Source organism: Halichoerus grypus, chromosome 5 (genome assembly GCF_964656455.1).
Source record: "Halichoerus grypus chromosome 5, mHalGry1.hap1.1, whole genome shotgun sequence".
NCBI lineage: Eukaryota > Metazoa > Chordata > Mammalia > Carnivora > Phocidae > Halichoerus > Halichoerus grypus.
The window spans coordinates 123,539,884-123,611,972 of NC_135716.1; the positions used below are offsets into that span (position 1 = coordinate 123,539,884).

Genomic DNA, 72,089 nt, shown 5'->3' on the forward strand with positions numbered 1-72,089 from the left:
TTAAATGCGAAATTCATGTTGGCCAGAATCCTAAGTGGTCTTGTAAAAATAATAAGATTTTTATTCACTTAAGTTTTTGTTGCTTTTTCATTTCTAGAAAAGAGAGATTGGTGGATTTCTGATTTAAAGTCCTCCTATACTCTCCAAGTAAAATAATAACACGAGGTTGAGAATTGTGACAGATAGTATCTTTCTAAAAATGGCTACACCCAGACGTAGTTCATTCCACATGTTCTTACAATATGATGTTCATGTTCCTTCATCAAGAGGTGGGATCTATGAATATTCCCCTATAACTTGGGTGGACCTTTGTAACTGTCTCCACCAATAGAGTATAGCAGAAATGATGCTATGTGACTTCCCAGACCAAGCTACAAAAGATAATTCAGCTTTTTTTTTCTTGAGACACATGCTTTCGAACCTCCAAACCCACTCTATAAGAGCCCAGCTATAATGAAACTTCAATTCAGCAGAAACTACAAGGAGAATGAGAAAAATGCCCAAGGAGCTCCAGCTGTTCTAGTCCTCAGCAATTTGAGTCGTTCCAGTCCAGCCCTCAGACACACTGAGTCAGAAATCTTCAGATAATTCCAGCCCTCAACCACTGTACTGGCTCCGCCATGAGTGGAAAGAAAATGAGGTGCCTCAACAAGCCCAGCCCAGACTGCTGATTCTTGTTATGTAAGCAAAATAAATGTTGTTGTTTTATTTTTTTTAAGATTTTATTTATTTGTTTGTTTGCTAGAGAGCACACCTGAGCAGGGAAGGGCAGAAGGGCAGAGGGAAAGGGAGAGAGAGAATTCTAAGCAAACTCCACGCAGAGCCCAATGTGGGATTCGATCCCATGACCCCGAGATCATGACCTGAGCCAAGATCATGACCTGTGCCAAAATCAGGAGTCAGATGCTTTACCGACTGAACCACCCAGGCGCCCCTGAATGTTGTTGTTTTAAATCACCAAGCTTTGGGTTTGTGACACAGTCACAGTAACTGAAACAGAGATGTCCACTCTATGCAATTACCCTGAGTCAGGCAAATATGGCAAAAAACAGCTATATCATTCATTCATTCATTCATTCATTTCCATAAATATGTATTAAGTGCCTAATACGTGCCAGTCACTATGCCAGCCAAGTGGCTTTATAGCAGTAAGCAAAACAGGCAGTGTTGGCCACCATGGAATTTAAACATTGGAAATGTGCTGACAACAGGCAGGCCTATGCACAATCTGATGTCCTATCACAGTGGGCATTACTAGAAGATGATTGTTATAGAAATGGTAATGGAAATAGCTGATATCTTTCCTTTCTCAATGGTGACAGGTCCTCCCCTGCCAATCAAATCTTCCTGTGCACAAAACAGAATACCAACCTTGGTCAAAATTTACACTAAAGAACAGTAGGGAAGAAGAGCAGGTGAATGAGATAACTCAGAATCTTGCAGTCAGACATCTAACTCTAGACATCTCTTTCTTTAGATCAAATTGTGTATAACAGACACCATTGGGATAACACTTTATGTGTTTGAAACTTTGGGGTTAGATTGATCAGAAAAGTATTAATTCTAAGATGACCTTAATATTGCTTGATTTGGCAAACGGATGATGCTGAGAGTCCCAACTCAAATCTACAGTGTAATTTGGATTGTTTTAAACAGTTTTAAATTTTCTTCATATGCAATATATTGCTCATAAATAGCAAAGCCAGGAAAAAAAATTAGGGAAGCTTTGCACATTCTAGTTATGCAAACTTAATCCAAATGGAGGCTCTAATACTCATCTCTATACCATGATAAACCTCCAAACAGCTGAAAATTTTTATTGGGAGGATGAATCATATTATTCCATTTAGATTATTTCAGCGTTAAAGGATATGGCTTATTCATGCTGCAGATGATAAAGCCATGTGGTCAGGTTAATGCTAAAACTGACAAATGCTATGCCAGATTTGAGAATATATGGAAATTTTTAATTAGAAGTTTATAAAACTCTGAAAAATCTCCAAAGGTTTTATCCTTATGAATGAACTTAAGATAAATTCAGAGCTAATATATTAGCTAATATGCAGGCAGTGATTAAGGGAAAACAGGTGGCTGGTGCATAATTTCCACAACGGTCCTCTTTCTGAGGCTGGCTGTGGAAGCTAACTCCAGTTGCCTGCAAGAGGTTGTTTGTTCTCAACAAAGAGCAATCAGGAGTAGGCTTCATTTTGTCAGAGAACATGACCCACTCTCAAGCTTGCTGCTACTTCTGTCGGACTGAGACATTTGGCTCCACCTCTACAAACTATTTTTAGATCTGTTTATTTCTCCTACTATTAATTTATAATTATTCCACTTTCTTCACAGATTTGTCAGTAAACTTGACTGACTAGAAGATTACAAAAGAAAAAGAAGCATTGTTCAAGGAAAAGGGAAAATGGGGAGACGAGAGATGTTGATTATTGATTATGCATGCCTGAATGACCTTTTTTTCCCTTGAATCACATCTTACAAGTTGCTCTAAAATGCTAAACCACTATTACCCTGGAGTAACACCCTAGCTATAAAGGGGTTATAATAGATGCAGTAAAACATTTTTAAAATATGCTCTAAAAGAAAGATAAATCCAATGCAATTCACATAAAGCCTAATGCATTATGTACCGTCTGTGCTTAATAATTGCACTACTCATAAAATAAACATTCACACGTCCTCCTTTCTTATCAATAAAGCAATCAAGCTGAGCATAAGATTTTCCAGAAATTCTGCTCCCTCCTCTTCAAAGATATAATCACATTATCCCCTTTTTAAATCATGCTCAGATGAAAAGAAACAAGAAATGGGTACCTTTAATATTTCATTGTATAAAGTATTTCATATTTAGCCTACTAAAAATACTGCATGTGGTTTGTTTTTTGTTTTTTGTTTTTTTGTCTTTCATGTTTCCCAGCATAGAAGAGAAAAAAAAAATGCAGCTTTTTTACTCCTAACCCAGGAACTAATCTTAAAGTATAATACAAATCAGTGATTGAGACTGGTTAGAGTTACCCTGAAGCTTTCAGGGACTTTCTGTGCTACAAAGACCATTTTTTGATTATTAGTAAATGGACATAATGCTAGTTCCTGATCTCTAAAGGAATTTGACTCTGTGTTTGTTTCTTTTAATATTCTTCTCCATTTGTCAGATTGAGGGGCGCCTGGGTGGCTCAGATGGTTAAGCATCTGCCTTCGGCTCAGGTCATGATCCCAGGGTCCTGGGATCGAGCCCCACATCAGGCTCCTCGCTCAGCGGGGAGCCTGCTTTTCCCTCTGCCTCTGCCTCTTCCCCTGCTCATTCTCTCTCTCTCTCTCTGTGTCTCAAATGAATAAATAAAATCTTTAAAAAAAAAAATTCTTCTCCATTTGTCAGATTGAACAACCCATATCCACTGTATGAGATGCTTGGTATCCAAATAACATTTCTCCAACAGAATTTGCCCAAAGCATTTCTTAAGCTAAGATCAAGATGGTCTTCAGAATGAGGATTAAATTGGGTCCTGACAATATGGTCCCCGCTTGTCTACTATTTTTCATCTGGATAAATGACCCCTTAACTCTTGGGTGTCCTCATATCTCTGTATTTCTAAGGCCCCTTTCTACTGATAATTAATTGTCAGGTTAAGTCACCTGTGGTTCATTCTAGTATATAGTTAGGCAGATTCTAATGAATGAGTGAAATGTTGGTAGTGTTCTCACAGTCAGTGCTATGGTTTATCATTATGGGAATAAAAGAATCTTTAGAAAGACAAAACAATGTGCAACAGCTTTTATTTCCTCCCACCATCACTTCGCCCCAACCCAAGTTCAGATTTTTTTTGATAACTTGCTGCTCACCAGCAGACCCTAAGGCTCTCTCCCATACCTGCCTAAGACATCTGTGTATACTGGGCTAACAAACATGTCATTTGGAAAGGCAAATACCAATTTACATGAGGCAGGACTTTGTATATCTCTCACATTCTTTTTTTTCTCTGACAGGCAAGACATTGTAGTTCTCATTTTCCAATCCTTATTAAAAAGTGTGATCCTGGTTGTTTAGAAGGCTCATTAGTGGCATTGCTCTGTGATGGACTGCACATCTTTAAAAGAAAGACAGATTGCATGGATGCATCAGCACACCAGCCATAATGAAACCCAAGTGCAACCCCACAAGCCTCGGAATTCAAATCTTCATTTGCTTTTGTGAAAAATGATGGCCATGACTGTGGGCATTTGAAAATACAGCTACATCTTTGTCTTCCCAGTAACAGGAATGCACCACTATTGCCTGCATGACCTTCAGGGAAAGTAAAAGACAAAGCAGTTAGCCATGGACTGCTTTGCAACTAGGGCACTGAGGCCAGACAAAAAGCATGCTCAGTAGATGGGCATTAGCAGTGGGTTAAGAATGTACACAGGAGTAAACTCAGAGACTTACCATCTCATCAGTAATGAAGCACTGGTCTCTTGGGTGATAGCATCAGAGGCATTTAATTTTATCTGGTCTTCGACTTCCCATTCCAAAAAGATTAGCTATATGGTGACTTTGTCTTGGTCACAAGCTGCCAAAAATTTAGTTAGATGAAAGCTTATTTTTTCAAAATAAAGGAAATCATGGAAACAATCTTATCAACAATAAAACAATTCTAGTAGTTCTGATCCTGGAGAAAATGAAGCAAAATGCTGCTATAGAGTGAGTGACTATTCCAGAGCTCCTTTTGATTTTTTAAATAAATGCTTTTCTCCATCACTAATGAGCTGCATGTGTATGTTTCCCATTCTTAGCGTATTTCACAGAGGAGGTCACCATGGAGTGAGGAGTACACTGGTCTTGCAGTCCTAAGACCTTATTTTGCCTCAGAGCCTATAACTTACACACTAGGTGTCATGGATGAATCATTAAACCCCACTGAGCCACAGGCCTTACCTGCCTCATGGAGTTGCTTTTTCTAAAAAACATATATCAATATATAAATACATTTCTCAAAAAAGAAACCAAAAAATACCTTGGGACAAACAAAAATGGAAACAAAATATGCCAGTATTTATGGGATGCAGCAAAAGTAGTTCTAAGAGGAAAGTTTGTAGCAATAAATGCCTACCTCAGAAACAAAAAAAAAAGTCTCAAATAAACAACCTAACTTCATACCTCAAGGAACTTGTAAAAGAAAAAAACCCAAAGTTAGAAGGAAGGAAATAACAGAGATTAGAACAGAAATAAATGAAATAGAGACTAAAAAGACAGTAAATAAAATCAATGAAATTAAGAGCCAGTTCTTTGAAAAGATAAACAAAATTGATAAGAGTTTGCCTAGACTTACCATGGAAAAAAGAAATGACCCAAATAAATAACATCAGAAATAAAAGAGAAGATATTACAATTGATACTTCAGAAATACAAAAGATTATAAGAGACTACTATAAATAATTATATGGCAACAATTTGGACAACCTAGACAAAATGATAAATTCCTAGAAACATAAGTACCAAGACTGAACCATGATGAAATAGAAAATCTGAACAGACCAATTACTAGCAAGGAGATTGAAATCAGTAATCAAAAACCTCCTAACAAAAAAAAAAAAGTCCAGGATCAGACAGCTTTACTGGTGAATTCTGCAAAACATTTAAGGAAGAATTAATACCAATCCTTCTCAAACTCTTCTAAAATAGAAGAGGAGAGAACTCTTACAAACTCATTTTATGAGGCCAGCATTATCCTGATACCAAAACCAGACAAGTATACCACAAAAAAGAAACTTAGAGGCCAATATCCCTGACAAACACATGCATAGTCTTCAGCAAAATATTAGCAAACTAAATTCAACAATATATTAAAAGGATCATATACCATAATCAAGTGGGACTTATTTCAGGAATGCAAGGATGGTTTAACATCCACAGATCAGCCAATATGATATACCACATTAACAAAATGAAGACTAAAAATCATATGATCATCTCAATAGATGTAGAGATGTAGAGACAAAATTTAACAACCATTTATTATAATAAATCTCAACTAAGTGAGCATAGAAGGAATGTACCTCCACACAATAAAGGCCATATATGACAAGTCCAAGCTAACATCATATTCTTTGGTGAAAAGCTGAAAGCTTTTCTTCTAAGATCAGGGACACAAGAATGTCCACTCTTGCCACTTTCATTAAACTTAGTATTGGAAGTCCTATCCAGAGCAATTAGGCAAGAAAAAGATATAAAAGATATCCAAATTGGAAAGAAAGAAGTATAACTGTTAATATTTGCAGATGACATGCTATTATATGTAAGCGCCCACCCTAAAGACTCCATCTTTACTATTAGAATTGATAAACACATTCAGTAAAGTTGTAGCATACAAAATCAATACACAAAAATCTGTTGTTTCTTTACACTAACAGCAAACTATGAGAATGAGGAATTAAGAAAACAATCCCATTTATAATTGCATCAAAAAGAATAAAATACTTAGTAATAAATTTAACCAGGAGGTAAAAGACCTGTATACTGAAAACTACAAGACATTAATGCAAGGAATTGAAGAAGACACAAGTAAAAGGAAAGATATTCTGTGGTCATGGATTGGAAGAATTCATGTTATTAAAACATCTATACTACTCAAAGCAATCTACAGATTCAATTCAATCCCTATCAAAATTCCAACAGTGTTTTTCAAAGAAATAGAACAAACAATCCTAAGATTAAGTGTATATGGAACCACAAAAGACCCCAAAGAGCCAAAGCAATCTTGAGAAAGAAGAACAAAGCTGGAGACATCACACTCCCTGATTTCAAACTATATTACAAAGCTATAGTAATTAAAACTTCCTGATACTGGCATAAAAACAGACACAAGTATCAGTGAAACAGAATAAAAAGTCCAGAAATCAACCCACGCATATATGGTTAATTAGTTTATGACAAAGGAGCAGGAATATACAATGTGAAAAGGACAGTCTCTTCAATAAATGGTGTTGGGGAAATGGACAGCCACATAGAAAGGAATGAAACTGGACCACTATTTTATACCATACACAAAAATTAATTTTGAATGGATTAAAGACTTGAATGTAAGACCTAAAACTATAAAACTCTTAGAAGATAGGTGATAAGCTCCTTGACATAGGTTTTGGTGATGATTTTTTTAATCTGACACCAAAAGTAAAAGCAAAAAAAGCAAAAGTAAACAAATGGAACCACTTCAAACCAAAAGCTTCTGCACAACAAAGAGAACCATCAACAAAATAAAAAGGCAACCTACTGACTGGAAGAAAATATTTGCAAACCAAATAACTGATAAGAGATTAATATCCAAAATATATAAAGAATTCATACAACTCAAAAGCAAAAAAAAAAAAAAAAAAAAAACAATTAAAAATGGGCAGAAGATGAATAAACATCTTTCCAAAGAAGACATACAGATGGCCAACTGGTACATGAAAAGATGTGTAACATCATTAAACATCAGGGACATTCAAATCAAACCCACAGTGAGCTATCATCTCACACCTATTAAAATGGTTATTATCAAAAAGACAAGAAATAACTAGTATTAGCAAGAATGTGGAGAAAAGAAAACCCTTGTGCACTGTTGGCAGGAATGTAAATTGGTGCAACTACTATGAAAAACAGTATGGAATTTCCTCAAAATATTAAAAATAGAACTATCATATAATCCAACAATTCTACTTCTGGATACTTATCTGAAGAAAAGAAAAACATTAATTCAAAAAGACAAATGCACCTGCATGTCCACTGCAGCATTACTTACAATGGGCCAAGATGTGGAAACAACCTCAGTGTCCATTGACACATGAATGAATAAACTGTGGTATATATATACATAATGGAATATTATTCAGCCATAAAAAAGAATGAATTCTTGCCATTTGTGACAACATGGATGGGCCTCAAGGGCATTATGCTAAGTGAAATAAGTCAAACAAAGACAAATACCATATGTCTCTCTTATATGTGGAATCAGAAAATAAATAAATAAATAAATAAACCTAATCTCATAAATATAGAGAACAGCTTGGTGGTTGCAAGAGGCTGGGGTGGGGTGGTAAAGAAATGGGTAATTTTTTTTAATTTAAATAAATTGACTAAAAAATTTTTTAAGTTTAAAAAATGAAATAAAAAATTATAAGTGGGGGTGCCTGGGTGGCTCAGTTGGCTGAACGTCTGCCTTCTGCTCAGGTCATGATCTCAGGGTCCTGGGATCAAGCCCCGTGTCACGAGTCGGGCTCCCTGCTGATCGCAGAGTCTGCTTCTCCCTCTCCTTCTGCCCCTCCCCCCATTCGTGCTCTCTCCCTCACTCTCAAATAAATAAAATCTTTAAAAAAAATTATAATTGAAGCCAATTTTCTGTTTATCCCATGGTGCTCCCACTTCTTAATCTTTTAAGGAGCCCTACATTTTGTGACACACTAAAATGGAAACAGGAAAGCCTCAGTGACTAGAGAAATATTACAAACATGACTGACATGCAACTCAGAAACAGAGTTTAAACCAAAGGTATCAGGATTATCACTTTTTTCCTGAAACAATTAAATATTTCAAATCATGGCTAATTTCTCCCTACCTTATCAACATCACCAGCCTCCTCCCATCCAGGTTTAGAATGTGATTTAAGTTACATGACAACCCCCCTTCATTCTCTCTCTGTTTCTAACCTAATGGGATATATTCCTCTTCTAAAAAGTGGACAGTAGGGGACCTGGCTGGCTCAGTCAGAGGAACATGTGAATCTTGATCTTGGGGTCATGAGTTCGAGCCCCATGTTGAGAGTAGAGATTACTAAAAAAAAAATTTTTTTTTAAACTTAAAAGTGGACAGTAAATGTCATTTTCTATGGAACTGTGGAATATGCTACAGTCCTGCACACTGGCTGAACAGGCTACTTCTCTTACTCTGTAAGGATTTAATGAGCACTAACTATGTGCATGGCACTGTCCTTGTACTTTCGAGGATAAAAAGAGGACTCAGACGTGAAACATGCTCTCAAGGAACTTACCATCTAATAGAAGAAGAGCCATGCCCCGCAGAACTAGCCCAAATACAAGTTGACCAAACAAACCAGCATGGATCTGCTGTCAAAGAAGAAAAGTTTGTTGCGAGGAGAAGAGCAAAGACTTCAGCATCAGGCCCCGTGAGAGACCATGAACAAAGCATGGTTCCTACCAGCAAGCGTGTTCTAGGCTAGAAGAAGGAAAACACATACAAAATTAAACTTGGGAGAATAATTGTTCTGCTGCTACAGAAATACAAGATGCTTGAAAAGGAAAAATATACTTTGGACTGGGAGGATACACTGGAAAAAAGAGATGAAGAAGGAAGGAGAGAATGAACACATGTTCAGTAACCACAACTTGTCGGGGATGGATGGACACTGCACACGCTTCATGGAGGTGGCAGGTCAACAGAATCCTGAACCACGGGTGAGATGTCAGAGCTGTGATGGCAGACATGGACATTCCAGAAGGAGGAAGTGATGTGAGCCAACTATGGAAGTGAGAGAATCCAGAGGAAGTTGAAGAACATTGAGAAACCTACAGAGGACTGAGTGACAGGAGCACACACCAGGGCAGTGGAAAATGCAGATTTCCACCGGGTGCTAGAGGGTTTGTAGGCCATTCTAACACGACTAGACACCATGTTCGGTGACAGAAAAACCATCCAATGTGTTCAGCCACAAGGATAGTAAAATGGATAATCTTTCTTATGGGATAGAATCTAACCACACACTATGCATCAAATAAGTGTACTATAATATCAGTTAACTTACAACTACTTCCATTTCACAGACAGACTATTAAATATCCTGTTATGATAGCAATCATAGCGGTTCACCTTTCCTGTCAGATATGGGACATGTTTTAGAAAAATATGCATGTTTAGACTAATCCCAGCCAGCCAGAATGAAACTAAAGTGTAATTTTCATAACTGCACTCAGTCTCAAACATCAAACTCATTTGTAAAGCCACTTTTCAAAAATAAGTGGAAGGATTTATACTCTTTATAAATGACAGATTCTAAAATGCTGCAGTACAGTTCTCCAAACCCAGAGGATCACTCTTGGCAACATCACCCCCTCAGGAAAACATTACTCAATTTATATCTTCAGAATCAGTTGAAAGCTCAAACAAAATGTAAAGAGAAATTTCATGTAATAAACTCTGTGGCATAATGAATACTGAAAAGACTACAGCAAGCCCTCTTTGCACTTGATAAAAGGTCAGAGGTCCACCTGGAAGACTTCTGTGTGACATACTTCCAGGTCACATACAAATCTGAGCGGGGTCTCAACTAAAACCTTCCACAAGTTCGTCAGGCTTTTATGGAAGATGATGGATGGTGGACCAAAAATGCTACTTTGTAATCCATAAGTAGTGCTTTCAAGGGACCTGCCTAAAAACACAAGTACAATACTTATGATAAAAGAAGAAAAAATGGGGTAAAGCGCAGAAGGAAGTTGAACTTTGGCTGGCCAAAGCTGTGGTTTCTCAATGACACTCTTTGGTATTTACACTGAGACTAGAAGATGATGCCCAGAGATACCTCTGAGGTTCTTGTGAGACTCTGAGGTCAGCTGTACATGTTTTCTTTGTGTAGAGGCATCATTTCCAAACCACACTTCCTCGTCTATCCCTGAGCAGAGTGTTCCTCTTAAGCCTTAAAAAAGCAATCCTTAAATTTACCAGCACCTATTGAAACCAAATGGTCTAATCCATTGACAAATGTAATGCTCTATAGTTATCAAAGTGTGTTAAGACCTCCAAAAAAACTTATTTTTCCAAGAGAATTTAAGAAAAATATTTAGCAGACTGAAGCCATGCATGATTTACTGTGAAAATAAATATGAAATAAATAAAATGTGGAAAATATAACTCAAAACATACAATAAAATAAAACATAGGGGATTTCCAGGATTAACTGGGCCTTCAAGACCATCTAAATCCATCTCTTTATTTTTATATGATCAAATTTAAGCAAAAAAAGTTAAATAACTTCACCAAGGTCAACCAGTATTTAAGTAACAAAAATTAAGTGAATGTCAAACTATGATTTAACAAGATAATTTGTATATTATTTGTATTATTCTTATACTTACACAAATTAAAACTAAGTAGCATTTATCCCAATTAAACTAAAATCCAAACACTTAAATGACTGTGCATAATTAATGGCATTTATAATGTATATCATATCTCTCCTGAAAAGATCCTGACTGAATAAATAATCATAGTTTCTGACCTCACTCTACTTATTTTCTCGAGCAATTTTAGAAATACAAAAGTGTGTTGGGACATTCTACAGACAGAATACAGCCATATTAATGGGACCTAAGAATCAAAACTTTCTAATTTCTTGCCACTTTTGCTTAATTTATCAAAATCGGTGTGTTATAAACAAATCAATGGTGGTTGGTTTCATTTTTTCTGAAGATTTATATTTTATGAATATATATTTTCTTTTAAAAATAGAACTAACTAAATGCAATGCAATATCTTGCATTGGATCCTGGCATAGAAAAATGACACTGAAGGAAAAACTGGTGGACTCCAAATAGAGTTTTTAGTTTAGTTAATAGTAATATACCAATGTTAATCTCTTAGTTTGGACAAAAGTCCCATGATTAGGTAAGACATTAACTTTAAGGGAAAATGGCTGATGGGTATATGGGACATTCATTTTACTATCTTTACAACCTTTCTCTAAATCTAAAATTATTCCAAAATAAAAAGTTTATTTTTAAAATATAGAAATAGGGACACCTGGGTGGCTCAGTTGGTTAAGTGACTGCCTTTCGGCTCAGGTCGTGATCCTGGAGTCCCAGGATCGAGTCCCACATCGGGCTCCCTGCTCAGCAGGGAGTCTGCTTCTCCCACTGACCCTCCCTTCTCTCATGTGTGCTCTTTCTCACTCATTCTCTCTCTCTCAAATAAATAAATAAATAAAATCTTTAAAAAAATAAAATAAAATGTAGAAATAAAATTAAGAAATATCAGTAATATTTGGGGGTGGAGGACACACTGGACCAATCAAAACAATCTTCATTGATCAGAAAAATGATGGAAAATGGTAGTTTCAAATAAAGGAAGGAACAACGGAGGGAAGGAAGGAAAGGAAGGAAGAAAGAAAGGAAGGGGGCAGGGAAGGAAGGAAGAAAGAAAGGAAAAAAAGAAATTGTTCCACTTCCTTCATAAAGAGTTATACCATAGTAATACAGAGCCATATTTTCTCTAAACCCACAAATGGTCTAACTCCTATATTTATTCACTTAATCCTAACAAAACAATGAAGTAGTTGCTTTTATTACTCCCATTTTAGAGATGAGTGAACAGAAAGTTTGGTTACTTGCCTGAGGTCACATGGTTTAAATACATCGTGGGAACAGGATTTGAATTAGGCTCTATTAGACACCAGTCTTTATAACAAGAGAATGACTTTGCTTCCCTTTCTATGAACTTCCAAAGGTCTCGTGCCCTAATAATGATTTACAGTGCAAAATGAAATTTTTCTTTCAGTTTTTCCTCGCAGCCTTTTTATATACTTATGCAGGAGGCTGAGCCTAGGTTTAGGCTCACTGAGGACACCTGACTTTAGGAGCCAATAGAGTGGGCAAGCAGAAAGTGGAGAAGACAGAATCGTATGCTTGTGAGCTTAAATAGCTCTGCCTTTTAGGTTGAATCCTTGAAGTTTTTGAGAGGCTAAATGTCTATGAATAGAAGCATCTTTTAGTACATCTGGCAAAGCCTCAATAAATATCCACTGCTATTTAGCAATTTCAAATTTACAAATTAAAAAAAAAAGGAACAAAGGATTATGCTTGAAAAGCAGCATTTTCCCCAAGGTGGCTCCAGCTGCATGGGTACTTAGATTTCCTACCCCTGCAAAAGCAACAGTCCCAGGAGACACAGCTCATTAAGTGACAGAGCAGAGCCACACTTCCACAGCTGCAAATCTCAGCTCCACCCCAGAGAGCCACCTGTGAGAATTCAATGGGATGATGTTGTGAAAATACGTGAAAACACTGAGGAGTCTTACCATTGTAAACCATGACTGTTGTTAAAGTATGATTTTCTCATTTCCTAAAACTGTTGAGAAGGGATGATATAGGGAGATATTGACTGGCATATTGTTCTCTTCCTTCCTTCTTGCCCTGTGATCATCTTTTCTTAGGGCAGCTCATCACCTCTAGGAGGAGTAGGATTAGTGAAGAAAGAGGTCACATTCTTGGCTTCAAAGATCACAAAAAGCCAGGTCATTTGGTAAATTTATGGGAAAGAGTAGAAATATTTAAAATAATATGGGAAAACACTTTTTCCTTGGCATCTGTGGCCCACTTAATAAAGATCATCCACGACCTTTGGATGAAAGAAGAATTGGAGAAGAAGGAACCTTAGTTAGTGGCCCACTGACCTAAGCCCTACCTATAGCCTTAGGGGGAGGAATAATCAAAGGCCAAGATAAATTGAGGGATCTATGGACTGGGAGGTATGTGACTCATTACCTTTCTGGAGTCATGGGGAATATCCTAGGAGAGAAGAGAGAGCATCTACACAGAGATACCCAAGAGAAACACTCTAAGCCATCCTCATAGGGCTTCAGCATGCGCCCCGAAGGATGCTGAGAAATGCCAATATTTTTTGTTTGCTTTTGCTTTTCATATCTCCAGTGTGGCATGAGTTTGCAAAAACAAAGTACACCAAAGGATCCTCAGAATCGGGAAGGGAGAATTTACCTACAGTCCAATATTAGTCCAATCCAAGTCCAGCACTTGACTTCCAAACTCAGAAGACATAAAGGGATGACACCATGTGAAGGCGCAATAGGTGGTCGGACTACCTCAATGGATGCCAGCAGAAGGCAGGCCCCTCTGCCCACTGACACCACAGCAGTGGGTCATTGCCCCAGGACAGAGAATTATAATCAAAGAGAACAAGGAGGAGGGAGAAAATCTTGATTTCCTTTTAGTTGAAACTTGAAACGATCCCTCACCAAAAAAAGAATCCCTGAATTTGATTGAATGTACCTGTAAGTGTAAGGAGGAAAATAAACACCTCTCCTGCCTTCGGATGGGAAGATGGCTTGAAAGAGAAATTAAGTCCAGTGATAGGAAAAGGAAGTTATATTTTTGCACAAATGATTATATATTCTGTACAAATTAATATCTGCTATGCTACTATTTCTAATAAGACACCATTCCATAAAATGGTGTAGTAATGTTTCCCTCAGAGATTCTACCTCAAATTTCTTGCCATGCATGTATCCTCTCTGGACCCCAACAGCACTGTGCCTCATGTTTTGCCCAGCCCATAAACATTAACAAATCAATTGATGAGTTTTTTTTAAAAGACAGAAACAATAAAATTAACATAGGGAAGTTTTTCATGGTGTTTACTTGATTAGTAACTTCAAAGCTTTGTTTTATCCCTAGAACCCCATCTCCACAATTAAAAAATTCCCCCCAAAATGCATTCTATGGAACCCCTCCTTTCTGGAAGTACCAACACATACAATGGAAACATAAATATCTAGAAAAAAATAATTCTGCTTATAATCTTATTCTTCACAATATTCCTCTTCCCTACCCACCTCAATGGAAGAAATATACTTCCCTGCTATACCATGACTTCAGAAAAAGTCCCACGACTTACTTTGACCAACAGGATGTTAGCAGACCTGACACAAAATGAGCTTTGGCAAATGCTTGGGAGTCTGGCTTTACTTTGGGCCTTTGATATCACTATACGAAGAGCTTCCCCAGATTAGCTGCTGCCCCCTCAGCCTGGGCCCAGAATAAACACAGGTAGAGCAGATCTGAGCTCGGCCCTCAAAGCAATTTCAGCTGGATCTGCCGTTTGAAGCAGAACCACCCAGTTGCCCTCACCCTATATCTATTTATCCCCATGACCGACATGGGCACATAGGCAGGAATAAATTAGTGTTTGATATCTGAAGTTTGGATTGGTTTGTTAAGCAGCAATAATTGATGATACAGGACCTAGTGTCATTTGATTCTTAACCTTCAGCTTGTAATAGTAACTTTGCCCAGAATGGTTGGGTAACTTGTCCCCATTCACCTGGTGAGATAGTGGCAGAGCTGAAATCCCTAGGCACACCCAGACTGATGCATGCTCATGAAACCACGTTTACCTTGAACCATTTGGGCATACTTTGTTTTAGAAAATCATAGGCAAAGGAGAACCATGATTCATGCCCCCCCCAACCCCAACACTGTGCATGGGCCCGGAGTTAGGTCCACTCCTAAAGATAGACTCCCCAGCCAACCATCATCCCCAGGACCTTCTTCCAGGATGCTCAGCAAGCGCTGGAGGTGGGTGCTCCCTCCCACAATGAAAATTACTCATGCTTTTGTTTTAACTAACAATATGGGGGTGTCCAAACTTCTCATTAGGGAATATCAAGCCCTTAGCAGGGGAAAAGAAAAGGAAAAGGAAGGAAGGAAGGAAGGATAGAAGGAAGGAAGGAAGGAAGGAAGGAAGGAAGGAAGGAAGGAAGGAGGGAAGGAAGGAAGGGAGGGAGGGAGGAAGGAGGGAAGGAAGGAAGGAAGGGAGAGAGGGAGGGAGGGAGGGAGGGGAGGGGGAGGGAGTAAGACATGAGGAATACTGATAAGAGATCTAGTAAGTTTCTACTGCTTTAATGGCAAGCGAAATGCTGGCCTGACAATATATGTGGTTGTGCCCTATAATAGAAGGCATCTAGGTGCAAGAGACTGTGTTCATTAGTGGAGAAGGAGGTGGAGAGTGTAGGAGATAGGGTGACTGGAATGGTGAGTGGATATTTGGGAGGAAAACGGAATTCACCTCCTTAGCATATCTCATATCTCATGCAAACATATCTCAGGAAGTTCACAGACTTCAGACACTATCAACACACACATACACACACACAAATAAACAAAAACAACAATAAAACAGGGTGAAATGTGGATGAAGTATGAGTAAAGGGATTCTGTAGATTCTATGAAGATGGTTCTCTTGAACTTGTATCAAACCTCAGACACAACTTGTGTTATAGTTCTCTTGAAAATATGATTCTACACTGAATTTGTCCAAAAGCAATAAACATTCTAAGGAGAATTGTAGTAGCTTTATGTACACTTTTTACAGAAAATAAAGTAGAATAGGATGATCCCATCACACTGTAAAGAATGAGAGTTTAAATGTTTTAGGAACATTCAAGGAAATAACAAAAGTCATAGTTTCCCTTTGCTATACGTAAGGAATTCCCATTGAAGTCGATGGGGTTTTACATAAAAATCAATGGCAAATTATGGCCCTTAATGAAAGAGGAAATTATAATTATAGCGCTGCTGGTAGCATCACTATAGTTAAGGCTGAGCAGTCTTTTCCATTATCACTTATCAGGATTTAATAGCTCAGCTGTTTTGAGCCCTACTTGGCTGAAACATGATATAAAACTCATCAAGCTGGATGTAATTAGTTATTATTATCATTATTACATAAACAAATATTTTAATCAGTAAAGCATTTTTTAATTATGAAGCTTAAGGAGACTATTTTTTTTCTAGTGACAGGTGCAGGGGTGGGGAAGTAGACAGAAATAAGGACACGTGTTTAAAAGAAGGCAAATTGAATGTGGCAAGTCTCCCAGTTGGAATAACTCACTTTCCTTTGATTGTGGGTACCAGCGTGGCCTGCTATGAAACTGAATCTCCTGGGGGGAAGAAATACTGTTGAAGACTGAGGGAAACCACTCACCGGCTCCTTCAGCCCATTTTTCTATTACGGGCATAAGCACATGTGCAATGCAATTAAATAGGAACACACAACGGGCCTCCTAGAACCTCTCAGCAACAAATCTTTCTTTTCTGGGAAAAAGTATATCATCTTTGGCTTATAAATGTTCTATCATCACTCAGTCCCTAGGCACGTACACCTTAGATATGGATGGACCTCAGATCAGAAACATTTGACAGATCCCAAGGAGCGTTTTCAGGATCTGGTGCAAACATCCTCTTGCTCTCCCATGTGGGTGGCCTCCAGGAACCGAGATGGAGGTCTTTATGCTTAGTGCACATCATGCACAGGTAAGGAAACCAGAGCGGCAGAATCTTTTTTTTTTAGGAGTTTTTGTATTCACAACACCAGAGTTCCCTGGCGCTTGGAAAAGCCAGCTGTGACTATCTACATTGGAGACCTTCATTTCCTGAAGAAGAGGGTAGATTGAATGACTAGAATATGAGAGGAAAAAGTCAGTGGTACTTGTAAAGTGCCTATCATGTGCATTATGCACTTTCCTGCATTATTTCATTTAATCCTCATGACAAACCTGTGTGTGCTATTTTACACTCAGTTTACAGAGAAACACAATGAGATTCAAAGAAATTAAGTGATTTTTCCCAGATCAGTCAATTAGTAAAAGCGGCAGAGATTCGCTTCAGTCTCAGGTCTCATGAGGCAAGTTCAGTGCTTGTGCTATTTTCCTTCTGAACCTTCAAATCCATACCCTTATTCTCTCCTCAACGTTGTCCATTAGGGCTTCTCCCCCCTCCTGTTAGAAGAGAAACTGCTCTTGTCGGTTCCATAGACAACCACCATTGACAAACCCAATGGTCATGCTCAGTCTTCATCCTTCATAACCTCTAATCCTCGAAACAAGTAACCTCTCTTTCCTTCTTGAAATCCTCTCTGATCTTCATTTCTATAATAACTGCTATCCTGAGGTAAATGTTCTTCCTACTTTCCCGGAAGCTTCTACTTGGTGCCCTTTGATGGCTCCTTCTCCTCTGCTCAGCCTCTAATGTTCCCAAAGCTCAGTCCTGAGGTCCCCCCTTTTCCTTTCCCTGCTCACTGAAGCCCTGGGCGCTTTCTTTCAGTCCCATGGCTTTCCTTGCATCTCTATGCTGAAGACCACATGCCAACCCACCTTCTCCACTGAGATGTGGATTTGTACATATAATTACCTACTCGGTATTTCTATGCATTTCTAATAACATCCCATATGCAACATTCCCAAAATAAACTCTTGCCTCCCTCCATAGTCTTAGGAAAAGACTATTCTTTTGCTATTTTTTCCATCTTAGTGAATTGCACCATCCTTCTTAGAGTTGTTGAAACCAAAATATGGTGCGTCATCCTGTCTTTCTCTTGCTTTCTGTTTGTAACCCAACCACAAATCCTGATGATTCCACATGTAAATAAGATCTGAAATCTACCCACTCTTTCCAGCACCAATGTTACAGGTTTATAAATGACTCCGAACTGGGCATCCACGTTCTATTCCATTTAATAGTCAAAGGGACTTAAAAAAAAAAAAAAAAAATCAGATCAAATTACTTCCAGGCTTAAAAATGTCCAAAAGAAATACAAAGTTAAACACAGAACACACAGGCACACACTCAAAATCTTCTTACAACCCTTATGAGAAAATCCAAATTTCTTTCCATCTTCTCACCATGACTTTACCCTCCTCGTTCTCTTTCCTTTTTCCACATGCCTCATACTTTCACACTCTAAACCAGACACACTGGGTCCATTGTGGTCCTGAGCACACCTTACCCCTCACCAGCTGGATACCACCTCCACCACCTTGAGAACTTTGCGCCTACTGTTTGCTCTGCCAAGAACACCTTGAATTTTGCATAACTGGATCCCGCTCATTATTGATTTCTCAGCCAACTGTCACCTTCTTAGAAAGGCATTCCAGAATAAGCTTTGTAATGCTGGTCCTGGTGCACAAGCCTAAAATATTGATTATCTGGGCATTTGCATTAGTCAGCTCAGGCTGCCGTAACAAAATACCATAGAGTGGGTGGTTTAAACAACAGAAATTTCTTTTCTCACAGTTCTGGAGGGTGGAAAGCTGAGATCAGGGTGGCAGCAGGTCAGGTTCTGGTGAGAGCCTTAACCTGGCTTGCAGAAGGCTGCCTTCCTGCCGTGTCCTCACATGGTTGAGAGAGAGCTCTATTGTCTCCTCCTTTTCTTATAAAGGCGCCAATTCTGGTGGATCAGGGCTCTATTCTTATGGCCTCATTTAACTTTAATAACCTTCTTAAATACCCCATCTTTAATATAGTCACATGGGGAGTTAGGGCTTCAACACAAATTTTGAGAAGACACAATTCATCCATAGCAGCCTTTATAGAAAAAGTTTGACACTCCTGGTCTATACCAAAAAATCTCATCTTTCCACTCTACCATATTGCCCATCTATCTGGCATAAATATTTTACTGGTGTTTAATGTTGTAGAGCGCATATGCATTTTCCATAAAAAGTACTATGTATGTAGAGAGGAGTCAGGTGAGAAATAATTGTGATGTTAGTTATAAAACACTAACCAGCTTTTTTAATTTTATAACATTCTCGCTTTTGTTCTCTCTTCAAATTCCACTGTTAGAACAAGAGAAAATAAATTTAAGAATGGAATGAACATAAATATCTCCTTGATTTTCCTCTTTATGCTTAGTAAAAAAATGTAAAAATTAGGAATAAGGAGAATCAGAAAGTCCTTCTAATAGTAGCCTTAAAGGAGCAGAGCAGATCTGTGCTGACCTCAGAATGCTTTTCTAAAACACACAGCTTGCTTTCTCAGTCTGATTCACTGTTTATCACATTTTTAGAAGCCATTTGACAAAATGTAGTTTTTTCCTAAAGTCTGACTATGTGCTAAGTAAGGAAAGATACAAACTAAAGGTAACCCCTAAATAATCGAGGCCCAGCTTTGTCCATCACTAAAGGAATAGCCAATCAAAACGTAGTACGTGCATACCATGGAATAATCATAGATAGCAATTAGAAGTAACAGCAACTCGAACGTTTCTCAGAAACCTAGCATTCAGTGAAAAAATGAGGAACAAAAAATCAGCAAAATAATGCCATTTGTGAAAATTAAGAATATAAACATGTACAAAACACTACATATGTCACCCGTGTACGTACACTTTCAAGAGTAGATATCAAATACATGCACATGAATGCCTATGGGGGACACCTGTTTGGAAGTCCAGGAAGAGAGGGGAAAAAGTTTAAAAATGAGAGGGTTTTATAACAGGTGATGATGGTGAGCAGAGTATAAGGGGCTCACCTATTTGCACCCGAGGCATAAAGGAAAGGAGGGAGGGACGGACAGAGGAAGAAGGAAAAGAAGGGGTTAGAAAGGAAAAAGAGCATGGGGGTATAGAAAAATAACGCTGGTAAATATAATTCTCTTGATCTCGTCAGTTCATTGAGTTTTTGGTGCTAAGTACCTCAGGATGTGTTTGTGGGACCGTTCTTGAATGTGAACTAAAGTCGCAACAATAGCTCAGAGTGCTAGGATCAGAGAGGCAAATAGTCCAGCTCAGACAGAAGCATTAGACATAAAAGTAAGGAGCTGCCAGAATGTTCTTTTCCTTTCCTTGAGCCTCTGAGTCTATCTTGACTTATTTATGCCATCTACTGGTCCTTTCAGTTAATGGCCTTTGCAAAACTCTCACTTGCTGCTGGACTAGGACAACTCTACCGTGATTTGAGAGCCAGTACTGTGAGTCTTCTCACTCAAATACTCCATTTCTTGCCAAAGACACCCTCTCTGAAGCAACCTCTTACTGTTGTCTTAGTATGTTCCGCCTTAACCTTTCTCTATGTCAGCGAAACTCCGCGGACTTAACGCCTTTTTTAGAAGTACTCTCTCAGGGAAAAACAGGAGGCCATTTTTTGATAGAGGCGAGAAAACCATTTCCCAAATTTGCTATAAACATCAGGTTTGATTTTCTTTTCCAAAACTGGAAAGTTGCCTTGGAATGGGGTATCCTTATGTCCACCAAAATTCATTTCTAACGCTTTCTCATTTGCATTGAAAAGATTTGCATAAACTTATTATAATCTTAGGGATAGATTTCTGGTTGGGTTTTTTTTTCACTTGAGTATAAATCTCTGAACTACAACAATCTTACAATTGGATGCGTACTATCGTATGCCCTTATTATCTTACTGCCATTTCGCCTTTCTTTTTTTTTCGCATTTATCAGACTGTTCCTGGCTCGACTCATAAAGAAAAGATACACGTCAGTATGTTTAATGTTGCTTCAGCCAGACAGCTAGTCACTCGCCTCCTCACTGATGGCCCCCCGGGCACGTGTGCAGGAATCTAGTGGTCTTATACCTGTTCATTAAATAGAAGCCATTCATTAACAAATGTAAAATTTCAACAACGACAAAAACATAAATTATGTCTCACTCCACATTACCTTCTTGACAGTACAGTGCGTCACATGGAATGATTTCTCATTCATGTTTCAAGCCTGTTACTCTGAAGAAGGAGAAAAATCAAGCAAGTTATTTCTGGAGCCACCACTGAGAATAACCATGAAACTAACAAGCCATCTTCTCTTCCTTGATGATGTGGCTATTTAGCAGCTGAAGTCGATTCCAGGAACAGATTGTCCTCAGAGTATTTCCCTGAAATTCCATATGACCATATGCCTTCATTACAGAGAAAGAGTACCAAAACTCCTGAGGATCCTGAATATCAGGGAGGACTTGAACACTAAGACAGAGATCAGAAAACCATAGCCATGGGTCCAATGCACCCATCACCTGTGTTCGTACAGCCTGTGACTGAAAAGTCGGGATTTTTAAAATATTTTGTTTATTTTTTTAAGTTTTTATTTAAATTCCAGTTGGTTAATGCACAGTGTAATATCAGTTTCAGGTGTACAATCTAGTGATTCAACACTTCCATTCAACACCCGGCGCTCATCGCGGCAAGTGCTCTCCTTAATCCTCATCACCTTGTTTTTTAGATTTTAAATGGTGAAAAAAAAAGATATCAAAAGAAAATAGTAATTCATGATGCATGAAAATGAGATGAAATTTATTTAAATTTCAGTGTCCGTAAATAAAATTGTATTGGAACACAGCCATTCTCATTATTTACGTTTTGTCTCTGGCTGCGTTCCTTCCACAACAGCAGAGCGGACTAGCGGCGACAGAGACTAGATGACCAAAAAAACTGAAAATACTGACTACCCAGTTTCAACAGAAAAAGTTTGCTGACTCCTACCCTAAAGTCACTTTGGTGAGAGGGTGAGGTGCTATGAAACCTTTGGTGGTCTCTACAACCAGATACCCAGGAACCAGTTTCCAGAAAAAAACATGAGAACCGATGCAGCCAGCCCCTCACTCGTCAAAATTCATTGTTCTTTCGTCTTCGTACATTTAATCCTTTCTTCATCAGATGTTGGTCTCAAGACTCTTGGGTTTCTTTTATTGTTGTTTCCATGGTGGATTAGTTCACCTTGAACTACACACACAAAAAAGGGAAGGGCTTGTACTGCAAATTTCCCCCTGTGGTGGTCTCTGGAGGCTAATTCTGAACAAAGAGTTGGGAAGCTCCAGGTATTTCCACAGAAAACAAACTGAGGTCCTTCAGAGTAGGATCCTTACTCATTTTATAAAATATTATGAGGGCAAAAGCCAACTAGAAAGATGGCTTCACTTCTCCATGGTTCCCTTTTCTTCAGGACCTTGCCAGTGAAGTCAGGAGTTCCTGGGTATTTTACATCACTAGTCAGGTGAGATTACAACAAGCTTTAAGCCTGTTTTATTTAGATTTTGACCTTCAAACCTGTTCATCAGCAAGTGCCTCAAGGGGCAAAAGTTGCAGAGGAAGAGGAAGTTACCTCAGTGTTGTTTTTTTTTTTTCTTTCTTATTTCTGGTTGCCTTGGTTCCCTTCCAAGGTTTTTATTTTTGTTCCCCAGTGCTTTTAAATAGCCATTTTCATTTACTGATTTTTTTTTTTATTGTATCCAGTGTTTATTGCTTGTTTCAAGACAGGAAGTTTGCTCTGATGCAAGCTACTCCCTTAAAACCAGAAGTGGCACTTTTTTTTTTAATCTCTTTTTAAAAGTTAATCATAGTCTCAAGACTTTTGCTACTAGGACTGCCAAATGATAGAGCTGTCTGTTTCATTCCAAGAAAAAGTGACCTTAGGCTGGAAATCCTGAGAGATGTCTTTACAATATAAAGTATATTATATTTTCACTGAGTGTCCAAGGGATTCACTTTGTGATAGTAGAGATAATACAATTATGTGACACAGAAGAGTCCAAACTATGACCTACCTGAGAATGGAATCTGGTCCCAAGGAGATCTTTGGCAGGTGAAATGCCACGGAGAGAGTATGAAGTTATGATGACTACTCATGTCTGAAATGCCATTGGATACCCTTTTTCGTCCCTTTTATTATATTTCCATGCAGATACTGAGCTCTATGACAAAGTACTCAGAACCCAATTACTTCTATCTCTCTTCACTATTGCTTGCTGCTTCTCAATAACCATAGAATGCTTATTTTCCCAAATTATGGAAGTAGAAGGCTTCAATGTAATGTTAATTTCTTAAAGGCAGGCCTTGCTATAAGAGAAATCATAGGCAGTGCTGTGTTTTCAATGGCATTTCCCTGATGACTGCTGGTGTTGGTCATCCTTTGTCATGGGTTGTGATGTAATTGGCCACTTTTGTGAAGTATCTCTTCAAATCCTTTGCCCATTTAAAATTTTTTTATCTTTGAGTAAGAGTTCTTTATATGCTCTGGCTGAGGTCTTTTGCTTATTTTTTTGGCTATTGGCTCTTTGTTGACATAGATATTTCAAAAAGAAAACATTTTTAATTTGGTCTAGTCCATTTTTCTTATAATTCTTTTTTTAAAAGATTTTATTTACTTATTTGACAGAGAGAGAAAGAGCACAAGCAAGGTGAGTGGCAGAGGGAAAGGGAGAAGCAGGCTCCCAGCTAAGTGGGGAGCCCAAAGTGGGACTCCATCCCAGAACCCCGGGATCATGAACTGAGCCTAAGGCAGACGCTTAACTGACTGAACCACCCAGGCGCCCCTGATCTAGTCCATTTTTCAATTTTTGTTTTATGTGGGGTTTGGGTTCTGGTTAGGAAATCTTTGTCTAATCCAGTATTATAAAGATTTTCGTTTAAGCTTTCTTAAATAATTTTAGCTCTTACATTTAACTTTATGGCCCATTTGGGGTTAACCTTGGTATATGGGGTGGGATAAGGGTTGGAGTCTCTTTCTTCCCCCTGCATTTATTTAGCTATTTGTTCCAGCACTATTTTTGAAAAGGCGATATTTTCCTGCTGAATGACTTTGGAACTTTGATTGAAAATCCACTGAACATTTAAGTGTGAGTGCCCTTTCTGATGCATTTCTACAGCTCCAGCTAGGAAACACCACATTAAAACAGCAGGTCGCCCATTTGAGCCTAGGTAGAGCTGCTTGTAATGGGTCATTTTTAGGAAGAACTCTCAGAAATGTAGGCAGGTTTCACTGGTGACTTATACAGCCGAGAAGCTACCTGATTCTCCATCTCTGCATGTTCAGGCACTTTTTGGCAGGCACCTGGGAAGAATGAAGTAAACAACATATTTCTTTAGATACTTTAAGTGTAGTTTGGCTGTCCTTAATCTTTGATTTTGGTGAGGGGATTTGATCACTCTGAAGCATCATATAAATTAATAAACGATGATTGAAAAGAGTGCACAGGTTACGATCAGCCCTTGGGAGTCTTTGTCTTATAATCCTGCATATTATTCTAAATTTTTGCAATGTATTTATAATAACTGGCATTAAGGGAAAACAACAATAGTAAGTGTGGTGCAGGGAAAATAACAATAATAAGTGTTGTGCAGGAAAATATTATTGTTGTTTTCCCTTGTCGTTTTACAACTGATACTGGCTCTTAATGCAACTGATTCATTTTGTGACTAATGGCAAAAAAGAGAAAACATGAAATTAGCAGCTGACAGAGCCACCTAGCCATCATCTTGATCAATGATCACTGTTGAAGCTCCCAGGGCCTGCATTCCCATGATTCTTTCCCAGTGCAGACGTGTTCCCAGCCTCTCGAGTCCTCACTGCCCCGATCTGCCTGTCCCTTCCTATCTGCTCCATCTGTCACTCTCCTGCCATCCCCACTGCCCAGGCCTCACTATGGATTATGAGCTTGTCTCTTCCTCTCTGCACAGACTTCACCTGCCTGGAGTAATGAAATGATATTCTCACTTCTCTGGACATACAGTCTCCTCATTTGGGCCCACAGATGACACACCGGGACCAACTACAGATCCTTGGCACATCATTTGGTAATTTTAAATGATCTATGAAAACAGAATAAACATGGATTGATTTTTATGTCCGGCTTTGATTCTACTCAGCTGCAAATTGTGATAAAACTTGTTTTGAATAGAAAATGAGGGAAAAGTGAGATAAAAGTCACAGAAAGATGGTCTGGAACCTACAGGTTGCCAATGTCTTTCTGTATTTCTCCCACCACTTGCTCATCGAAGATACTTGCAAAATCAGGTTATATCACTTAGGACCTCATGTGTCAGAGGTGTATACTTCATAGAGGTTTAGCTGCCTGCCCCATATATGCAAATATTTAAATCATAGTATCATAGAATTTCAGAGCTGGAAAAGAGCTTAGAATTAATCTTGTAAAGTCCAAGCTCCTAATTTTACAAATAAACTAAATCTTACAGAAGTAAAGAAATTAACCTCAAATCACAGAACTACTTAACGATAGAGCAAAATCTTGAATCCCTGCTTCCAAAGTCCCATTTTAATGCTACTTCCTCAGACTCTAGAATCTGGAACAATACTCTACACTGTAGAGAATCTCATGAATAATAATCTTGAAGGATGGAAGGAATCCATTTTCTCGGATACAAATAAGAGCCCATTCTTATAACTTACGATTTACATGATTTTCAGGATAAGCATATTTTCCATGCATAGAAATATGGAATGCATAGAAAATGTAGCCCAGATGAGTGCTAAATGTTTTAAAAACAAAATATGCCTGGAAAAGAAGCAAAATTAGAACAGTACAGGAGAGAGTCTCACAAATCCATAGTCTGAGACTTTGAAGAATATCTCAAGTCTGTGGCATCACAAAATAGTTGCAAGTTTCTAGATGCTGAGATCTTGGAATGACTAACTAAGGCCTATCTGTTAAAATGCATGCCCTTGGCATTGCTATGATTCAGTTAGATGGTATCATTTTAATTCAAACTGGGCCCTTGATAGCCCCAATCCACACACTGAAAGGAACCGCCTCACCATCCCGGGGATCACCGTAACCAAACTTTGTGCAGAACTAACCCTCCTGAAACATTTGCACGGTCCATGGCACGTGGATGCTTAATAGAGAAGGTTGTTGAACAGGTGAATTATCTGTTCGCAGAATACTGAGAAATGTGTAGTATGAGACATTGGAAAACACGTAGTTTGAAGGTACATCTGCAGATTTTGACCAACCCTGATACTGGTGTTAATAAATCAGCCTCTGTACCACTTGTAAAGGAAAAACATACTGACTATAACTTTCTCACCCTCTGGAGCCTTGTCTTGAAAAAGAGATAGAAATCTTCTCTGTATTTCGAAGAAAACAACAGTCTTTAAAAAAATTCAATGTCCTGGAGTGCCTGGGTGGCTCAGATGGTTGAGCTCTGCCTTTGGCTTGATGATCGCTGGGTCCTGGGATCAAGCCCCACATTGGGCTCCTGGCTGGCTCAGTGGGGAGTCTGCTTCTCCCTCTCCCCCTGCTTGTGTGCTCTCTGTCTCTCTCTCAAATGAATAAATAAAATCTTTTTTAAAAAAATTCAATGTACTTATTTTTCTAACTACATTAGTTTCATGCCAAAAATGGATTCTCCTAAGGAAAGAGCAAAATCTTGACATCCATTGTAGCTTCAACCTCCCCATACCTCAGGAAGAAAGTTCTTTTCCTATGTCTTGAACTAATAGAAGTTCGCCCTGGTACTGTAGTCCCTGGGCCATGGATGGAGGCAAACAACCTCAGGTAATGCCCTTTGGACACAACTCACAATCCACACATTTTGGCATCAAAGAAAGTGTTGAATCGGGGGGGCTTTTTGGTCAAGCATTAGCCAAAAATATTTTTAATATTAGGAGAGAAGAATACATACATAAGTCACCATACTGTAAAGCAAAAATTATTGCTACGAAAGAAATATAACCAAAGTACTATAAAGTACAAGTGAGATACTCTATGTAACTGATAGCATGAGAAAAGTTATAAAATGCAGTCAAATTGGGCTTTGAACAATTTGTTAAATTCCAATAGGAAGAAACATAGAGACAGCATGCCATGCTGCAGTAGTGAAAGCATGAACATTTAACCTGTGTTTAGGAATGGAGAGAAGACCAGAGGTCGCAATGTTAAGTCGTGGGGAAGAAAAGAGGTTATGGGATGATCCGCTGCACTTTGCCTCCAGATCTGTTCCTCAGGCAGGCACCTCATTCCACCCAGTGTCACAGAAAAGCCCACTTCTGGGCATCTGGGTGCTCAGTCAGTGAAGCATCTCCCTTCAGTTCAGGTCGTGATCTCAGGGTCCTGGGATGGAGCCCCACATCGGGCTCTCTGCTCAGCGGGGGGGGGGGGGGGGGGGTCTGCTTCTCCCTCTCACTCTCCCTTTGTGCTCTCTCATTCGAATAAATAAATAAATAATCTTTAAAAAAGGAAAGAAAAGAAAAAAAGAAAAGCCCACTTCTGCAGGCTGCTTTCTCCAGGCTCCCACCTCAGTGGGTTTATATCTGGGTCTGGCCAGTGCGAGGTACCTGCTAGAGATGGGAGGGCAGAAGTGGGAGATCTTGGGCTCCTCTCTTACTCTTGAGCATGACCTCTGGCAGCTAAAGCATCCTCTTCCTGGCTCTAGCTTCCTGGGGTAGCCCCACCCGGAGCAGTGTCACTTGTCACAAGGAAGTTCCCACTAATGTTAGCTTCCTCCAAAGAGCTTTGCCTCTTGGTCCTGGGAACTCTATCTTGTCACATTGTTCTTTCCGCCCTGAGGGTGGTAGCGGCTTCCTGTTTTAGTTGAAGGAAATTAGAATACGTCACCCCCAAAATACGCCTCTTGGACATAAAAATTATTTTGAGCTAAAAGCAATTAAGAAGCAGGGAACACAAGAAAAGCTCTCCCTATCCTCCCCCTTTCTGCCTAAAGGTAAGCTATAAATTCTCCTTTTACTGGAGACAGTCTCGTATCAGCCCAGAGCAATCTGCAAACAAACCTTACTTGATGAGTGCCCTCCCGTGTATTTACCATCCCACAGCTTGCTATCCTTGGAAGCCTAAAACTGCTCTCCTTGTCCTGTCATTTCCCTACAAATTTATTGTTCTTCGTTGAAGATGCTACATAAGCTGGAGTTGTAAGCCATAACTTTGGGTGTGTGTGTGTGTGTGTGTTTTCTTTTTTTTTTTGAAGTTGACATACAATGTTATATACATTTCAGGTGTACAACATAGTAACTCAATAATTCTGTACATTACACAATGCTCAAGTGTAGTCACCATCCAATGTTATTACAGTATTATTCACTGTATTCCTTATGCTGTACTTTTCATCCCCACAATCTATTTATAAGTGGAAGTTTGTACCTCTTAATCCCCTTTACTTATTTGCCCACCCCCCACCCCCAACCCCTCTGACCATCAGTTTGTTCTCTGTATTTGAGTCTGTTTATAGTTTTTTTGTTTGTTTGGTCATTTGTTTTGTTTCTGTTTTTCTAAAGATTTATTTATTTATTTCAGAGGTGGGGTGAGGGGCAGAGGGAGAGGGAGAGAGAGAATCCTGGAGCAGACTCCCTGCTGAGTGCGGAGTTCAAAGACACCGGCTCAATCCCATGACCCTGAGATCATGACTTGAGCCAAAATCAACAGTTGGACGCTTAACCAGTTGATCCACCCAAGCACCCCCGTTTTGTTTTTAGATTCCACACATAAGTGAAATCATATGGTATTTGTCTTTCTCTGTCTGACTTATTTCAGTTAGCATAATACCCTCTAGGTCCAACCACATTGTCGCAAATAGCAAAATTTCATTCTTTTTATGGCTGAGTAATATTCTGTTGTATATATTTTTTTCTCCATTTATCCACTGATGGGCACTTAGGTTGCTGCCATATCTTGGCTATTGTAAATAATGCTGTAATGAACAGAGGAGTGCATATATCTTTTTCTAAGCCACAGCTTTGAGTTACTCGTTGAGGTTTCTCCCTCATGATGTGCAGTGTGCATGTGTTAATAAACTGTTTTTCTCTTGCTGATCTGACTTTTGTTAAAGAGACCCAGCTAAAAACACTTAAGATGGGTAGAAGTAAAGTTTCGTCTCCCATATTTGGCTAAACTATGGTTTGCTTCTCTGTCTTTCATTTGACTTCTCGGCTTTCCATCACTTGCGTAGTCAAATTTCTGCATTAAATTACATTGCTTAAACGACCTGGAGTTCCTTCTATTTTCTGCCGGAGTTCCTTCTATTTTCTGCCGGAGTCTGAAGAATGCAGATAGCCATTAAGACTGACTATTAAAAGGAGTAATGGCTTCAGCTCCGCCTTTCTTTGCCTTTTCCTACTTTAGTTTCCTACATTTAAAAATAGTTTTTTGTTATTGTTCTCAACTGGCATTAAATGAATCGGATTCACATTCCATCAACCTTCATATGTTTTCTAATCACTTCATTTAGTCTCCCAAAACATTATTGGACATCTACTATGCACAGAAACTGTACTATTTGGACTCCTGCCCACAAGAAGCTGTGTGCCATGTACCCAGTCATGTAGCGAGGTAATTCACATAGAGTGTCACAATGCTTGAGTGGTATCTACAGAGTCAGCAGAAGGCCAATGGCAGAGAAAACAATCCATTATTGGTAGGTGGTAGATGGGAGTGGGGGAGGAATATTATACAAGATCAGGGAAAAATGAATAATGGTTAAAGGCAGTTATTTAGTGCTTAATGTGTTTCAGAGGCTTTTCAAAAAAGTACTTTACATATACTTTCTCATTTAATCCTCAAAATAATCAATGTAGGTAAAGTATCCTATTTACCAGATGAGAAGACAAGGCAAAGAGAAATTAAGTAACTGCCCCCAAAGTATGAACAAAGCCATGGAGACAGGAGGATGCACAAAACAGTGAAGAGGAGGAAGTCACTCAGTTGAGCTCTTTTTTAGGGTTTGAGATCAAATATGTCCAGATTAGGAAAACCGTCCTAAGAAAGGGTTGGACTCAATACTACGTAGCTGAAAGGAATCCACTGTAAATCTCAATGAAGGCAGCACTGACATGGAAACGGGGCATATTTTCATGTTTTTACAGCAATTTACTATAGTAACTAATTCGCAAACTCTTGCTTCATATGTAATAATCCTAAATCAAATAGAAATTCAAATTGAGAGAACATGGCACTTGAAGTATAATGTTTCTCCTGTTCCCCACAACTGTGATTTATCTACACAAATTAACTCCTGTATAAGTGGGTTCAAGACTTCATTATCCAAAAGTAATATAATTGGGGGTCACATTTATGAAAAGCAAAAGGCAAAAGTACCAATTTTGTGTGTTCATTGGTCACCATAAGCCTTAAGTACTACATATTAAATTTCTATTCTGCAGGTTAGCAAAAATGCTAAAATAGGACACACTAATGTTTAGCTTAAAATGCAAATATGCGTACATAATAAGTCTAATATAATGCCAGAAACATTAGAGAATGCAGACCACAGCATTTCCAAGTACTACCACATCTTCAACACCAGGAGAAAATTATCTTCTATTTAAATGTTGCGTACCTTTAACAAAATTACACATTTGAAAATTTGTCTGTTGTGATAGTTTTTTTTAAGAATTAGAAACCTCAGCAGTTTCTATTCAAGCTTCCAAATTCAACCTTCAGCATCCTTTCCACTTTGTAAATTAACCAGTAGGGGGCAGACGTGACCAAGCCATTTAATATGTTTCTATTTGCTATTATAAAGCTAATTGAATTTGAGTTACAGTATGCCCTTGAAGCCAAAGGTATATTTTTTTTAAAAATCGCATAGCAAACAACCAAAAGCAAAAGCTCTGATAATTTGGCTTTCGGTCTCTTTCATTTTTTTATGAGCTATCAAAGTCCAAGTCTTACCTTTGTTTTCAACTACAATAAAGTTAAATTTACAATAGAGAGACATAGTAACTTATCAGTTTGTTGTTATACAAGATTGGCAATGTCCATCAGCACCTGCGTTTCTAAGTGCCTGCACTGATAATCTGGCTGTATATATTATCTAATTTAGCTCTTACAACATATCTATGAATAAAGTGTTACCATCATCTGTAAGACAGGAAAATGAGAGACTTCTTAAAGTTCACATATTATGTAGCAGAGACCCAGTTTTGTCTAATTCTAATGTTTGTATATGATATCACTTCTCATTTTTTTCTGTTTTAATTATGAAACATATAATACATGCAGAAAAGTACATAAAATACAAATGTAGAACTTAAAAATAATTATAAAGCAAAGATCCATTTTACCACCACCCTGTTCAAAACAAAGGACATTTTTAGCTTCTGCAGAACCACTAGGTGAGCTCCTGACTCTTCACAACCCCAAACCCTTGAAAGGTAATTACCATCATTTCCTCTCTTTTATTTAGAACTTTTGCGAGATTTATACAAATCTATTCATAATGTATAGATTCATTCATGTCTTTATCCTTTTGGTCAATATTATATTTGCAATATTTACACTGATATATATAGTTATAGTTCTTTAATTTTCTTTGCTATATGAAATGAAGTACTCTATATAATATACCACAATTTATTATCTTTTCTACTATTGATGGGCATGTGGGTTGCTTCCAATTGGGATGCTACTACAAAAATTCTTTTTTTTTTTTTTTTTTAAAGATTTTATTTATTTGACAGAGAGAGAGATAGCGAGAGCAGGAACACAAGCAGGGGGAGTGGGAGAGGGAGAAGCAGGCTTCCCGCCGAGCAGGGAGCCCGATGTGGGACTCGATCCCAGGACCCCGGGATCATGACCTGAGCCGAAGGCAGACGCTTAACGACTGAGCCACCCAGGCACCCCTACAAAAATTCTTATACATGTATTTTGATGCATACATAAAATGTACCCTTAAGATATGTAACTGAGAGTCAAAATGCTAGCTCATTGGGTCTGTCTGTATAGCATGTCCTTTACTGGAAACAATCCAAAAGTCTGTTAACAGGTGAATGGATAAAGAAATGTAGTATATTCACACAACGAAATACTACGCAGCAATAAAAAGAACTATTGTTACATGCAACAGCATGGTTGAATCTCGAAACACACTGAATAAATGAAGCCAGACACTAAAGAGTATATTCTTTACAATTTCAGGCATACAAATTCTAAAAAATGAAAAGTAACTTAAAGTGACAGAATACAGACCAGTGGTTGTCTGAGGACCAGAACAAGAGGTAGAATAAAGAGAATGGATTACAAAGTCACTCTGTCATTTTTTTTGGGGGGGGGGATAGAAATATTTGTAATCTTGACTGTCAAGACTATTTTACAGTGTATTCATATGTCAAACTTCACTCAATTTTTACACCTTAAATATGTGTACTTTATATGTCAATTAAATTTCAATAAAAGTAAAAAAGAATCAAATTATTTTAGTTTGGAACTTTAGATATAGAGATAGATATAGATGATATAGATATAGAACATGTTTCTTCTGTACTGGATATTTGAATTTCCTTTTTCTTTAGAGCACCTTCTCAAGTCTTTGGTTCATTTTCTTTTATATTTTAGCTTTCTTCTAGACCTGTAGGATTTCTTTGTACACCCTTTTATTAGTTCTTTGCTAATATGTTCTCCCACATTTTGCTGTGTCTTTTCACTATCTTAATGGGATTTGTTGAATATAAAAGTTACTGATTTCAATGTAGCTGAATTTTCAATCTCTTTTGAAATTAAGCTTTTGTATCTGGTTTAAGAAATATGACTTTAAGAAATATTCCCTTACCCCCAAGTTATAAAAGTACCCTTCTATTTTATCTTCTAAAAGCCTTTTAGCATTTAGGTGCTTAGTCCAACTAAAGTAGACTTTTGTGTATGATGCGAGGAATTCAGTTTTATTTTTCCCCATATGGATGACCAATTGACTAGACCACTTATGAACTGTCTGTTATTTTTCCATTCATCTGTAATGCTACCCTTATCATAGAACAAATGTCCAGACATGTTTAAGTCTGTTTCTGGACTCTCCATTCTGTTCCATTAATTTATTAATGCACCACAGTCTACTTATATTTTTTAATATGTCTCTTTATACCTGTTTTCCCACTTCGTTCTTCAAGAACATCTTGGCTATGTTTGACCCTTTACACTACTCTGTAAATTTTAGGATAATGTCAACTTCTTCATGATGCTACTTCTCATTTTCAAGCTATACTTACAAATTGAAATATAGTATGTTCCCATTATGGAATCTTTAATATTATACAAAATTGGAAAGACCCAAAATCATATGGTTTATTTCTATGTAGTTATAAATCAGAAAAATGCTTAATGCAACATATATGGAATGTATTATTGACCTATAAGGAGAGTATTAGAACTACCCATTAACATCACGATAATAGGATAGATGAGAATAAACTATCTTTACCTATGTGCAATAATATGAATCTAACAAATACACTATCTCATGAAAGAAGTCAGACCCAAAAGGGTAAATAGTGCATAATGTTATATAAGGGATAAAAAAGGACAAGACTAATCTATGCAATTAGAAGTCAGAATAGTGGATATCCTAGGTAGCTAGACTGGGGCTTAAAGGGGACTTCTAGAATGTTCTGTTTCTTACCTGAGTTCTAGTTTCATGGGTTAAGTCTATCAAAATGTATTGAGCCATATAATTATGAACTGTGCACTTTTTATATGTATACGTTACTTTAATAAAAAAACTTTTTAAAAGTAATTATTAATCATTTTTAGACTTATTAATAAGACTTTCTTTATAATCTAAGTGAAAAACTAGATAGAAAACTTCCCTAATGCATAAGATAGATATTGAGGTGCCTCTCCTGCTCAGTTAATCCAACAGTGCCCAGGTCCGTGTTTAACTCCCTTCTTCTAATAACAAATCACTCTTCCTGGGAAAGTATGACTTAAGATGGGATGATCATATTTCTCTCTCTTCTGCAGATAAAGTGATTGTTCCTGGGGTAGGCATATGATTTGAACTAAATCAATTGCAGTCCTTTTTTGGATCATTTCACAGCGAAACTGGAAAAGAAAAGCCCTCTTCCTTTTTGGGTCACAAGACTGAATGAATGTCAACTTGAAGCTTGGATTCAAATGGCTTAAGATTTATCAAGAATGCTAGACTGAGAGAATGACAGCAATAGACACGAAGAAGGAACCAGAATGTGTGTGTGTGTGTGTGTGTGAGTGTGTGTGCACGTGTATGAGAGAGAGAAAGAGAGAATAGCTTTTGAATCCCTAGATTCAACCATTTCTGAGGCAGTTAAGTTCAGTCCCAGCCTTTTATATGGTTTGATTATTTTTTAATCATGTAATTCAGGTTGAGGTTTGTCACTTGTAACTAAAATAGTCATAATTGACAGAAAAATCAAACAATAGTCTTTGTCAGTTTTAATCCTCTCAAACTCTTACCAATATTGTCACTTCTCAGAAGAGGGTTTCAGATATTAAACAAACAAAAAAATGGCTTTAGGTTAAAGAATATAACATTAACTGGAGACCCAAAGAGAAGATCAAATACTTTAGAAATAAAACAAGAAGACAAAATTAAGATGATGTAGGTGAAGACCCGAAGACGCTGACAAATTAAAATAAACTTTTCCAAAATCACACACACACACTTAAGTTAAATTCAGGTTTTCTAAACAGAAACTTTCAATTTTCACAGATACAGAACATAAATCCAAAAAAATTATGATCATTTTTTCCCACCATTAATGGCTTTAAAGCCCACTGTTCCTCGTTAGTTGCAGGTATTATGATTTTATATATGTATCTTCATCCCAGACATAAATAAAACATGTCCCTTCTGTTTCAGCTACTTCTCTTTTTCCTGTGTTTTCTTATTTCTCAATTTTCAATCTTCTATGATGAGATAAATATTATTAGTATGTGAAGGGTTCACATATTTTTTCCTTCTTTTACACACTTGATTATTCCTTTTCTTTGATCTCTGAGAAAAGAGAAACAAAATATTCTTACTGGATAATCTAGGGAAAAGCAACCAGAAGGAGGAGGAACATTGGGCTACTGGGGGGTCTAAGCCAACCAGCCCTGACTTTGGGAGTGAATGCTCCATGAAGAAGAGAAGACATGGAGAAACCAAGATGGTGGAGTCAGTAGTAACCTGAGAGTTTCTTAGTAGTTTGCAAGTGAGAGAGAATAAAGAGGATATGATATTCTAATTTGATTTCTCACAAACTGAAATAGATTTGAGTATAAATTGAAACTTCTGTCTGATCTTTGATTGAAACAGTACAGCATGTATTCTTGAGAGAATTTGAGAGAGAATACATGTAATGCTAAAATCTGAGGCCATAAATATGAAAGGCACATACATCTACCTAGCACTGACCACATGGCATTAAGAAAACTCTGAGGCAGGAGACACGTCAAAAAAGTCAAGGCAAAAAAGGCAAAAACATAGGTCCCAAGAAAGCAGCAAGTAATCAAAGATCACATCTGATCAGGAACAATGCTGATCCAATCCATTTCTGGGTCCCAAGCAAAGAAGCATATTTTTGAGAGAAGAGGGCAAGGATACAACTTGGGGTGTTCAGACAGTAGAAATGACAGAGGCGCATCATTTCAAAGATTCTATCTTAAGACATGGGGGAAAGAGAAGTAGTGCAAATTCTCTAAGATGTACCCTAAGTGTGGGAAATCAGGAAATGTGAGGGGAAAAAAACACATCCAGCCAGTGAATTAAAGGGTAGGACTACTCACAAGACAGCGACCTACAGTGACACAGTGAACTGCCACGTACCCAATAGATCCAAGCAGGAAGAGCCATACAGGACACCTTCAAGTGTCGATACCACCAAATGCATCTACCTGTTTTCTCAAGAGGCAAATCCTCTAAGAAGTCATCTGCAGCCCACAGCATCTGTCTCAGTGCAGAGAGGATCAGAATGTCTTTATAGGGTCCAACTCCCACTCTGAAGTATAATTACTAACCACCAAGGTGTCAGAAAGAGCAAATCCAAGTTCTCTATGGACTGTCTCTAACTGCAATATAGAAACAGTGACAAAGACTATTTTAGGTCAATATATATTGTGAAAGCAATAACAAAAAGCAGGAGCTTGGCAATAGTATTCCTATTGAGGAAAATGAAGATAGAGATCTGATCCCATAAATACTTTCTTAAAGAGCTTCACAAGTCAATCTCCAATATCACTATGAATTTTCATCAAGAATGCACATAATAGATTCCATATGATTTAGAAATGAAAGGAACTAATAGTTCCATATAGATTACTTTGAAACTGAAGCATTTTTAATACCCTTATGCTAGAGTCTGTAATTTCCCTGTTTCCTATTAAAAGTTATTCTCATGATTAGTCAAATTTACTAGACTAGTTTAATAATGATATTTTAATTCTTGCTTGGACTAATTTATCTGGGGAATGACACTGTCTGGGTACAAAACAGGGCTCTGTTATTTCTTGTCACTGTCAAAAACACTGGCAAATGCTTTACTCTCTATGCTTTTGTTTCCTCATCTATAAAATGTGGTAATGACACAAGGTTGTTGTAAGTATTGAATAAGAAAATTTATCACATATTTAGTGCTCAACAAATACTAGCTATCATTACATCTTCCCAACTGGTATTCCCAAGTCCAGGTTCCTTTTGACTCAATTCATTCTGCATGTAGGTAGCAGATTAATTTTTGTGAAGCTTCAGTTTGGTTATATCACTACTTTTTATAGCAGCATTATCTACAATAGCCAAATTATGGAAACAGCCCAAGTGTCCATCGACTGATGAATGGATAAAGAAGATGTGGTGTGTGTGTGTGTGTGTGTGTGTGTGTGTGTGTGTGTATATATATATATATATATATATATATATATATATATAATGGAATATTACTCAGCCATCAAAAAGAATGAAATCTTGCCATTTGCAACAATATGGATGGAGCTAGAGAGTATTATGCTAAGTGAAATAAGTCAGAGAAAGACAAATACCATATGATTTCACTCATATGTGGAATTTAAGAAACAAAACAAATGAGCAAAGGGTAAAAAAAAGAGAGAGAGAGAGAGAGAGACAAACTAAGAGATAAACTCTGAACTATAGAGAACAAACTGAAGGTTACCAGAGAGGAGGGGGTGGGAGGGATGGGGGAAACAGGTGATGGGGATTAAGGAGGGCACTTGTGATGAGCACTGGGTGATATATGGATATGTTGAATCACTATATTATACACTTGAAACTAATATTGCACTGTGTGTTAACTAACTGGAATTTAAATAAAAACTTAAAAGAAGAGAAAAAAATTGCTATGATTCCCCATAATGCACCTAATTAAGTAAAGTCACCTCATGCAAATATAACTTCTCTATCTCCCCCTACAAAGATTCGGCCCTCCACTAAACTGAATGACCCCATGCTTCCCACTCACACTGCCTCTTCCTACACTGAGGTATTGACTTAGGCTATCCTCATAGCCTGAATTTTTTCCACATTTTGTCTCTTCACCTCCTGAAATCCTCCTCCTCTTTGAAAGCTATTTCCCAGTGACACTCCAGGAATGAAATCTTCCCCATCCCCTTTAACACAATATTTTCCTCCTCTAAACTTTTTTTTTTTAAGATTTTATTTATTTATTTGACAGAGATAGAGCCAGAGAGCACAAGAGGAGAGAACAGCCGAGGGAGAGGGAGAAGCAGGCTCCTCACTGAGCAGGGAGCCTGACGCAGGGCTCGATCCCAGGACACTGGGATCATGACCCGAGCCAAAGGCAGACGCTCAACCATCTGAGCCACCCGAGCTCCCCACCTCCTCCAAACTTTTGATTTTGAGTCCCTTCGTGAGATTTATCATACCCATACTCTGTCGATTTTTTCCTATCCCACTCCCCCTATCCCCTCACCTGCACTAATAAAATTATAAGCTTCTGAGTGCAGAGAAATTATTTTAGTTTTCTGCGTATCTGGTTAGAGACTATCACACTGACTCAATTATGACAGGCAATCAATAAATATTTGTTGAATTGAACCTATTTGGGTTAAATTATAATGAATGGAATGATCTGTGTCCTTGTAAAGATGAATATATATTTAATTTTTAAATCTTGAGACATAAGTCTGAATTACCCAAGCAATTGTTTTAATTCTTAAGTTCAGTAGGTGTCCATTTTTATTTTTATTCACAGTAATATCATGTGATTATAGTGACATATCCCAGAAAATGTATCTACAAAGAGGAACATCATTCATTACCTTGAGCTTCACAGGCATACATCTGTATACGTCTCTAAGGTCACCTCTTGTAATCAGATCCATGCTATCCACATGAGTGAGCAAAACCACATGTGCTACACCTAGGCCGAACAGATACATGTCACTTTGATCATTAAAGACAGCATCAGTTAGAAAGAAAGAAAGAAAGAAAGAAAGAAAGAAAGAAGAAAGAAAGAGAAAGAAAGAAAAAGAAAGAAGAAAGAAAGAAAGAAAGAAAGAAAGAAAGAAAGAAAGAAGAAAGAAAGAGAAAGAAAGAGAAAGAAGAAAGAAAGAAAGAAAAGAAAGAAAGAAGAAAGAAAGAAAGAAAGAAGAAAGAAAGAAAGAAAGAAAGAAAGAAAGAAAGAAAGAAAGAAAGAAAGAAAGAAAAAAGAAGAAAGAAAGAAAGAAAGAAAGAAAGAAAGAAAGAAAGAAAGAAAGAAAAGAAAGAAAGAAAGAAGAGAAAAGAAAGAAGAGAAAAGAAAGAAAGAAAGAGAGCATCAGTATGTTTCAGTTAATCAGCTATAAATTATGCAACAGGCTATCTATGGAGCAATTTCAGAGATGTGGGGAGGCCAAATTGGGGAGGCCCTAAAAATAGCCCGCTCAAGTACTCATCAGTACCTGGAATTCGTCTGACATAGGAAATTCCCTTCATTGCTTTCCGTGGTAAGAAATGAGGCTTCAAATGAAGCCACCTCTTGGAAGAGGTAACTAAAGAGAAAACTATTGATGTTACAATATTGATTGGTCTTCTGTCCTGTCCAAACAGTTGTTTTTATGGAGACTAGAGAAAAGAGATCTCATAAACAAGATGGGGGAGAAGAATCCTCAAGAAGGAAATAGCATGTGTCAGAGCATCACAAATACATTGCTTTTCTGTCACAAAGTTAACAGGCAGCTCCCTGCACCCCTCCCTGGCAAAATTTCAAATTTCAGTGAGCAAGTAAATCACTCCATGCTTCTAACTTAACCAAAGTTGTGATAAACTGGCTCTCTCCCAGACAGAATGGGTAATAAAGCCAAGAAAAGCCAGTATGGGGCACCTTAATTCCCCGATCCTGTTTACCTTCTCCGAAGCCTTTATGCTACCCTGCCCTACCTAACATCTTACTTCCCTGCCACGTTTTCTTACTGAAATACTGTTTTCCATTTCTAATCATTTAAGGCCCAAGGGGAAATCTAGAACTTTTGGCAAATTAATTCATGTTAGGATACAGTGGTAGCAGGTAGTGAAGACTGTGTTAAACTCTTCAAATATATTGATTTGTTTAATCCTTATAATAAATTTCTGAGATAGGTGCTATTGTTATACTAATTTTATAGATTCGGAAATTGAGACATAGAGAGTTTAGGTCATGGCACGAAGTCATACAGCTATCAAGTGCTTGATTTGCTTGAACCACACTGATGGGCCAGGGAAGATTCATATATGCAATTTCTCAAATTTTTCATCCTGTTCTAAAATCAATCTACAATATAGTCTAATTAATTACCCTTAACAGCAAAGTGGAATGAGACTCACCACACTTTATCAATTCCCTTTGAATTTTTTTGATCTTTGCATCATGTCACAAGAGAGGTATTCAAGAGTTGATGTCTAACACAAACGCCGCACAATGGATTCTGTCCTTCAGCAATGGGTGATCAATATAATCAATATAGTTACTATATAGTTACTATGACCTGGTGTGATTGGTGCCGTGGAATTAAACTGTAAGGTAAACATAAAGCAACATATTAATTCCATAGATATTCATGAGCACATACTATGTATCAGACAGTGTGCAAGTCTCTGATAGTATGAGGCTAACAATCCGGTAGAGAAGACAGTCTATGCAAGTAGCTAGCAGCCCATTTCATGCAGTCAGGTAAAGTTTCTGCAAGAAAGGGACAAGTAATCTGGGAGCTACAAAGTAGGGGGAGTTAGTCTGATAAAGGGAATGAGCATATGGACGAAAGTGTTCTAGATAGAAGTAATGTGGTGGAGGTGAGAGCGTTCAGAAAGAAATCTGGTATCATCACACAGAATGTAAGGGCCGAAAGTGGTTCAAAATGAGATGCATTTATTCTTGAACTAGCAGTCCCTCTGCTGGGAATCTGTCACAGGTATACTGGCAAAAATACAAAATGATGCATGTGCAAGCCTATCAACTTCAGGACTATTTGTAGTGGCAAGATTCTAATATATCAATAACATAGAGTATTTCGTGAATTCTCTAAAAAGAGGAGAACCACAAATCTGTAAGTATTTTCTTATGTAGTAAAAAAGGAAAGTAAACCTTAAATTGTTATATGGTTGCTTATAAGAAAAGGGAAGAAATGTATTTGAAGGGCCAGGGAAAGAAAATGGATTCTTGGACTATGCCTTATTTTGTCAAGTTGACTTTAGACTATATTTCAGTACACCAAAACTAATTGCATGTGGTTTGGGTGAGTGTCAGTTGATGAGTAAGGGTGGGTTAGGTATTTGTCGTCAGAGTTTTGGTGTACTTGCTATGATTTATGGATTATATGTTATGATGTATTAAATTCAATTCCAAGTAATACAGGAAAGGAGAAAGTGGATAGACACAGATGACGGGCCATGAGTCAAAAATTGTTGAAGCTGAGTAAATGGGAATTCATTAAATAGTTTTGTCTACTTTTGCATTAGTTTAAAATTCTCTATAATAAAGTTGTTTTAAAAAAAAGAATATTTAAAAATAAACTTTACCTCTACAAGACAATGCTATACTAAAGAATGAAAAGCCCTTGCATGAATAGAAAAATAAAACATGCTGTGTTTCTGGATAAGAACACTGGATATGTGAAGATGTAAATCAAATTTTGATATAAAATTTTAATGTAATTTTAATCAAAGCACCAACAAATCAAACACAAACAATCAAAACACAAACAGGCTCACTTGGAAAAGTATATTGTGAAAATAATCAAGAAAAACAAATGCAAGAAATAAATAATGAGTATGACTTGTCCAGTGAGGTATCAAAACATAGTTGATTGCTATGGTAATTAAAAAAATTAAATGATATGGTAATAAAAATAATATCATAAAGGAATTGATAAATACATCAATAGAACAAACCAATCTCTATATTTGGTAGGGAAAAGATGCAAAGACATTCAATAAAAGATGCTTGCACAATTGACTATTCATTTGGAACAAAGTAAATTAATGATTAATTCAAAATCTAAATGTCTATAAAAAAGACTAGAAAGTTTTAAAAAATGACAGACTAAAGTGGCTTTCTCTTTAATCCCCGCTCCTCTTGCCTAGACCACAGACAGGGCTCAGTGTGAACATCTGGAGAGCGTAAGGATGAAAGCCACACGTTTTAGTCAGGTATACTGACTAAAGCAGCTTGGGCTGCTATAACAAATTACCATATTTGGTGCCATAAAGAACAAAAATTACTTCTTACAGTTCTGAGGCCTAGAAAGTCCAAGATCAAGGTGCTAGCCGATTTGGTGTCTGATGAGAGCCTTCTTCCTGATTTGTAGACAGCTACCTTCTTGTTGTGTCCTCATATGGCAGAGAGAAACATCATCTCTCTCCTATCTCTTCTTGTAAGGACACTAATCCCATTCATGAGGGATTTACCTTCATGACCTAATCACCTCTCAAAGGCCCCACCTCTTAATACCATCACACTGGGGATTAGGGCTTTAGCATGTGAATTTTAGGGGGATACAAAGCACCCCATACTGAGGGTCTCATAAGAGAAAGTGAGATGGACCCTTGAAATTGATAACCTCAGAGAGCTTCCACACGGACCCAAAGCTGCCTACATTCAGACTTCTGTTACATAAGAAAAATGACCTATGTGAGTAAATTGATGTATTGGATTTCTGTTTCACATAGCCAAAGGCAATTGAATATATAACAACATTCAGAGTTGTTATGACAGCTATGACAGAAGAGTCTTTTGGATGTTTTAATTCTTTGTAAAATAAAATATCAAAAAGGAACAAATGACCTTGAACAAGTATAGTTCAAGAAAATAAAATGGTAATGCATTAAATTAGACTAGTATCTGCTGTTGTCAATAGTGAGCAAAAACAAACATTTTAAATATCAGTTATAATTTCTCAATGATTAGCCCAATCATACCTGGTATCTGTCAGAAGTGTGGCCTTTTAAAATGTAGACTACGTCATCCACGCACAACCCTTTTTCCTTCTCCCCCAGCCCCATTGAGTCACACAGAATCAACAGTAGGGTGTTGTCATCCTTCAAATCCTTAATGGAATATGTCCTGTACTACAAGAGGAGAAAAAAAGCAATTTTAAGAGTACATTTTTTTAATTGCAAACGGAGATAAAGTCTACGTGGAATGAAGTCCATCAGCGAAAGACTTTTCAAAACTAATTAACTTGAACAAAGAAGCAAAGGCTGAGTGACCTTGAATGGACATACCCTGTCAGATACTCCAGTTGTACCAGAGCCCACCAGAGCCTGGGGTGTTACATGGCCTCGGAAAACAGATTTTACCGAGTTGAAAAAGCTAGACTTCCCAGCCCCATTTGGACCCAGGAGCAAAATCTGCTTTGGTGAACGAGGTCTTTATGTGGTTTGTAAGTTTTCATGTCAAACAATAATCTCTTGTGGAGTCTGTTTAGACAGGACAATTTTAAAAATTGACCGAGGGTAGATCACAAGAGCTTACCATAAGTTTTCCTAGAATTCGTTTTTTCTTATATATTATTATTTATTTTTGACTAGCAACTTGCTTTCCTGTTAAAAGGACAAGCAACTATCCTACTTCAAAACCTACTATAAAAGAAGAAAAAAGCAAAAATAACACTTAGAGCCAATCAGACATAAAACCTTTCAGATTTAAGCAACCAGACACATATAAACCTTGTAATAAATATGAACTGTGTTAAGTATGAAGATAACTTATTAATAATAAACTTCAAAAAGCACAACATCACATGTGACTTTTGAAGTTTATGGAAGTAGATAATTTCTAACATGTTCTTGAAGTTCATGTAAGTATTCTCCACCTACCAGCCACCCCTTCCAAAGCAATTCCCTAAAGTAGTTGAAACGGTAACTTCAAGATGTCTAAGCAAAAATGTAGACATGCAGCCAAATAATTATTTTCCTTCAAGTATATAAAAACATTAGGAATGTTTTCCCTTTACTCAGAGTTCTTTCTGTTTTAACATTGGTATTATCAAATAGTCTTATGATTATAAATATAATTATAGTTTATTCTTGATGATCCACAAGTTATGTTATAATCTGTGCTACTACTTTGACAGAACCTATAAAAGAATAAGTCTAAGATAATAAACAGAATAACAGAAGATTAAAAACATTGACTTACTGAGTAATCCCTTTCATGATTCTTTCGTCCAATAAATCTAGGGAAATAATCAAAGAAAAATGAAAAGTACAAGTTGTTGAATGACTGGCTAACTGAATGTCAACGCAGTCACTAGGGAAAAATACAGAAATAGCTTTTCCATGACAACAGCACACACAGTATAAGGAAAGCAAGTGGAGAAAATTCTGGCAAATCTCCTTAACATCTCACGTGGAGAATCTAGAGCTAGAGGCAAGATGGGCACGGTAAAACTAGATTGTCCACAGATCTCTTCTCACCCAATTACTCAGCAGTAGTATGTGGCTTGCTCCAACATGGGCAATGAGAACTGGGGTCCTTTCTGAATCAGAGAAGCAAGGCATAAAGGCGTGGACAGGCCAGGGGAAAACTTAAAACAGTTCCTCTCCATAATCCAAGAGGTCTGAAAGGGATAAGGTACAGAGACATACAAACAAGAAAAAAACCACAGGCACCAAATTTTCTCCAAAACCTACTATCTACAATTGGGGTTCCTGTAACTTCCAGACCAATCGATTTTCTTTCTGGCTCCAAAGAGAATGTAGGACTCATCCCTCACCCAATCAGAGCGCAGTGAGTGGTTCAGGGGCGGGCTGAGGACTTTATGTGAACCAATGAGACTCAGGCCCAGAATGACTTACTTCCTGCGAAGAAGAGACGCTCTTTGGTGGTGGATTTAAAACTGAAAGGATCAGCTGCAGGGTGCCTGGGTGGCTCAGTGGGTTGAGTGACCAAGTCTTGGTTTCTGTTCAGGTCATGATCTCCCAGTGGTGGGATTGAGCCCAGGTCAGGCTCTGTGCCCCGCGTTGGGCTCCATGCTCAGCATTGGGTCTGCTGTGGATTCTCTCTCCCTCTCCTCCCCCCACTCACTCACTCAGGCTCTCTCTCTAAAATAAATACATGATAAATAAAATCTTAAAAAAAAAACCCTGAAAGGATCAGGTGTAGTGATGCTGGCAATTCTCTACACTACAAAAGAATACTATGTGAAACATTTAAAAATATGGCTATACATGTGGAAAGAAAACCTCTTTAAATAACCGAAAGTAAAAATACTGAAGACTACATACAATGACTATAATAAAACGAGAAAAGAATAAGTGTAAACAAAGAGAAAAGCAACCTCTTGGAATTTTTCAAAGAACTTCTTAACTTTAACATCCAAAAGGAAATTAAAAATCAAAATTGTAAATATAAAGAAAATAATATAAACACTTTATATCAACCCTGTGATAAAAGTACACTTGGCTAATAACAAGAAAGAAGGAAAGTTTTGAAAATAGAAAATAGAAACAGAAAAGAATATAGAAACGAACCTTAGAAATATAAGAGGGAATTAACAAAAATACAAGACAGATTTTATAAATTGAAAAAAGGATAAATTAATATAGTAATTGGTTTAAACTATAAAATAAATAAATTACTGACTAGTCTAATCAAAGAAAACCAAATCCACAAAATGTCATGCCACAGTTCACATACCAGAATAGCTACATATTGTAACAAAAAGTGCTGGGAAAACTTTAAAAGTGACAGAAACTCTCATGCACTGCTCTGGCAGTGGAAATTGGTATGGCTACATTGGAAAGCTTTGTCAGTATCCACTGAAGCTGAACATACACAAATCCGATGACCCAGAAATTTTATATTTATATTCGTCAAAAAATATGAATGTGTGAAACAAAACACATGTACAAGAAGTCTTATAGCACTATTATTTGTAATAGCCCCCAACTGGAAAACTCAAATGTCCACCAACAGTAATTTTATTTAAAAAAAAAAAAAAAAAAAAGCAGGTTTTTGTTTTTTTTAAAATAGCGCCTGGGTGGCTCAGTCAGTTAAGTGTCTGACTCTTGATCTCGGCTCAGGTCTTGATCTCACAGTCTTGAGTTCAAGCCCCGAGTTGGGCTCCACACTGGGCATGGAGCCTACTTTAAAAAAAAAAAAAAAAAAGTATGACGGAATCATTATACTGGCATCCTATATGACAATGAAAATGAACAAATGACTCCAACACACATAATATGGATGAATCAGTAGGGAGGTAGGGAGCTAAAGCAGCTGTCCTGAGATGCATTCACTCACTTTACCAAGTAACACTCAGGGAAAAAAAGATAAGTGACCCAGCCTAATTTCTTTGAAAATATGCTAATGATCTTATCTCCAGCTAAATAGACTAATGATATTTCCTACAAGGAAAGTACTTATCTCTTGAATGTCCTTAACAGGATGCTCCTGGCTAAGGATTACTTAGAATAAATAAATATAGCTTCTATGGATTTATGAGGCATGTCTTCATGGGAATTGTCATGTGAGCTGATTGTCTTAGTCGGCTCAGGCTGCCATACAAAATACCATGAACTGGGACAACAGAAATTTATTTCTCACAGTTCTGGAAGCTGAGAAGTCCAAGATCACTGTGCAGCAAAGTAGATTTCATCCTGAAACCTCTTCTCTTTCCTGGCAGGTAGCTGCCATCTCATTGTGTTCTCCCATGACCCCTCCTTGTATGTTCATGGGGAGAGTGTGAGCTCTCTGGTGTCCCTTCTTATATGAACGCTTATCCTATTGAATTAAGGCCCCACTCTTATGACCTCATTTAACCTTAATTACTTCCTTAGAGGCCCCATCTCCAAGTATAGTCACATTGGGGATTAGGGCTTCAACATATGAGTTTGGGGTGGGGGGAGCACATTCAGTCTATAGCACTGACATATAAACATTCCATAACGTAACCACTCTTCAATACGTAAGGTGGCCCACAAACTTCATAAAACAATCCTGCCTGTTCTTTTATACAGAAAGCATATGTCTAATATGCAAAGGAAGGACCTAGGAGCCACAAAGAATAATCTTGTACCCTTTCTGCCTTCTCTGAGATTTCTGATTGCCTTTATCCTTGAAATGATTAGTCAAACCTAATACTGCGTAAGATACCTGATTTGTAGAGGTCTGATTTTATAATCCACTCCCTTGTTTAGCTCAATCCCTCAAACGTAATATTGAATGTAAGAGGTCAGACACCCAAGAGTACATATTTTGATATGATTCCATTTATATAGAATTCAAAAAGAAGAAGTTATTAATGTCAACACAAGCCAAAGTAATAGTTATCTTTGGCTGGTAATAACCAGGAAGAATCAGCAAGGAGTCTTTTGAAATGATGATAATAATCTATTTCTTCATCCAAGTAGTAGCTATATTAATGTGTCTAATTTATAAAAGTTTGTCAATTGGTACATTTATCAATTGTGCATTTCTCTGTTTATGTGTTATACTTCAATAAAAAGTTTCCTTAACTGATCCAGGATTGTCAACATCATGACATATCCAAGTAAATTGACCAGACATCAACAAAAATTTTTTTAGATGTTTGGGGCAGCCAGGAAGAAAGATCAAATCACTCAAAGGGAAAAAATTAAAATAAATAAGTCTGGCCCTAGGTTTTCCACAGCAACATCAATCCTGTAGAAACATTACAAAATCCCCCAAAGAATTACATACTCTGATGATCATTCAAGTATAAAGACCACAGACAAGGAGTTTGGAACATGAAAATACTCAGGGGATATTATTCCTAGGGTCCCTTCCTTTAAATGGTTAGACATAAATAACTCTTTCAGAGAAGAAATGTAAATGGCCAATACACATAGACTTGCTAGTAATCAGGAATAAGCAAAGAAGAAAATGAGAAACCATCTTTTGACCATCAAATTGCAAATATTCTAAAGTTTGATAATATCAAATATTGGCAAGAAGATAAGGAAATAGGCATTTCTATAACACTGTTGGGAAAGTATAGAAGAAGTATTTTTGTGCACAGTTATATTCACAAATACATTACAAAAGCATTGTTTATAACAGCAAATATTGGAAACAATGTCCTTTAGCAGAAAAATAAGTAAATTAATTTTGGTCTTTTAATATAATGGATACAATGGGAAATTTCAGGATCTAGTACCAATCAAGAGAAGTTTGAGCTTTGGTTTCGTTCCAAGAGAATCTCACAATCTAAGTTTGCTTCCCCTTTCTTTCTCTCTCTCTCTCTCTCCCCCTTCTCCTTCTACCTTTTCTCCCCCTCCCCTACCCCTTCCCCCACACAAACACACTCCAGAAAACTCTATATATGCTACTTTTGACCACAGTTGGGTCTCAGCAAACATGTGTGGCCAGGTTTCAGTCTTGGTCACCCAGAAATAAGGACATTCTTCCTTAAAGAGATGGGTTGCCTCAAATCCACCAAACATTCAGGAGAGAGCTCTATATAAGATTATCTGATTAAATCTATCTTCACAATGAAAAACTTCACATTCTTCAAAGGAAATAGATTGATTTTGAAGTAGTCCAAGTTCTTTAATTGCATCTAAGTTCATAGTCACTTTTTTTTGCTTCAGATTAAGGAGGAATTTGAAACCATCCCACCCTTTATGATATTCATGAAGAAATATAGACGGTGAATATGTTCCTATATTGCATTCTGAAATTTCATTCTCTTGAAAGGCAAGAAGGACAATGGGAACTTTGTCATCTTTCTTGTAACTCTCTTTTATATAGGCCCCCAAAACACAATGTCCACCATAAATCACCATCACAGTAGGCCCTTGGTCACAGCATTTCTGTCCAAATGATGTCCAGAGAATTCATGGACACTAGGTTTATAGAGAAGGGTAAATTATTTTCCTCCAAAATAATTTTGCAGCTTCTTTTCTTGCATCCCCGTCAAACGAGGTGTCACTGCCATGCTTCTCAATCTAGCAGAAAATCAAATATATTTTCCATTAAATATTGAAAAACAGGGAACATATACTGTCACAAAGCTTGCATTTGTGCCTCTTACTTACTCTACATTACACATAAGATGAGTAAAGAGAGGATGAGCAGATAGCATAAAAAATCATTAACTAGTTTTTCATTCTAAATGATTTTTTTTTAATTAAAAAGGAAGACTACTATTTGCAAGTGCCTAGGAAAAGTGGAAAGCAGCAAGTCACTTACCTGTTTGTAGAACCTGTACAAGGACTGAGGCTGAGTGTAGCTGCTCTGTCTGGACAGCTAAGCAGACACAGAAATAGGCACATAAATTTCTTCAGCAACCTCCAGGGTTCAGGGACTCCGAGAAAAGGAGACTGAACTGTAGTAAAAAGTTAACCCGTGGCAGAGTGCCAGCCTCCTCCTGCCAGGGAACGGGAACTGAACCAGTTAAATTTTCACAGTCGAGTCAAATAAAAATATTAGGAGAATCAAAGAATTGAAGTCAGAGAGAAGAAAACCTCACAGCTCACTAGATTTTTAAGTGACTTCTTTAAAGAAAAATTCAATCAGTTTCTGTATGTCGAAATACAAAAAAACTGCTGTCAATTCCAACTCCAGGACACATGCCTCAAATTCATCCACTTCTCTGCTATCAACTTACTCTCATCAGGGTCCTCTGTTTTCTGTGCTGCTGGGGGTCAGGCCGATTTCAGCAAAAACCCACAGATTTCTGACAAGCTATGACAGAGGAGCCGCGATCCCAAACAGAGAATCAACTGAGGTAAAACAGAAGGCTTTTGGAGATCAGCAAGTGTTGAGGACCATGTCACCACCATCTGCACGCCCTGCCATGGTCAGGTCCTCCCACTGTTCCCTGACTTAAAAGAGCAGGAGATTCTTTCTCATTTTGCAGACCATCTCAAGAACTCAGACTGAAGCAGGAGGGCCTGACATCGCTCGGCAAACAGCCGTCACTTCACTAAGGAAACCAGGAATCTTCATGTTTGACGAATTGCTTGTATCATCAATGGAATGGAAATAAAAAAGCCTTAGCTCCTTAATAATAAAGAAACAAGACATGGAGATGGTAGAAGAGATCATTTGGTAGGCTGTACTTAGCTCATCTTCTTCTAAGAGAGCCCGTAGAATTGGCATTGAAGACACAGTTTCAAACCTGCCTCTCATTCCTCTACACACACAAATAATCCAATAATTCAGGTAGCCCTTGCTCATAAATGGTAGCATTTGAATAAACAAGCACCTTCCAGAAATTAATATTCCCAGCTCTCCCTTCCTTGAGCTTTTGGAAGACACCAGCCCCTCACATGAGCTCAGAGGTGTGATAGGTCCCATCTAAAAACCTGTGTTGGAGGGCGCCTGGGTGGTTCAGTTGGTTAGTTGTCCGAGGCTTGATTTCGGCTCAGGTCATGATCTCAGGGTGGTGAGATGAAGCCCCACATGGGGCTCCACGCAGGGCATGGAGCCTACTTATGATTCTCTCTCTCTCTCTCTCTCTCTCTCTCTCCCCCTCTCCTTTGGCCCCTCCCCCTCCTCCCTGCTTGTGCATGCGCATTCTCTCTCTCTCTCAAAAGAAATCAATTGTTTTAATAACTTTGACAATTATATTTACACACCATTATTTAACATAGCTTGTTCTTCTTCTTTGCCATCTCCACCCCCATTCCTACAATCTCTACCTGCAGTTTTGCTTCCACTGTCATTTCTATCCTGGAGTCTAGAACAGCTCAAATCCATTGTGTGAGCTGTGTTGGGAAAGCAGTGGGGGACATGCAACTGGATATTGGCCATAATCCTAATTCCATTGTCTGGTTGACCCCAGTGGTCTGCATTTTCTCCAACTCAGAACAAGATTTTGCAAAGATTTGCAGCTAGTATGCAAGTTTCCATCTTGCTCAGATTGATGGCAAAAATCAGATCTACTTAAATCTGCTCTCTATAAATTGGCCCAGAGACTCACCACATTTGGGATGGGATTTGGGAACTTCCAAATTCTCCCAGCTTTTACAACACCAATGAAGACTTCAATCAGCTGTGCTATCAAGTAACTACTTTAGCATCAGATTGAGTTTGGTCACTTCAAGATGATTACTCGTCAGCTGGTCTCTGAAGCATCTGGGCGCTGTCTTGAGTCTCTCAATCAATTTTGTTTTATTCAACATGAACTTGGATTTTTTATGAAAAAGCAACATATAATCTTTAAATTTAGCTTTCTAAAAAAGACACAGACTTACATATCACCCACCATAATACTCCTCTCAGTATTTTATTAAATAGGTGGATGCTGGCTGAATTTGTACAATACTACAAACTTTTGTCAGAAATAGCCACTTTGACTTTATTTTTTTTCCAGCTTTATTAAGATATAATTGATACAAACAGACTCTTACCTACAGAGAACTGATGGTTGCTGGAGAGGAGGTGGGCGGGGGGACGGGTTAAATGGGTGATGGGGAGTAGAAGGGCACTTGTTGTGATGATCACTGGGTGTTATATGTAAGTGATGAATCACTAAATCCTACTCCTGAAACTCATCGTACACTATATGTTAACTAACTGGAATTCAAATGAAAACTTGAAACTACCAAAAAAAATTACTTAAAATAAAAATAAAAATAAATAAATAAGGCTCAAGAAAGTTGATTGTTTTCAGACTTCATGTGTTACTCAAGAACCAGTGGATTTTAATACCCAAATAAATAAATAAAAATCCCCAGAAAAAAAACAAACAAAAAGATATAATTGATATATAAAATTGTGTAAGTTTAAGGTATTCAATGCAATGATTTGACACATGTATATATTGCAAAATGGTTAGCACCATAAGGTTAGTTAACACATCCATTACCTCAAATAATTACCTTTTTTGTACATGCAGTGAGAACATTTAGGATCTACTCTCCTAGCAACTTTCGAATATGTAATACTGCATTGTTAACTACAGTCACCATGTTGTACATTAAATTCCCAGGACATTTTCATCTTATAACTGGATATTTGTACCCTTCAACCAACATCACCCCATTCCCTTCACCCCTCAGCCCCTGGCAACCATCATTCTACTCTGTTTCTATGAGTTTGGCTTTCTAAGATTTCACATATAAGTGAGATCATGCAGTATTTGTCTTTCTCTGACTTATTTCCCTTAGCATATGCCCCCAAGGTCCATCCATGTTGTCTCAAATAGCAGAATTTCCTTTTTATGGCGGAATAATATTCCAGTGTGTGTGTGTGTGTGTGTGTGTGTGTGTGTGTGTGTGTAAATGTATATACCAAATTTTCTTTATCCATTCCTCTGTCAATAGACACACTTAAATTCAAAACAGTCACTTTTTAGTGCCACAGCCCACCCCACCCACCCACCCACCACACAAAGTCTCTAGTACTGATGCTTAAATTGTCTACAACATCCCTCTCACTTTAGGTGATATTCTACCTCCCACTACATTTCTGCTTTATCCACTATGTCCCTTAGCACTGTTTCGCTAAAAAATAGTGACTTTGGCTGGACTGTACTTCTAGCTCAAATTTAAATTATGTAAACTTTCAAAAATCCTGGATGGCCTCTAAAGTGTGGCAAAGTGGTAAGTCCTACTGTTAGGATGGTAAAGAAAGATCAGCAGAATCCTCAAAGTCAGGAAAGGCCCTTTCCCAGATAAAAGAGAAGTCTCTCCCTTTTTGAGGCACCCCTCACCAATCCTTTCCAGCCTAAACCCCAAATATACATTTAACTCCATTAGATGTTTAATTATTCCCAAAGTAGTACAGCATTAGAGGATTAGGAATTGTGACATCCTTTACCTAACACTGTCCTTTGTAATACAAAAAGGGAAACTTAGTCTCAATATTTATACTCTCAAATGGTATTGATTCACCTGGACAGTCCCTCATTGTTTCTCTCTCTTGATCTCTCCATTACTCCTCTTCCTTTCGAGGTCTCCATCTCCTGCATGAGGGTATTCTACACTACCCCTTCAAACAGAGTAAAGAAGTTCCACCTTGAATCTAATTTGGCATCTAGCAAAACCTTACTCTGCCCAGATTTTTGCTGACTCCACCTGGAGATTGATGAGTTATGGCCCTTATAGGAGGTGAAGCACAGTGGTGGGTCTTCAATCACCTTCAGTCTTCTAATCAACAATGGTTGTGGCTTGTTTTTATCGTGGATTACATGGAGACAAACACATCTTACTTTTTGGACTTGTTGCTCCCTACATCCATTTCATAATCATCCTGGCAGGAACTCTACTTTTGTTTCCAATATCTACTTCTGGCTCTACTCTTCAGTATCTGTGACCATTCTACTCCTTTCTTTTAAAGACCCCACCCATCTCTTCCACTGAATCATGGCTCCTGAACATTCATTGGAGCACAGCTTTACCTGTAGCTTTGCTTTAGGAAATAGTTCTTTTTCCATAACTATCCCTAAGGAATTCTTGCCCTCATCATACCCAGGGCTTCCCAAAGAAGACAATAATTCTGACTAAAAGTACATTAGATGGCTTTAATATAGATAACTATTGAACCAAAGCATATTCACTTGAAAAATACTAAGAAATTGGGAGAAGAAAGTTAGGGTTGTAGGGGGAAAACCTAAAACTTATCTTCTGAAATTCTTTTTTTTTATTATTAATGGTCCTAACTTCTACAGCTACCCAGAGGAATTTAAAATCATTTGGGGGCACTTGTATAAGATAACCTTCTTATTGACTTGCACTTGTAACCTCATTTGATCACTCTACTTGAGAGACATGGCTAGGATGGTTTGGAATTCAATTAATGAAAATCAGGTATGGGTTCATTAAGGGAAGAAACTTTGTATTTTCACAGAAATAACATGTAAGTCCTTAAGAAATATTTGTTCTTTTTAATTAGTTTAAATTCATATCTTCATCCAGAGATAAGTGAAACATTCTCCCTCCTCTATGTTCATTTCTTCTCTCCAGCATTTCATTCTCTTCCAGTCTTCCCTTCTATAAGGAGAAAAATTTTCAGTACATGTTATCAGTCTGGGAAAGTTGGGAGGGATGCATAATGGCAGGCATGCTTGCTCGCTATCAGGCGCTGTGCTAAGTTCTGTTAATACAACGGTATGTAAAATCCAAACCCTGCTTCTTAAAGAACTCACAATCTAGGGAATTGGATATCCATGTAACCATTTTTAAATTGTTATTCAAAGTATTAGTACTCACATAGAGTTCTAAATAAAGTGCTAAAGACAAATAAGTAAGGGGATAGTCAATTTTGCTGGGAAGGTTGAGAAAAATGTCACAGAAATTAAAATCTCAAATGGCGGTTTGCGGTAGGGCATATCTTGGCCCACCACTGCTCAGGGTTGACCTTTGAGCTTGAGGTATGACTGATCCTAGAAGAAACCATCAGTTAGATGCTGTCAGGGACCAAAGGCAAAACATGAATGAAAGCAGAAGTCATAAGGAGGCTGTCAGCAGAGACTGACTCTCATCGGGGCCTGCCAATCCAGGATTGGGCCAAGTATCAGAACCAAGGCAACTGATGTAACATGGAGAGCTGGAACATTCCTACAATTTTGTCTGAAAACAAAATAAAAAAATAGAAACAAAGCACATATCCTAACATGGCTGTCAGGTCTAGAGCAAGCTGATGGGCATCAGCCATCCAGTGAGGTAGAACTCTGGGATTTTCACAAAGCACCATGCTTTATGAGAGGGGCATAAAGGGGCCAGATCACCTGTTTCCTCAAGGCAAATCCTCAAAGAAGTCCTCTGCTACCCGTAACATCTGCCTCAGCACAAAGAGGATCTGAGTGTCCTTTAAAGGGTCCAGCTCCCACTCTGATGTATAATTTTCAACCACAAAGGTATTATAAATAGGAACATTTAGCATTTTGCTGACATGCATTATCTGTGGAAAAATTAATAAGCATAATTCATATCTGAAAATTGACTGAATTCAAATATAATTCAAGAAAGAAACTGAAAAAGCAATAGCTTGATAAGTAGTTCTCTTCTGAATATAATTATAATGTAAATATTGTTTTAAAGTGGGACATAAACTTGAATTAACCAAGCAATTGATCCGTGTCTTCATTTACCTGTGAATATGTAGTATGAGTGCGCACGCACGCACACACACACACACACACACACACATACACACTATAACACTATTACAATAATGCCTAGTTAGAAATCTATTCTTTACCTGGCTTTGGGAAGTCATAGGTTTATCCATGTTTAAAAAGTTGTCCTGAAGAAATTCACTGCAATTGGTCGCTTTAGTAAGCAAGAGGACACATGCTGTACCTATATCAAAGAGATAAATCAGGTCTTTTGTATCATAAACAGCAAGGTTTCAACACGGTAATTAAGTATGAGTGAAAGCAGCTCTCCTAAAGAATGAAATAACCCTAGTAAATGTCAGTATGGAACCTGAAGTTCTGCTAATAGGGGAAATGATCTTTTTCTTCCAGCATGAGAGATCATTTCTAAATGCAACTAAATTCACACTGCATTACAATCATCTACTATTCCAAATAGTGTGTTTTAAAGTGATCAGGGGGAGCAGGGGGAAAGTGGTTGCTGGACACTAAGGACTGAAAAAGAACCGCAGAAATTGAGGAAGGTTATGTGTATTTGTAAAAGCAAAGCACACTGATTTCACAGTTCTACTAAGGACCTCTTGTCCTCTCCCAGTTGGCTTCTAAACGAATCAAAGTTCTGCTTTACTAACAAATGCTTCCCCAGAAAAAAATATAAAACTGAGATTTCCAAATGCCATTCAAGGATACCCCTGAGAGACTTCTTTACCAGAGCTTTTAGTATTTTCCCTTTACATAAATCTTGTGTTTGTGATCCCTATTACTAAATGGTTGCTTTTATCATCTTCCTTTCATCCAAGTCCCAGAGGAAGAACTAGCAAGGTTGGCCAATTAAATAAAACCTGGTTTGTATAGAAGGCAGTTCTCAATCGACACATATAATTTCTTTTCAACTTCTGCTAAAATGGAATTCTTCTCTTTCAGAATTAATGCAATGTCTTCTTAGAGGCTCTAAATCAGCCCAGTTAGATGAACAAAGCCTTGCCACCCAGCATGGGGTGTGGCCAGATGTCCTTGAAAAACATCATTTCAAACCTTAGCACTTTGTAACTCAGTCTTATCCTAAACCCACCACAATTTCAGAGCTGTTACATGCTTATACAGACAGTCCCTGACTTCGCATGGTTCAATGTCAGATTTTTTGACCTCACAATGGTGCAAAAGCATTATGAATTCGGTATAAACCATACTTCCAAATTTTGAATTTTGATCTTTTCTGGGGCTAGCGATAGGCAGTATGGTATTTCTCAGTCAGCTGCGTGACCACAGGGCAAACAACATAAACTTACAACCATTCCGTACCATACAACCATTCTCTTTCTCATTTTTACTATAGCATTCAATAAATTACATGAGATACTCGACACTTTATTATAAAATAGGCTTTGCGTTACATGATTTTTCCAGCTACAGGCTAATGTATGTGTTCCCAGCATGTTTAAGATAGGCTACGCTAAGCTACAATGTTGGTAGGTTAGGTGTATTAAACACATTTTCAAGTTACAATAAGCCCACTGTAAATTGAAGTAGATCTGTATATGCTTATATACTTACATTGAGTACATCTAATGTTTATTACAATATTTAGATTCAGAACTTATTCCCAATATATAGGAGACTAAAGTTCAGTGCACTTAAGTTAACTTTCTCAAGATTAAACTACGACTATTAAAAAATCTAGATTTACTTAGTCACTAAGACAATCCTCTGTACATTAAGCCGCACAGCTTTCTGTATCCAGTGGTATTCCTATTGATATACTAAACAAAAGGCTCTAGAGTATAAATGACCGAACAATTCTCTTTTTTAAATGTCTTTTTACCTTTTGACCACCTTCATCCATCACCTATTTCTCCCACCCCCAAACCTCCACCTCTGGCAACCACTGATCTGTTCTCTGTATCTATGAGCTTGTTGTTTTTTTCTTTTAAACGTTTCACATATAGGAGAGATCATACAGTGTTCATCTTTCTCTGACTTATTACACATAGCATAATGCCCTCGAGGTCCACCAATGTTGTTGCAAATGGCAAGGTTTCATTCTTTTTTATGACTGAATAATATTCCTGTGTGTGTGTGTGTACACTCCATCTTCTTTATCCATTCATCCATTGATGGACAGTTAGGTTGTTTTTATATCTTGGCCATTGTAAATAGTGCTGCAATGAACATGGTGGGGGAGTGCATATATTTTTTTGAGTTAGAGTTTTCATTTCATGGGGAGTGGCCATGAATAAATGCCCAGAAGTAGAATTGCTGGATTGTATGGTAATTCTATTTTTAATTTTTTAAGGAATGTCTGTGCTATTTTCCGTAATGACTACACCAATTTATATACCCACTAATGGTGTACAAGCATTCCCTTTTTACCACATCCTCACCAATACTTGTTATTTCTTGTCTTTTTGATAACAGCCGTTCTAGCAGGTGTGATATGATACCTCATTGTGGTTTTATTTAGCATTTCCTTGATGATTAATGATGTTGAGCATCTTTTCAGGTACCTGATGGCCTTCTGGTATGTGTTCTTTGGAAAGCTGTTTACTCATTTTCTGCCCATTTTTAATTAGATTGTTTTTATGTTTTGTTTTGTTTTTGACTGGTATGAATTCTTATATGTTTTATTTTTTAAAGATTAATTTATTTATTATAAGGAGGGAGAGCGAAGTGCGGAAGAGGGGCAGAGAAAGAGGGGGAGAGAGAATCCTCAAGTAGACTCCCTGCTGAGCACAGAGACCAACTTGAAGCTCTATCCCAGGACCCTGAGTCATGACCTGAGCCAAAATCAAGAGTTGGATGCTTAACTGAGCCACCCAGGCGCCCCTTTATATATTTTAGATATCAATCTCTTATCAGTTATATGATTTGCAAATATTTTCTTCCAGTCAGTAGGCTGCCTTTCTATTTTGTTGATGGTTGCCTTTGCTGTGCAGAAGCTTTTTAGGTTGCTGCAGTTCCATTTGTTTATTTTTGCTTTTTTTTGTTGCTTTTACTTTTGATGTCAGATTCAATAAATCATCTCCAAGACCTACAGCAAGGAGCTTACCACCTATGTTTTCTTTTAGGAGTTTTATGATTCCAGGTCTAACATTCAAGACTTTAATCCATTTTGAGTTAATTTTTGTGTATGGTGTAAGATAGCGGTTGAGTCTTATTCTTTTGCATGTGGCTGTCCAGTTTCCCCAACATCATTTATTGAAGAGATTGTCTTTCCCCACTGTATATATTATTGGGCCCTTTGCCATAAATTAATTGACCAAAATGTGTGGATTTATTTCAGGGCTCTCTATTCTGTTCTCTTGATCAATGTATCCATTTTTATGTTAATACCATACTTTAAAAATCACTATGACTTTGTAATAGACTTTGAAATCAGGGAGCATGATGCTTCCAGCTTTGTTCTTCTTTCTCGAGATTGCTTTGGCTATTTGGGGTCTTTTGTGGTTCCATACAAATTTTAGGATTGTTCATTCTATTTCTGTAAAAAAATGCCATTGGAATTTTGATAAAGATAGCATTGAATCTGTACATTGCTTTGGAGAGTATATGCACCTTAATATGAATTCTTCCAGTCCCTAAGTACAGAATATCTTTCTATTTATTTGTGTCTTCTTCAATTTCTTGCATTAATGTCTTATAGTTTTCAGTATGCATGTCTCTCACCTCCTTGGTTCAATTTATTCCTAGATATTTTATTCTTTTTGATGTAATTGTAAAAGACTATTTTCTTAATTTCTTGTTTTGCTAGTTCATTATTACAATCACAATATGGCGGTGAGGTCTCTAGGTTTTCTTTTAACTCCATAAATCCTATATTGGCTGCTGGAGAAGTGCACCACTAGGGAAAGCCAATTGGAGCTGGTGAAAGGAAAAGGAAAGAAAGGAACAAAAGGGGAAGGGAGAAGAAAGGGAAGGGGGGAGGGAAGGGAAGGAAGGAGAAGGCAGGAAGTCTGTTGTCTCTTGCCAAGCATGAGAAAAAGAGCAACCTAGCAAGATAGAAAACTTTCACACAAGAGCCACACTATCCCAGCCAAACACCATGAAAGAGCCTCAGTCCCATCCACAGAAGTCTCTTCCCTTCTCTATCCTCCACACTCTGCCAGGACAGTATCATAGAAGAATGGGTAGGGAGCCAGGACTTTTATACCTGCACTGTGCTAGGTCCCTGTTGATGGTATCAATGGAAGCTCCTTGGGGATCCTGGACATCCATCCCCACCATCAGCAATAGGGTGTCCCTCCCTCCTTACCAGGGTCCAAGGAGGCCAACTGAAAACGTGAAACTTTAATCACCATTCCCCCAGCTTTAAGGAGACTCCTAGCCTCCTTTGGTATCAGTGAAGATGATATGGGGAGCAATAACAAAGTTTGCTTTCCCCCAGAGGTGTCAACCAAGGCCTAATGGGGAACCTGTACTTGTACTTCCACAAGCACAGTGTAATAAGAGGTCTGCTAAAACACAAGATTTAAATAAGATCCAGGGGCACCTGGGTGGCTCAGTCGGTTGAGCACCCAACTCTTGATTTTGGCTTGGGTCATGGTCTCAGGGTCTTCAGATGGAGCCCCGAGTTGGTCTCTGCACTTGATGTGGAGTCTGCTTGTCCCTCTCCCTCCCCCACCTTGTGCTCTCTCTCTCAAATAAATAAAATCTTTTTTTAAAAAGAAAAATAAATAAATAAGATCCAGGGTCTCATAGTATAATACCCAAAATATTAAAGGTATAATCAAGAATCAGTTGCCATATCAAAAACCAAGAAAACCTACCTAATCAACATTTGTAGAACATACACATAATTTTCAAGTACCCATGGGACATTTACCAAAATATACTATAGACTAAGCCATAATTTAGCTTCAAAAACAATTTAAAGAATTTAAATCAGAGTGTGTCCTTTGACCATAATGGATCAAACTGTAAGTCAATAACAGAATGGTAACAAGAAAAACTCCAAGCACTTAAAAACTAAACAGTACATTCTAAATAATTCATGAGTCATAAAGGAAGTTTCAAGGGAAATAAAAAATACATTAAACTGGAAGATAATAAAGATACAACATATCAAAATTTGTGTACCTAACTAAAGAAGTGTTTACAGAAAAATCTGTAGCACTCAATGCTTATAATAGAAAAGAGAAAAAGTCCAAAATCAACAATCTAAGTCCCTCCCCTCAAAAACGTAGGAAAAAGAAGGCAAATTATATCCAAATCAAGAAGATGAAAGAAATCCTAAAGAGCAGAAATCAATGAACAAACTGAAAACAGGAGAACAATTTAAAGTATCAATGAAACAAAAACATGGTTCCTTGAAAAGACTAATAAAATTGACAAACCTTTAGAAATAGTGACAAAGAGAAACAAAAGAAAAGACATAAATCACCAGTATGATGAAGGACACAGGGGATATCCCTACAGACCCCACAGACAGAAAAAAATAATAAGGAAATGCTATGAACAATTCTACACACATAAATTTGACAACTTAGACGGAATAGACTGAACTAAAAATTACAAACTATCCCAACTCACCTAATATGAAACAGATTATTTTAATAGCTTGCTAACTATTTGAAAATTAAATTTTTGGTATTAAAAACCCTGAAAAATAAATCTCCACTCTAGATGATTTCATTGAAAAACTCTACCACGGATTTTAAGAGAAATTAACACCAATTCTTCACAATCCCTTCAAGAAAATGGAAGAGGGGGACGCCTGGGTGGCTCAGTTGGTTAAACGACTGCCTTCAGCTCAGGTCATGATCCTGGAGTTCCGCGATCGAGTCCCGCATCGGGCTCCCTGCTCGGCAGGGAGTCTGCTTCTCCCTCTGACCCTCCCCCCTCTCATGCTCTCTCTCTATCTCATTCTCTCTCAAATAAATAAATAAAATCTTTAAAAAAAAAAAAAAGAAAATGGAAGAGGAACTCTTCCCAGCTCATTTTATGAAGCCAGTGTTACCCTGACACCAAAACCTGACAACAGCAGGAAAAAAAAAAAAAAAACTACACTACAGCTCAATATCCCTCATAAATACAGATAAAAATATTTTTAATAAACTATTATCAATAAGATTCAGTAATATGTGAAAAGAATTATATATCATGATTACATGGGTTTTATTCTAAAGAGACAAGGCTGGCTCGAGATTCAAAAATCAATGTAATCCAAACAAAAAACAAAAAAAATCAATGTAATCCACCATATTAAGAAGGCAAAGATCAATTTCATGATTATATCAAACTGTGGGGAAAAACTATTTGATAAAATCCAATACCCATTCATGATAAGGAAACAACTCTCAGAGAACTAAGAATAAAGAACTTCCTCAAACTGACAAAGAACAACTGTAAAAAAAAACCTATAGCTATCTTTGTAATGGTGAAACACTGAATACTTTCCCCCTAAGATCAGAAACACCACAAGGGTATGTGCTCTCACCACTATTATTCAACATAGTACTGGAACTTCTAGCCAGAACAATATGACAGGAAAAGGAAATAAAAGGCATGCAGATTAAAAAGAAGGAGTAAATTATCCCTATTTAAAATGGCATGAAAATCCCAAGGAATAAAAAAAAAAAAAAAACTTTCCTAGAACTCATAAGTGAGTTCAGCAAGATCACATGAAACAAGATCTACATACAAAATTCTATTGTAAATTGATGTACCAGCAATAAGCATTTGGAAACCAAAATTACAAATATGATACCATTTTTAAAAATTAAACACTTAGGTATAAATCTAGTAAAATATGCATAGGACTTGAATGTTAAAAACTGTGGAGCACTGTTGAAAGAAATTGAAGATCTAAAAGAATGGATGGACATATTATGTTCATGGATTAGAAGAACTCAACAGAGTAAAGATGTCAATTCTCCCAAAATGTATATATGTGCTTAATGTAATTACTATTAATATCCAATCAAAATTTTTTTGTAGAAATAAGCAAAGTAATTCTAAAATTCCCATGCAGGGGGAATTGAAGATGGCAGCATAGGAAAACTGTGAACCCACCTCCGCCTACAGACACAACAAATTTACAACTACATATGGAATAATTTTCCTCTGAAAAGGACCTGACAACTAGATGAATAGCACCTCCACAGGAAAAAACAAAAGCAGTGCATCCAGAAGGGTATGAGAGGCAGAGACACTGTCTTACCCAGGACCCCACTCCAGATGCAGTGACCCCACAATCAGATGGGATTCAAAAAAATATGAACTCTTTCTCAAGGAATGAAGAGATTGTGCCCAACATCAGGCACCCCAACCCTGGGGGCTGGCACCAAAAAGACAAGCCCCAAAATGTCTGGTTTTGAAAATCAATGGGGATTAAGAGCAAGAGAATCATAGAACTATAAAGAACAGGGATCCTGATCCTAAAGGGCTCCTACACAAACCCAGTCGCTGAGATCCAGTGAGAAAGCAACAGACTGAAAAGCACCTAGACTGTAAGTGAGGCAGACCCACTCACTACTTTGAATTCTACACGTGATAAAACAATACAGAGCTACACGCACACATTATAACAGTGTCAATTTTCTGGTTTTGATCTTCCTCGTCAGGTCACATAATGTGGAGAGGTGACTATCATACCAAGCCACTTGAAAATCACATGTGACAACAAAATATGTGAATGATCTCTGTCTCCTATTGCCACCAACTAACGTGGGACTCAGGAAATTGGGTGAAGGGTCCATAGGACCTCTCTGAACTCTCTTTGCAACTTCCTGTGAATCTGTAATTATTTCAAAATAAAAGTTTTTTGATAAGGACAATGAGACTCACCACAGCTCAAGACTTCTTTTTGAACTTGTTTGAACTTTGCCACCATCTTAGAGGAGAGATCATTGATAGAGTTGATATCTAAGACATAAGCCACACAGTGAATCCTGTCCTTCAGTGATGGAGAGCTGATGAAGGTAGGATGATTGGGCGTAATTGGTTTACTGGGGCTCAACTGTTACAGAAACATAAGATAATATTTAGAGAGTCTTTGCTGAGTTCTTTAAGACACATTCATGCTTCAAATGTGACTACCACTAACCTCCAACCCGAAACTGTCCTCCCTCTAGCCACTCTTCCCCCAGGGTAATTAGTAGTACCCTTCCATACCTCCTCTCCACTATGAGTGTAATATTATATCTTTCTTTTTTTTTTTTTAAGATTTTTTATTTATTTATTTGGCAGAGAGAGAGACAGCGAGAGAGGGAACACAAGCAGGGGGAGTGGGAGAGGGAGAAGCAGGCTTCCCGCCAAGCAGGGAGCCCTATGCGAGGCTCGATCCCAGAACCCTGGGATCATGACCTGAGCCGAAGGCAGACGCTTAACCGACTGAGCCACCCAGGTGCCCCAATATTATATCTTTCTTATAGAAAAACCACTTCATTGCACTGGTGAAAATGAGAATTACACATACTTTACATTATCCATAATGGAAATATTTCAGGAAAGTACAATGTTTAAAAAGCTAATTTCAAATCCCAGTCTCCAGAAAAGAAGAAAGGAAGAAAGAAAGAAAGAAGAAAGAAAGAAAGAAAGAAAGAAAGAAAGAAAGAAAGAAAGAAAGAAAGAAAGAAAGAAAGAAAGAAAGAAAGAAAGAAAGAAAGAAAGAAAGAAACTACCATTGACATTGATTACACATCATTTAAGACTTCTCTCTAAACATTTTGTGTACTCAAATGGACTAATGGATAGAGAAAAAAGGAGAGGGGAAAATATATTGAAAATGCATTTTTAAATAAAATACTATAATTTCTTTAATTTCACAGAAGAAAAAGAAATGAAAATGAAACAGAAGAAATACCAAATTTTAAGTTAGTATCTCCTTACCACAGAACAATAATCTTGCTAGGATTGAGAAAATAGATTTAAAATACAGTAAAGGGGCAGAGGTGGGGGGAGGCAGCTGGGTGGCTCAGTTGGTTAAGCACCTGCCTTCGGCTCAGGTCATGATCTCAGGGTCCTGGGATCAAGTCCCGCATCGGGCTCCCTGCTCAGCGGGAAGCCTGCTTCTCCCTCTCCCTCTGCCTGCCTGTCACCCTGCTTGTGCACTCTCTTTCTGTCAAATAAATAAATAAAATCTCAAAAAATTAAAAATATAGTAAAGGGCTACATTCATTATTTTTTACCCATATGTTTCAATGTTGGACTGAATTGACTGCCTCTCTGTTGTGAAAAATGAAGGTTTTCACAGGCTCACGATTTCTCCCATCTCTCTGCTCTGTTCCACCTCCCTGTATCTTATGTCTCCTTAGACTGTGAGGATAAGAATTGTGTTCTTAGTCAACTCTGTGTTTCCAGTAACTAGCAAAGTATCTGGCACAAATTAGGTTTTAATCATGGCTTTTTAGTATCTGAGTACATAGTTAAGGTTTCCGATCAAGCACAACTGAGAGGCAATGGAAGCCACTGTTCAGGAATTGAGGCTGATTGTATTATACCCAATGCCTAAAAGAAAGGGAATAATAATGGTTGACCTTTTGAGAATGTAAAGTACATCATCTCGTTTATCTTCTCAGGTGCCCTATGAAATGGACATTATTATTACCTACATTTCACACATAAAAAAGGAAGACTTACGGAGACAAGTATGTTACTTGCTTACAGGTGCACGTCTAGCTAGTGGCAGAGCCAACCTTTGGATGTAGGTATTTAGGTAGCATTTAAGTAGTGAAACCTAAGTACTTACAGTATAATAATATCACACTTCAATAAAAAGTGGTTAATTGTTCCAAGATCTTGTCTAATTGATCAAAAAAGTGCATGAGATTGAACTATTACTTTCCTATCTATTTTACAATAAAGAGTGAAATAAACACAATCCCCTCCTGTCCTTTTTCTGGGATCTGTATGAGTAAAATACTGCCTTTTGGCTGTATTTCTTTTCTTTTCTTTCTTTCTTTTTTTTTTTCTTTTGAGATCACCTTATTTTTTTTAAGTTATCTCCACGCCCAGTGTGGCGCTCAAACTCATGACCCTGAGTTCAAGAATCACACGTTCTACCGACTGAGCCAGCCAGGCACCCCAGGCTTTCTTTCTTAATGCTGTAGAAAATAAGTTACTCTACTTTACTTATATGAATACTTACTCATTTAAAGCAGAGTAGTGTTGGTTGATGTTGAAAACACCTTATGACAGTTGAAACTGCCTTATGGGGTAAAAACTTAACAAAAATAATTGATGAAACTGATTTTAAATGTTTTAGAGATTGGAGAATTCTTACCTGATTATCTGTCTGGCACGCAGCCTTTTAAGATGTAGGGTATGTCATCCACACACAAACCTACTCCTTCTTTCTCATGTAGCCCCATGGAGTCACACAACCTAAGTGGCAGATATTTGCCATCTTTCCCATCTTTAATAGGATATATCCTATACTATAAAACAAAGTATATCAAAGGTAAAAATTCATTCTTCAACTAGCATTCAAGACATGACAAAAGGAAGAACAGAAAGTGGCTAATATTTTAACACTGTGGTCCTCAAACATTTTGGTCTCAGGATCACCTGATATTCTTAAAAATTATTGAGAATCTCAAAGATATTTTATGTATGTAGGTTATATCTATTGATATTTAACATACTAAAAATTTTTTTTAAAAATTTAAATATTTCTTAAATCATTTTAAAATACAATTATGAATCTATTGCAATGTTAACCTAAGGGACATTTTTATGAAAAAATTATTTCCAAAAAAAATATTAAAAAGAACAGGATCAATTTACTTTTTGCAATTCTCTTTACTGTCCGGATTAATAGAAGATGGCAGGATTCTCATATCTGCCTCTGAATTCAATCTGTTGTGATATATCATTTTGGTTGAAGTATATGAAGAAAATCTAGCCTCACATATATATAGTAGTAGGAAAAGGAGAGAGTATTTAATTTAACAGCTTTCAGAGAATTGTGGATATTCCTCATTAATAATGCATCAAAGCTCAATAAGTGATAATTTCTCCAAAGGTTAGCTAGGATCTGTGACATTTTCATACTCAGCTACATTAAATTCATTGATCTATCTTTTTTTTTTTTTTTTAATTCATTGATCTATCTTATGCTTTGAATATGTTTTTTATCCATGCATGACTTACAAACCCAATGCATTTGGTCATTTGAAAATATTGGATCTAGATAAGATCTTCCAAATATTGGCACATTTCACCACACAATATTAAAACATCATATTTGTTACTAGCACCATTAATCTCATCAGGTAAGTTTTTAAGTATTCAGAAGTTATGAAGCTCAAAGTGGTGGATCCAAGTTTCCCAAAGTTCTAATTTTTGTTTTCTTAAAAGCTCAGATGTTATCATTGGCAACAAACATTGCTGGTTCGTTGTTTTTCTTGTAGTGATATGCTCATTTTGTGCATTGTCCATAAATGTCTACCGAATACCTAAGTATGAATAATCAAGTCTGTCAATTGTCTTCTCATTTATAAAGGATGTTACATGAAAAAAGTTCAGCTCACAACTCAATCGCACCAGTGTCTTTTCTTGACAACCACCATATCTTGATATGCCTTAGAAACCCTTTGTATTTCCCATTTCATCACACAAAAAATATATATAAAATAATAAAAAGTTGAGTTTAAATAAAATCAATGGTGTTACTTAGTCATCAATTACATTCTTAAATGAAACTAGCATTTTTTTTACTGCAAGTGCTAGGAACGTATATAGCGATTACTAATAGAGCTTGGTGCCATTGCTTGATTCATGCTAAGGTACCACCCAACAAATAAAACTACATGTGTATGATCAGTTCAAATGCCAATACTCTAGAAAAAGCAAAGCCATCTAAGCATTATTACACAAATAATTTTAAACTCATAGATCCCCTAAAATGCCCTCAGGGACTCTTGGGGGTCTACAAACCTCACTTTGAGAAGCTCCACTTTTTTTCAGAACTCTGAAAAATTTTTATTGGTCAAATATACTTCCACAGAGGCATAACTATGGAACACTTAGGAAGATTCACAAAGAGAAGTACTTCTCAGTGATACCAGACAACACTTGAATCACAAATCTCCCATTCCACACTAGGCAGCTGAGAACCCCTCTACGACCTATTGTAATCTGTACTGGAGTCAAAAGTTCCCATTGGTCCCTAAGTCCAATGCCCAGGAGCAATCCCATTAGATATTTTGATCTAAATGAACAGGACTTACTGGTGCCTCCACCTGAAAGGACTTACACTGAAGCAGTAGAGTTACACACTTAAAGTGCACTGTAAAATTTCAAGATCAATAGGCACATTCATAGTTTTTATTAATCTGTTTACTTCATAAATTTAATTCTTCAGGGGTGCCTGGGTGGCTCAGTCGGTTAAGCATCTGCCTTCAGCTCAGGTCCTGATCCCACGGTCCTGGGATCGAGCCCCAAGCCCCACGTCGGGCTCCCTGCTCAGTGGGGGAGCCTGCTTCTCCCTCTCCCTCTGCCGCTCCCCCTGTTTGTGCTCTCTTTCTCTGTCAAATAAATAAATAAAATCTTTTAAAAAAAAATTTAATTCTTCAAAGGGAAGGGTCTCTGAGAAATGAAATAAAATACTCTGTTTCCCTGACAAATATTCTGTCTTGTATTCCTTCAGTTTATATAGTAGTATTTGCATTTCATTTGGACTTAAGGATCTACATCTTCTCTTAGAGCAATGTCTTTGGAGCTTTCAACATGAAAAGGAGGGAGACAGAGCCTGTCCTGATGAGTACCTCCATTACAGCACCTATCACATTGAATAGTACTTATTTGTTTATTACCTACACTGAAATCCTTGAGTAAAAAGACCAGCTCTCATTTGTATTTAGGTCTTTATTGCCAACACAATATTTCACAAATAGAAACATTTCAATCAATGCTTAGTGTATTGAAGTGCCATTGCGGTACCTTGCTTTGGCTTCTGAGACTAGGCTAATATACCAAAATAAAGTCAGTCAAATAGATAGAATCTAGCCAACATCAAGAAATAAGATGTGATTCTTGAAAGTCTTAGAAAATGTTTTCAGTTATTAAATGTGACACAAAACTAAAATGAACCATTACTGTCTTATGCTAAATTTTGCATTGACAGTGCACGCATATTTCCAATCAGAAGATAACAATATTTGCTTGTAGCAATCACAGAAAAATACAGCTTGATGATGAAATGTTCTATTCATTCCCCTTAATTTTTTTATTTGATTGTGTAACATTGACAAGCGTAGAAGGAAAGAAAGTTTTTACACAGTAATTTGTAGCTCTAGAGTAACAGTTTTAAAAATGGTATTAGTACTTACATTTGTTTACAAATAAGATAGTGTTTGTAGGACCACTGATAAATTTACCCTTTGAAGGTTGACCCACCAAAGTGAATTGCTGTCTTGCTTTTCACAATCATTTCTTATAAAATGGTCTTGTAAAATGGAAAAATGTTATAATACATAATTTTCATTATTTTATTACAAAAAAAAAGAAAAGAATTTCAATCCAGGTAAAAGCATGTGGGACATAAGTAAAAACAGACTTCTAATATAATGGACAAAGATTTCCACAAAATTTTTAAAATTTTAGTGCTGTTTTGTTTTTTTTTTACAAGTGCCAAAAAACATTCTTCATATAACCGCTTCTTGCATGCATAAAAATGGAAAGTGAAACACAACTCAACGGAGGGAATTCTGAATCAAATTTTACTCCTTTTTTACATTTGATTTAGCATTTAATTGCTTGTAGATCAGGAGGAGGTTAATGTTCTAAGAGAAAATGGCAAAGAAATGAACAAACCTGATCATTGTAATTGATAAAACAAAATCCTCAGGAAATCTTTAAATAACTTACCTGTCCAGTAATGCTGGTGACATCAGACGTCACTGTGGCTTGGTGAGTCACCCGGCCTCGGAAAACAGACTTCACTGAATTGATAAAACTAGACTTTCCAGACCCAGATGGACCCAGCAAGAGAATACGAACTTCTGAAATAAAGTCTACACAGGGCTTGTAGGCTCTGAGTTCGGCTAGAAGTGGATTTCTGTGCCTGTCAAATAACATGTGGTAGGTACTTAAAGACAAGAGCCAAATTTCCATAGGAACAGTACGATTCTGCTGCTTCTTTCCTTCCCTTTAAAAGTATGTTTTAATTACTTATTATCTTGGCATTAACATCTATCATTGATTTGAAATGGTCTAAGGCTATGCATTTTGTGCTTGAAGAAAATGCGTTTATCTATATCCGAATAAAGAAACATTAACCAGCAACCAAATCATTGTTAAACTACGAGCCTTAGACCACACAAATCTAACAAATAGCAGTAACAATGAAGATGAGTATTATTTCAGTAATAATATTATATTAAGGAGAAATAAAATATATGCAAAACAGATATTTATCTATAAATTGGGGAAAGGGGGCTTTGTTTTTAAAACTTACTGAAATTCCCCCAAAAACTTTATTCTCAGGGAAAGGCTTTGGACGAATTATCTGAAATAGTCGTCTAGACTTTTCTGTCTGGAAAACTTTGAATCTAGCAAGTCCAAAGAGAAACATAAAGCCAAACTATTGCCTGGTAGATTTTTAAAGGTTCACAGTTGGTAGTGATTTTGTCTCTGTTGTTGCCATAATTGCCTCGAAGGTATTACATAAGTAACATTGTAACTCATTTTTATCACTCCAAGTTATATGATTTTTATTTTACTATTTCATTTCCAATGCCATTTATAGAAGTGTTCTAAATAAAATGAGTAATAGATAGTCCAAGAACCTAACTTACTTCGTGGCTCTTGTTATCTGGCTTATGTAGTTCATATCATCCTCAATTCCTGTAGGAAATAAACATAGCATAATAAGCTTTTTAACTTGCCTGGCTAAATATGCCCAAGTCTACCTTCTAAATGAGGCAAAGAGTCTGCTTATATAAACCAGGGCTGAGCTGTCCAGTTGGGAGTTAGGGTTGGCAACATGATGCGAAGAGAAGGGAAAATTAACCTCCCTGCACAGTAACTCGCTCTGGAAACTCTCATATAACTAGGCCTACAGATCCTAGAGCTGACCCAAAAGGGGTCATTGTGCCAACATAAACCCCGCCCTCACTGGCTCTCCCTCTCCATGTCTCCACTTCTCCTCAACCTATTTTGTTCAAAGCTGCCTATACTTTCTGAGTAATACCTCATAACTTTTATGCTTCCTAGGTTTCATTTTGAAGTTTATGAAAGAGAAATTTGATGGCATGAAATCTGATGTTCCTCTCATTTTTCCTTATTCTTGCAGCTAAATTATGACCACAAACACAAAGAAAGACTAGAATCAGAATGTAGGATTATCTAATTTAACATACTTTCAACTCAAAAAACTTCACATTCCAAATACTTAATGTCAGACGGGATATATACTCCTAAAGCTTTGCTTAATGAAGCATCCTAGAAAGTCTGGTTTTGCCTGGATCTACAGACAACATCTCTTGGGTAAAGGAATAAAATACCAGTTATCCAGAAGCAATTTTTGTTTCTGTTTCTAAAACTGCAGTTGTCATTTCAGTTGCATTATTCTTTTGAAATGAAAAACAGAAGGAGGGATCAGGCCTTTTTAAATAGTCAGACATTTCAGGATAATGCCCAAGCATAAAGACCACAAAAGTAGTCTTTATATTAAAGTAAATTATGGTAACAGTAGGTCCCTGACAAGTGCACCTATCAAGCATACCAGGAATGTTACTGTCATGGACACTAGACTTATAAAGAAGTCTCAAGGACACATTCCCAAGCATCTTCTGCAGACCTTTCTCCTCACTCTATGTCAATCTGGTTGTCACTGCCATTGTTCTGTATCTGATAGAAAAACAATAATAGATTGAGAGGCTAGTTAGTATATAATAGTGGTTTAAAGCACAGAATTCTGCTTCTAGCTTTACCATGTTATTTTTTTTTCCTCTGGCCCAATTAAAACATGTTATTTGTTTATACACAAGGCAAAAAAAAAAAAAAATATATATATATATATATATATAAATGGAACAATAGTAGGTACCTATAAAAAAATAGATAATTTAGAAATAGAAAATACCATTACATTTTTTAAAGTCAGTAGACAAAGTAAATGGAAGCCTAGGTAAAGAATAAAGTAAAATTAATAAATCAGAACAGCGATCAGCAAACTCTTTTCTTAATGACAGAGAGTAAATATTTTAGGCTTTGTGGGCCATATGGTCCCTGCCGTAATTACGCAACTTTGCCAATGTGACACAAAAACGGAGACAATATATGAACAAATGGGCATGACTGTGTTCCAATAAAGCCTTTTTTATCAAAACAGGTTGGTGTCACACAGACCATAGTTGGCCAACCCATGAAGTAGAAGGTAGGAGAAAGGAATTTATACAGAAACGGTTCCCAAAGAAAGAAACTGATACATGAAAGGAGTTAACAGACATCGAGGTCCTACAGCAGCAGAATAATCCATGAGCCATCATGCCAATTCTTTCAATGAGAAAAATGAGAACACAGGGTGCACTGTAAATACATGTATTTGAAAGCATTGGAGGGCTAAGATTTGGAAAAGAAATGAACACTGAGAGGTAAGCTTGGCATTTGGGAGCACATTTCTCTGAGGAGCATCTGTTAGCTTTAGAAGAGGTGCCAGAGATGCTGAGATATTGGGCAAAACTTTTGCTGGACTCCCAGAGCTAGGTGAATAGAGCGCAGCAAAGAGGATGCCTTGGCAACCCTCCTCTAAGGCCGTGGGCAAGGAGAGAGAGAGAGTTAGCAAGCCAGAAAGAGAACACAAGCTGGGGGGAGAAGCAGAGGGGGAGGGAGAAGCAGACCCCCCGCTCACTGAGCAGGGAGCCTGACAACTTGGGGGGTGGGGGTGGGAGGGCTCAATCCCAGGACTCCAGGATCTTGAGCTGAGCTGAAGGCAGTTGCTTAACTGAGCCACCAAGGCGCCCCCGTGGGCAAGGATTCTGAAGAGCTACAGGGAAGAAGGAAGGGTGGACTGGAAATGGACAGACTTAACTCCATCTCCTAAGTAATTTCAGTCTATGATTGGGTTAGTATAAATGAAGTTTGCTTTTGCCCCCAGCTGCATGGCAGATGCAAAACAGATCTTGTTTAGACGAAGAGAACATCTTTCTAGGTTCAATTTTTTTTATATTCAGTGACTCATATTCATCATAAACACAAGAAAGGAAATGAAACAAAAGGATAGAAAACCAAGAGAAAAAGCAGAACACAGAAATAAACCATACTGTTTATTCATTTGTTTTGTTTTTTAGATTCCACATGTAAGAGAAATCAGATGGCATTTTTCTTTCTGACTTATTTCACTTATCATAATCCCCTCGAGATCCATCCATGTTGTCCCAAATGGCAAGAGCTCATCCTTTTTTATGGCTGAGTAATATTACTCTGTGTGTGTGTGTGTGTGTGTGTGTGTGTGTGTGTGTGTGTCTCACATCTAATGGAAAAACTGTCTCTAATGGAAAAGCAGTCAAAGTATATGAAGAAGACATTCACAGACGAGGTAACTCAAATGAATTATAAACATACAAAAAATGTTCAACCATTCTAGAAACAGAGAACTGTAAATTAAAGAATGAGATATCATTTCAC

The 72,089-nt window shown here is 37.4% G+C and overlaps 1 protein-coding gene, 1 long non-coding RNA gene and 1 pseudogene across 2 annotated transcripts in view; all 3 read right to left on the reverse strand.

The window, feature by feature from the left end:
- Positions 1-3,821: 3,821 nt before the first annotated feature.
- LOC144381764 (uncharacterized) lies at positions 3,822-21,321 on the reverse strand. The gene is made up of 3 exons (XR_013447561.1): positions 21,221-21,321; positions 4,436-4,559; positions 3,822-4,097 (listed from the first exon to the last, which is right to left on the reverse strand). It is a non-coding gene; the product is annotated as an uncharacterized LOC144381764 (long non-coding RNA).
- Positions 21,322-35,728: 14,407 nt separating this feature from the next.
- On the reverse strand, positions 35,729-48,261 carry LOC144381798 (interferon-induced protein 44-like; annotated as a pseudogene).
- Positions 48,262-53,202: 4,941 nt separating this feature from the next.
- The window catches only part of IFI44L (interferon induced protein 44 like), a 19,950-nt gene continuing 1,063 nt past the window's right edge, over positions 53,203-72,089 (reverse strand). Inside the window, exons 2-7 of the mRNA XM_078072857.1 lie at positions 70,186-70,310; positions 69,257-69,305; positions 68,328-68,523; positions 62,304-62,475; positions 54,626-54,726; positions 53,203-54,325 (exon numbers count right to left, since the gene is read on the reverse strand). Of these exons, the coding sequence (XP_077928983.1) occupies positions 54,161-54,325; positions 54,626-54,726; positions 62,304-62,475; positions 68,328-68,523; positions 69,257-69,305; positions 70,186-70,249 (747 nt within the window). The 5' untranslated portion in view covers positions 70,250-70,310 and the 3' untranslated portion in view covers positions 53,203-54,160. The remainder of the gene's footprint in view (positions 54,326-54,625; positions 54,727-62,303; positions 62,476-68,327; positions 68,524-69,256; positions 69,306-70,185; positions 70,311-72,089) is intronic.